Below are 72,089 nucleotides of genomic sequence, written 5' to 3'. Positions count from 1 at the left end.
CTTCTGGTTTTTGGCCAAACCGATGTAGGCTGCATGAAGTAAAACAAAGAAACTCTGTGACATAAAAGATATATTAACAGAAAGACCTCAAGGCCTCATGTGTACTAGACAGTGCTGTGCAACACATCTTCCTATACATCCACCTTCTGGGCTCCCATTTCCAGACGGGGTGAGCACATTGTAATACATAGCACCATATATTACATGAGTGCCCATCTGCAGAGCCAGGAGAGGTCCAAGAGGAACATGCTTTAAGCTGGTTCACAATTGACATTAATGAAGGATGATGTTGGGTTACTTTGATAAATAAACCCTAAAACAATCTGAAAAACAAACCTCTAATTTCTACGTGTTACATATTCTCATATTGCAGATGACACCCACCATGCATTTCAGTGTAGAGCAGAGAGATGCACAGAGGAGGAAGCTGTACCAGTAATGGTTTCCTGGCACTGAAGGCTCTGAAGCCTTTTGAGCAGGGAATTTACACAAATCAGCGTGGAACAAGTGCAAAGTGACAGCAGCTGCCACCATGCATGCATTCACACACACAATGCCACATGGAATGAACAGTTAATCAGCTGGCCTTTGGCTCATGACCAATCTTTCCACAAAATTTTATGCCGTCTGAATGGTCACTCCCATTGTCACACCCCCTTTTAGCCAACTGGCATGAACACAAACACACACCTCCCCACACACACACTTGACCTCCATGCCAAATTTCAGCCTCCTAGGGTGTAAACTGACAGCAGTACTTCTCTATGACAGTAGGATTATTTGGCATTCACTATTTCTAATCTGTAAAAATGTACATATACATAGTTGGGTTTTTTTTCTATTCTGTGTCTTCTAAACTTTTATATTGTTATTTTTTGACCTCTTATACCACTGTGTCTGCTTTTTGTAACCTGCTGACTGTAACGACTAAATTTCCCCGGTGTGGGATCAATGAACTCGTATCTTCATCCTCTTCTTCTTATCTTGCTCATTTTGATGCATACAAAAGAAATAGCCAAGAAATAGTCTGGTGCATGTGTATCCATAAAACCATAACTTCCTATTTTTATATTTCAGGGATCACCAAAGTCTTTAAAATAAATACAAAGTGAAAGACCTCAATCAGCCCAGTAATGATGACCAGCTTTTTGCTCTACCGTCTGCTTGAGGAAAGCAAGGTGAGATAATAGAAACACGTCTTGTTTGTGTAAGCATGGGCTGCATAATCAGAGGGATGCTGCATGTCTTGCAGTGTGTGCAAGCGCAGGAATACAGAGTGAAGACAGTACAATATCTGATAAGATGCATCATTTTCAGCATGTGGAATGCTAATATCTGAGAGTCCTCATGCTAGGTCTAACAGCCAGTGCTTGCAATCCTGCCCACACTGTGTCCCTGTGCCTTCAAATTTAAAGTCATGTTTGCCTGGCTGATTCTGCTGTGTTTTCTTCACATAGATTTCACCATCACCCACTTTCTCAACCACGCCACCCAGACCATACGTGGGCACTGGATGCTGCATTTAGGCTAGCGGCAGCGAACAGTGTTGAGCTTCATGTCTGTGACGCACAGCCATTCTGACAAGCAAGGCTGATTGATGTAACCCAGTGAAGTATCCACAAAAACCTCTGCTTCTCTATTCAAGGCCTGACCGGTCTGGCTGCTAACCATGGATGCCCAGACAAAGCGCTGATTTATGGTAATGCTTTATTTATCCTTGGCAAAGTTTGGGGATTTGTTGTTTTTCATGCTACAGACATCTTAAAAGTCACTTGTTTTTCTGTCTGGTTTTGCAGACAGATGCTTTTAGTTTTGTTTTTTTTTTTTTCTAGAGCTCATGCTGCAGGCCAGCCTACATCTTCAATCCATTAAAATCACTAAGTGGCTTGTTGCCCTACAAGGGAATAACTTTCATGTGTGTCGATTCAGTGCACTTGTGCCGACTGTGCATGCAGCCTGTTGCAGTTGCTCCTGTTTGTTTTCTTAGTTTTACTTTTTTTTTTTTGCTCTATTCTTTATTATTACTACTTATTACATACATGTTTATCTCTTCTTTCTCTTCTATATCTCTTCCATCTCTTCTATTTCTTCTAGTCTTTTAAGGAGCACTGTAGCAAAAATGATAAAAAGTATATCTGATTCTGATTCTGACTGAGAGAGAGAGGTGGGTCCTTTCACTTTAATTATCCACTCATTTTTTTTATTTATTAATTTGGTGGCTAATGTTGATGTAAGCAGAGAAGCCAAGATAACTGGTTTTTATATTTCCTTTGTTCGACCTACATGAGACTGGACCTGAAGTAATGCTATGACATTTAACGCCCACACACACACATACACACACACACACACACACACACACACACACACACACACACACACAGCTGACAAAGCATATCATAGATCCTAGGCTGGCTTTGTAGATCTTGTTTCTTCTGATGAACAAATGTACGTACCCTCTACCCACCTGTTTCACAAGCTTTGGTTTCAGTAGTTTAATGGAATTGTAGCTAATTCTGCATCTGGTTTGAAACTCTCTGTGCAGCTCATTTGATCAAATTTGAACTAAATGGTCCAGTAATGTCCATCTGTGGGTGGTCAGAGAGAGTCTCATCAGTCAGCATAGTCTTTATATTTTTGCACGTGGTGTCCTACACCTGCACTATGCATCAACTCTCTTCTGAAACAAAGCCGTCATTGCTCGCACATGGATCTTCTTAGTGATGGTCCTTTCTCAAGCTTCTGGCAAGTGTCCTTAGGATGAGTATAGCGAGGGGTCGGCAGTCAGACGAGACTGTACAGTTGACCTTGCTCCACTCGTGCCTCTGCTGCCACTTGGATGGTGAGCTAGCAGGTGAGTTCTTCAGATCTATTGTCACTGTAAGACAGCTACTTTTACAAAGTCGACAAACAGCCTTATGTTGCTGCAAGCAGTTTTATCTGCGGTGTATCTGCTCTCTATTGTTGTCCTCCATTTTTAATGAATATCTTAGTCTACTGATGAGGCTTTGCTGTACCTGTATCAGGTCTCTCACTTCGTTGCGTGACCCTGTCAATCTGTTTAGTAGGACTGAGTGTCTCGCAACTGCACTTACTGGTAATTTCTGGCATTTCACTCAATACAAGTATTACAGGCTGAATTAGGCAACAATCACATTGAGTGTTAGATGAACACTGAAGCACCTTTTAGCATAGCAGCTTTTGATTTAATAAAAAACACTATTTATTTTGAAATGGCGTGATATTAGTGTTGTTTTAGATGGAAACCACCTGATGAAACTGGACTACAGCAAAAAATGGTGTATATATATTATTATTTATTATTACTTACACGCACACACCGTATGTGTGCACATGTGTGGAACTCTCAAGCTCGATGCTTCTGGGGGGGTTTGGTTCCAGGCACTTTGCCATAATGACACTCATAGATTTATTGAATAAAAATCCCAAGGAACTTACTGGGACCTTTCTTCATATTGTACTCCCTGAAATAATCCATGTCCACTGGCATATTGACCAAAACCTTACCTCTTCTCACTTTGAACCAAGATTTAGGCTCTTCACATGCAGTCTCCATAGCCACAATCATATTATGCATGCTAAAAAAATTCAATTAGATGGAATAATCATATCAGAACAACAAGGATGGCAGCTTGCTCTCTGAACACACGCACTTTTATTGATTTTATAATTGAATGTGTTGAGAGATGATGCGGCCAGGACGTTTGTGTTCTAATGAGACTAAAGTAGCTCTAGTCATTATGTGTAAGACCACAACATGATCCACTACAGGATGATGGCCCTGAGACTTCTATATGCCCGGAGGGGGGGGTTGTGCAGAGCCTTGTTGTTTCAAGCTTCAGAAATGCTTCAGAAATGACCACAGAGAGTAAATCAGTGTCAGCACACTCAGTTATTCTACCACAGTGTGTGCTCTTCTCTACTCACATGAGCAGAAGAATCAGAAGAACTGCTGGATAACCTGAGAAATTGTATACTCTTACTCACCATAACATTATATATTTGCACATCTTTGGAATACACCAAAGCAGCAAGATTTGCAAATTACATACTGATTTGTAATATCGTGCAGCTTCTATCTGAGCAATGGAAAGGAGCAATAATTTGTTGGTTGCATTCCTTGGCGTTTTGCACTTACAAAAAAGGAACAATACATGGGCACAACATTTTGCAATATTACTCAGAAACATCTTGCATGGGATGAAACAGTCGTGTTGCCTTACATCTGCTCTAGGTGTATATATACACTTATGTAATGCTAAATGTTTTTTTGTTTTATTCTATTTATGTTAAGCGAATGCAAATACATACCTGGCAAAACTCATGTGTGGTATCTGAATTGCAAATCCAAAGTGTGACACTTTACTGGTGTCCCTGAGCACGGCACTTAAAGCTCTTATATGTAACAAGTGTTGCTGTTTTGGGATGCTTCCAGCTGTGGATGTGAGGAAAAGCATCCCTGAAAAAGTGCATTCATACCTCGCATAAATACATAAATGTTAGCACAGCGGCTTCTCAAAGAGCAGCAAATTCGAAAGATAAAACACAACTGACTGACTGTGATATCAGAGGGAAGATCTATTTACAGGGGAGATTGTGAAGAAGTGGTAAAGGTCATATTCCAAAGAGCAAGAAAAATGCAGATGCTTACTGTGGTATACAGACAGGCTTATATCCTCTCAACTCCCCCTCTCCTATGTATCTCCCTCTGCTACACCATTCCTTCGCCTCTTATCAGCTTTAGTTCCCTTCCTTTTTCCTCTTCTCCAGCTGTCCTTAACAACCTCATGGTATTCAGTAGGCTCTGGCATTTCCACACAACACCGTAACAAAAATGGATCCATTTTGCATCAGATTTACATTCCCCATAACAACTTATCACACTCAATTTTCTGTGAAGGCTCTGCTGTGCTGCAGGTAGTGGTGCAGGGCCAGGTTTGCACGTCTGGGTACATCTCAAGGACCCATTCACCTCTGAGATTATAAAGTTATGCTGTACATTGTTCCATTATCTCAGCATGGCTGTTGGTCCTCTGGTGTCACAGCAGTAAACTGGAACAATCAGCAGGCACCATCCCAGGTGTATGCTTTCACCGCAGTTTGAATGTCCCTGGTTTGTTATAAATATAAAATCTTTTTTGTATTTTTTTTAAGCCAAAGTGGCAAAATTTTACTGTTGCAGCTCCCCAGAAGTGGATATTTTCTGTTTTTCTTAGTCTTCTATGATAGTAAAAAAAAAAAAAAAAAAAATCATCAGATTTCAGATTGTTTGCTGGATTTAACGAGACATTTTAAGACATCATTACGAGCTCTGAAAACTTTAGTTGGGCTTTTTTTTTTGCTATTTGCCAATATTCTGAAGACCTAGTAATTTAATTCTTTCATCATGAAAAGTATCTCAGATAAACTGCATGTGTATTCATGTTAGCACGCTAACATTTGCTCACTGGCACTAAGCACACAGCACAGCTGAGGCTGATGGGGAATGCAATTTTTTTTTTTTTTTTGCAGGCACTTGGTCATAAATTGATGTATCGCGGAAATAAAAATGTTAACCTGATGGTGGCCCTAGATGAAAACTCAGGGGATCACCAAAGCCATTACAGTTTATCCTTTAGGGACCCCAAGAACAAATTTCACAGCACTATCCTGGGTACATTGCAAGTGTAGTGAGAATTATTATATTCACATCAGAAAGGAAATACATAAATGTAAAGAGCAATAATGATGATGTGGTTTGAGGACACTGACGATGAAGTCAAGTCAATCCTGACAGTCCCCCTATAGAAAGAACATTGTTATCATTTCCATAAACACTGTGGCCAATGTGCATCATCGCCATGTGCAGGAAATTGAATGTACAATGCACTTCATCTGTTGTGTTTGGACAATTCAAGGAAAGATCAGCTAATGGCTCTGCTAGGCTTCTTTGATATTTTCAAGGCCAAAGCTCTTCCTCTTTATTTTCAAAGCTTGCATTAAACTTAGTTTCCAAGCACATATGCCATGTCAGCTCCACATTGTGCAGACATCAAACATGTTCAAAATGTTGCAAGGGTACTCATTTAGTAACTAACAACAGCCCATTCTGAAGTTCATGCTCTGTAGTATTGAGAAATGCTGGAAAGCTCAATCTGTATTCCTGCCGCATTCCTCTCTTTAAGCCTTCTGGCTGAAAGTCTATGGGGAAGTTTATTCTGGTGCTTGGAGGCAAAGGGAGCAGTAATTGAGTGAAATAATTACAGGACATTTGCTGTGTGGATGCTGTTTGGCTTCTCAATGGCCGTACCTTCCTTGTAAGTTCTGAAAGTGAACATTTTCAGACAGAACACAATAATCCACAGTACAATAGGCACATCTGCAAAATGTACTCATAAATAATACAGAAATCATCCCTGCAACTGTTTACTCTCTTTGTTCAAGATTATTATATCATGCTTCTGAATGATTACATTGTGCATAGGGCAAGAAAGAACCAATACTATATTATATGCATGTATTGAATACGGAGGCTGTACTGCATAAAGCCTTAGAAAAACGTACAGACAAACAAATTCAGATGCCTCCATACAGGACATGAGGGGTCACTGAACAATTTGATTTATAAGCTATGGTCTTCACAGCCAACAGATATCAACTTGAGCAATGTGCACTAGCACTCTCCACAGCCATCATAAAAACATTAAATGAGAGAATGTTTTTGGGAAAAATGGTCTTCATACCTCCAGTAAAGTTTTGAAGACAATAGTGGCCCAACATCCTGTAGAACAGTCATTGTTTTTATCTTTAATTTGCCAACACAAACATTTTCCTGCCAAGCAGCCTCTTGTGGTTGTATGAATAGAATGTGTCCTCTCTCAGAAGCAAAGGCAGAAGTAGCATGATGTTGTTGTTGCGCCACTGAAGTTGTTAGAGAGGACTTTGGAATAGACGGTTGGCCATATAAAGTGCCTGATTTTGCCACTGGAGACAGCAGTTTCACATCCTCTCTCCAATTAATAGTCAACACTGATGTCTTTTAACCATGATCACAACCGAAAGCTGCACTGACTGATATTTTTATATTTACCACGTATGAAATTACTACATGTAATGTGTAACGGGTTGCTTGTAGCAATGACCCCACAGAGTATTGTCACCCAGCTCTGCAGATTACCTCAGCTCTATGGAGTGTTAACATCTTTAAAATCATTGTTCTGGTTCGACAGCCTACAGCTTTACTGTTTGGGTCGCTCTCTTTGCTCTCGTCAACCTTGTTTCCAGGGGCAGCAGGCAGCTGTTTTCACCAAAAGACCTTAATAAACCAACTGTACTCTTCCTGCCTAGCACCAAGCAGCAGATGGTCAAAAACAGCAACTACCTTGTGAACACAGTGAAGCATTTAACAGCTAACATTGAGATGTTTTCTTCAGTGGATTAAAACAGAACTAAAAAGAAAGTAAACATGGACTTAAATTCATCAGGTCCTAAGAAATATGACTCCAAATCAATGCTATGCTCCATGTCTGCTGGAAGGGTAAAAAGGCAATTGTTTGCTTCCACCTTAGCCATAATAACTTTAACTCTCACAACTTTAAAGTGATGCATGTGTGAAGTTAATGCTGTTGTAGAGCTCTGCCCAAAAGTGGACAAAAAACTGATTAATACTGCTTTAACCAAGTAGTTTATTTGCCTTAACTTAGTCAACCCTAAACCAGCAGCGGTTTAGCTTAGCTTTGCACAATACACTGGGAAACAGCAGCCTGAATTTGTCCAAAGATACTAAAATCTGCCTTCCAGTATCTCTGGAGTTCAATAATTAGCACATTGTATCTCATTTGTGTAGTCCATACAGAAACCAAAGTGTAAAAACATCAAATCATTGCTTTACACGAGGTAAGGCCAGACTATTTCTTAGACTTCTTCAAAGGAGCTGTTAGGTGGTTTTTGGTACCCCTGGACAGAGCCAGGTTTGCTGTTTCCCCGTTTCCAGTATTTTTGCTACACCAAAACTAGTCAGATTCTGATAATAGCTTCAAGCAGACAGGACTGATAAAGAGCTTCTCATATAACTCTTGGCAAGACAGCTTAAAAACATTCCCCAAATTGTTGAATATTTCTTTAAGCAAAGATGTGGAAGAATGAAAAACGGTCATATGAACAGATCATGTAATGGTCATCACCATCACCATCAATTTTGCTCTTAAAGTGTAAGGCTGGGTCAGGTCATTTTTTAACCCACTTTAAGTAAGTGAAATGTCCAGTTTACACTTTCAGAGTCATCAAGAAAACGAGGGTCCACGATGGTCCGTGTGACATAAATTTTGTCATCAGAAGGTGTCTGTGCTGACATCCACCAATTTTTTGTGAAATGTGCGGCATATAATATATACGATCTATTAAAGCGTTATATATTATTATTATTATTATTATTAAAGCAACATTATGCAACTATTTTACCATAAGATTACAGCTTCAGAATCATTTTGATGGTATACTGACATGTAAGAGGGACAATGGTGCCTCTTTCATTCCTACTCTGTGCCCTGAACACTTGCTCTGGCACTATGTAGCTTGGGTTAAGCTGGTACGATCTCCCGCAAGACGTGCATAACACACGGTACGACATCAACAACTATGGGTCATTGGCTCGCTATAAGAAGAAGCTAGCTTGGTATTTTCAGGAAGAACATCATGGCAGAGGTGAAGAGACCAAAGAGGACGCTGACAGAGGAGGCTAAGAAGAGAAAAAGAATGACCGACCGAGTAAATCTCAAAATGGCTTTTAGTCAAGAGTGTGCACTCCGAAACTCTGGGGGCGTAAAGTTGCAAAAAAAATAGCAATTCTAGCATAATGTTGCTTTAAGTTGCAATAAAGAATAACTTTTATGTCTACTTACCAAGAAAAATCAAGCTGTGAGAGGATATTGAGACCATGACAGTGGACTACCACCTTCTGCAGAGTCATTTAAACGTTCTTTTTGTGCAGGAGTCAATGCCCATACAGCGGCAGAAGAGGACTGTGCTGAATGAAGCCATGGGACATACTGATATGTGGTAAAACCCATTTGACACATCCCCCCTTTCTGTCTTTTCCCGCTCTTCACTTGCTTGATTTGGTGTCCTCAGCAATCAGACACTTACATAGATATTTCAGGCATCATCTGTAGCACCTGAGTCTGAATGAGGCTGGGACCCTCACTTTAGTAGACTTCAATTTCACCTTTCAGTCATGCTTTGTATGCTGCCGAGGTCTCATGAGGGTATATCGAAGGCTGCTAACACGCACTGGTGCTCGAAGTAAGGCATTAGTGTCAGGACTACTCATATATAAGAAGTGACTCTGACATCCTTCCTGCCGTCTGCTCATAGGAAGAGGGCTCATATAGGGGCACTGCCAGCACATGATCAGTGCATAAAAGACGGCAAATAATCATGGCAGTGAGATATGGGAACTTTAGCATGTAAAAAAAAAAAAAGGGGGGGGGGGGGGGGGGGGGGGGTCCTGTAGCTGTAGGTATACTGTAGGTTTCCTTGGTAACACTTTAGATGACAGCCTGCAACATAAAGTGTTATTACTCCCAGAGTTCCATAGTGCACTGATACATATATGTAAGTACTGGGAACAAGATGCAAAGTTAGGGAGTAAAGGGGTTATGATTCAAAATCTCACAAAGAACTTCCAGTGTAGTTTTAATAACTGGGACCCTTTGGAGGAACCTAGAGAGAATTTATACTGTAGTTATTATTTAACTACTGCGTACCCATATTATTACTATTACAGGGTATGTATCATTGAGGTTCGATTCTTCAAAGGGTTAGGGTTAGTTGAGTCTGATTGAGTCAGCTTTAGGTATTTATTTTTAGGCAGCTATGTATCGCTGATATTCCTCTCTGGGACTGTTATATTGTCTAAGCCTTCTATGGCTGACATGTACCTGAAAAATGAGGCACAGGTGATAACATGCAACCCTTTTGATGGCCATGTCTGCAAAAATACACCTCAATAACTGCATTGTAAGTTCTTTGTAAGATCCTGAATCGTTACCCCCTTATTCCATAACTACACATCTTGTCCCCCACTACCTACATATATGTACTAGTACATAGTGTACTGGTACAACGTTACCATCGTAAAAAAGATTAGTAGGTAACTCCTGAGTAATTATGCTGTACTTTGTGGGCTGTAATCTATAACGTTGCGGCTTCCACAAATATTGCATCTGCCATTTTCATCTATCCGTCACAGTGAGCCATGGCGCATTGCTGCATACAGTATGGCAATGTGCCCTGATGGATTTGTTAATCTTCAGAAACAGGAGTGCAGCCACATAATGCAGGATGATATGGCCTGTAATATATCTTGCTAATTCACATGAGGGAGGCTTATCTTCATCCTCCCTGTAGAGCTGTGCATTAAGTGAACCGTTTGATTGGAACAGATGCTCTAATGTCTTAGCCTCAAGGCTTCTCTCCCATGAAGTCACCTTAGACAAAATCTTCCCTCTCATGATTGCCTCCATCAGCGACCTTCAGATTGCTCACCTTGTGTTTCTACCTTGTGTTTCTTATTACTGCGGGTGTGTGTAGGATATCATGATTGTGATTGAGCAGGCTGAACTAAAAAGAGTCCACCGGTCTCTCATTAGTGGAGTAAAATAGCTACTTAGTCAAGCAGAAGAATTTCATTTACTGGCAGCTGACTGTGTTTCTGTGCCCAGTGCGGTGATTGCTTTCTCATTTTGTTAACTGTTCCCCATTGGCTGCGGGGGTCTGCTGTGTTTTCCCTCCATTTTATCTATTTGATCTCTTGATTGCTGGTGTAAGTCTGTGAATCCTAATGGCTGCAGGTGTATCATTGCTGATGTAAAGACAACAGGATGTTTTTGTTGCTCCGTAATGCTTTCCAGATGCTGACTTGCAGGGAGCATTCTCGACTTGCTCTACAACAAAAGTAAAAATGAGCAGTCAACACTGATGTATAAAGAACTGATGACCCTACGAAAAAACTGAGGAGATTATTGAACAAAGTAAGAAGGGCCAGACCTGCAGCACACTCAGAGAGGAGATCTCAGCAAAGACTTCCAATTCAGAGGAAGGGCCACACCCCCGACTGTGGCAGTGTGTGTCCAACTATCACCTTGTGAGAGTCTGACATTTAGATTTTTGGATTATACGTTTGTTGTGTGCACAGTATCTTTGCAGTGCAGTGACCAGTGAAAGGTGTACAGGCAATTTAGACATACACTTCAGTCAACAAACAGTGTAAGAAGCTACAGGATTAGTTATTCATGTACGTATATACATATATATATGTACGTTATGATTGATCACACCGTAAACACGCCACTCACGAACATGAAATCAAAATTCATGTTTTCATTGACAGAATCTGTAAGCTTTGTCACTTGAAAACAGATTTTTATTGTCAGCATTGTCATCCAAGCGAGTCAGGAAGTGGAATGGTGGCATAATAGGAGCGACACATACGTAGATGGAGAGAAGAATCATCAAAATTTTGTCATTTTATCAATCTTTTCTGCTGCTGTGTGGAAATGAGGAACGTATCCAGAGACAGCAGGGATCTCATTGCATCAGCGTGGTGATGAGGGCCCTCAGGCGGTGCTGACTGGCGGGTTGGGTCAGTCTCACTGATTAACCAGCACCATGTCAGTCATGGCTGTGGAGAGACACGCTGATGGATTGTGGTCGACACTATGCGGATGGAAGGGTGGCCCTCAGGCAAGGATCTGTGCCTGTGTCACCCCTCTGGTGCTTTAGACTCCAGGTGCCGGCCAGCAGGCCAGCTCCCTCCTCCTCCCGCCTCCTCACCAGCATCTCTCGGCTCGCACGTCTCCACAAGGGCATGAGAATCACAAGAGCTTGGTATGCATTTTAATACAAGCTGGGCCCACAGTGAGAACTGTGGGGCTGTGGTTGTAATGCTAGGAGGGAAAAAAAGGAGTAGAGTAATGGAGAAAGGTTCAGACATTCAGTGATCATCGTGGAACAAACTGTACGCTTATCATGAAGTCATAGAAATCCATTAAGATTTTAATCAATTTGCTCATGGGAGAGGAAAACAAATGATGGATTGCTACTGTTATGTAATGTTAATGGTATAAATGGATTGCATTTATGTGGCTTTTCTAGTCCCAACCACTCAAAGCGCTTTACAGCACAAGTCAGCATTCACCGGTTCACGCACACACATTCATACCATGCAAGGTGCCACCTGCTCATCAGGAGAGATTCAGCATCAGCATCAGAGCATCAGCCTGTCTGACAAAGGGCATTACCTGCAGTGGTAATGATCAGACTAACACACTGACAATTTTCATGGCAGTCATTCCAATCTCAGTCTGGACCAAACTAGCGGTGGCCTGATGAGCCACGAACAGGCCTAAAAACTGCTTCTAAGTCCAAGCAAAAATGTCGAAAAATGCAAAAATGGAAGCAACAAAGTGTAATGCCGTCCACGTTGAAGAAACAAACGCATAACACCACTTTAAAAAGGACAATTTGCTGCTTTATTACTCCTTGTAGATATGATCGTGAAGTAGGAGTCTTGTGAATGCTTCATGGGTGAAATCTGTTCTTTCAAATGTTTGCCTCTCTCTCTGTACTGGCCTGAAGTCATATTGCTGTCGGATAGCTGCAGTTCCTCATTAGCTGTGAAGACGCATGGCTTTGTGATGTCAGTATACAGTGTGAGTAGGAGGGTTGTAGGTAGCATCGTGTCTTCATTCCGGAAATCCCATTGTCAAGTTCTCTAAAGTAACTCATCTGGTTTCACTTAATACCACAAACTCTGCATATATAACTTTATGTAACAGTCACCATCTGCCACCAAAACAATGCATTTCTTCTCTTACTGCACAGTGACTGCTCGCTCTTTGAACAAAGAAACGTCACTGCGTGGATAAACTGCGTGTACAATTAACTCATTCTGGGATCACAGTCAGTTTGAATTAACAGATTTTGGTCTTACGGTATTTCAAAGTAGACCTTTAAAAAGGAACGAAAAAGTTACTCATCACAGTAACACATCAGTGTTGGGCGGAAGTAATCACTAAGGTAGTTTATTTACTTGTTCATGAGATAACTAGTAACTGTAAGTAATGATTATTTTTCAGTGAGAGCACAACACCGTAGAAAAGTAGTAGGAAGTAGGAAATCTGTCACACAAGTCTGAATAGAAACCCTTAACTGTAGACAGAATGTAACACACACGTCTCTAATGAAGTGTGCTTTGTCATTACTGATGTTGATGTTGATGTATGTCAAACCGAGCACGCCTATTGTATGGAAAAAAAAAAGACTGATTTATTTTTGTTGCAATAAGCCATTAACTCAGAGAAAAGTGAGTTTAGGCAGACAGGAACAAAAAAGATGTGATCTCTGGTTGTGCTGAATTTATTTTCATCCTTTTTTTAAAACTGTCTATTGTTAGTCTGACTGTGTGATTCAAGCGCAACGCTAAATCAGTGAAGTACTATTTTAAAGGAACTTTTCTTTCATTGACTTTCCAGATGCACTGTCCAGCCTCATCTGTCCATCATCAGCCTCAGTGTCTAGGTACACTGGCCTCTGTGTGTCCTGCCTCTGTTAATGTGTTCCTGTAGTCTTTTTGGTTTTGGATTTTATTCTTTTTCTCTTAGAATCTGATACTTAAGCTCCTTATGTTACGGTATGAGGTACGACAAACACGGCCAGGACCCAGAATGCACAGAACGAGGAACAGGGTTTATTTCTCCACAAACAAAAGGCAACAAAAATCACCGCAAGGGGAAAAAGGCAAAGCAAACTGCAAAAGGCAAAAAACTCAAAATCACCACAATGGGGAAAAACTAGAAATTCTCTAGAACAAAAAAATCACCTTCTCAGGGAAACGCTAAGCAATAAACTGAAAACTGAAGTAAACTAGCGAAAGACGCTGGAGCTTGGAGCGAGGAAGGAGGCAAGGCAAACAATGTGGGGAGACACGAGTGAGCAGACCAAGAAATCTTCTGGCACTGAGCAGGTGGAAAGGCTGGTAGAAGTAGCCCGCGACTGATGAGCTGATGCCGTACAGGTGTGCCTCCAAAGTGGCCAGGAGATTGACCCCGCCTCCTTCCACACTCCAGCGCTACAGAGAGGGAGAGCAAGAGGGGAAGGGAGAAAACAGAGGGAAGAGGACAAACACAGGCAGGGCAAGAACAAAAAAACGTGCACAAATCGAGACCATAACAACTTACACATGATTAAGCTTTTTTATGGTTGTGTTTAGACAACTAAAAGCACCGGATTCACTTTAGAGAAAGTTCATGGTAATGGCTGAGTACTAAAAGTGAGTTAAAGCACGAGACATAACATGTCTGCTGTATTTACACTTAACTAAAACCACAGCCTTCCATTAACCTTAAACACAGAGCTCGTGTTGGTGCAGGGCTGCTGCATGCTTCTCCCACAGGCCTCAGCAAACCTGTGGGTCTGTGGGACTCGGCCCCATTCACTTCCTTTACACCCCCTTCCAAAACACATTGACTTATAAAGACCAGAGGACGAAAAACACAAGATGAAACCAGCCTATGTGCAGAACAGTGGTGACCTACAGCCACAGTGAAAGCTTGGCAGCATGTTACATTTACTGTATAATCAGCTACAAAGAAACACAAAATGACCCTGCTAAGACCAGCCATGTATTCAAAGTCCTGACTTTGCTTTGTAGCTGTACCGTAGTTTCTCCCAGTTGATCTGAAGTAAACTTTTTTCAAGGGCACTTTGAAAGTAACTGTTAATGAAATATAAGGAAGAGTATTTCCACTCACTTCCCCCACCTACATTTTCACAATCAGTCCAATTCATATTATCGACCCTCCAGTCATTAAGTCATTAGCCCAGTGTCTACCCTTCCTCCAGGCTAAAACTACCCCTATAATTACATGGATTATATTCAAACAAGAACTGTAGGAGAACGCACGGTTGTTCAGACCATTAACATGGTCCTCACAGTGAGTATATAGTGTTACTATGCTCAGGATTTTCTACGAGTCTGTGGTGGCTAGTGCTATTCTCTACGCTGTTGTTTTCTGGGGCAGCAGACTGAGGATGGCGGACGCCAACAGACTCGACAAACTGATCCGCAAGGCCAGTGACGTTGTGGGAATGGAATGTGACTCTCTGACGGTGGTGTCAGAGAGGAGGATGCTGACTAAGCTGCGGACTATCTTGGACAATGTCTCACGCCCACTTAATGATGTGATGGTCAGGCACAAGAGTACTTTCAGTGAGAGACTCATCCCACCAAAATGCAAGACTGAATGCCACAGGAAATCATTCCTGCCTGTGGCCATCAAACTGTACAGCTCCTCCCTCTGAATGGCGCTTGGACTTTTTCGCTCCCTGTCAGATCATTCATATTTATACTGCAGTTCACTGCTGACTTAATACAATAATCATGTGCAATAACCAACAGTGTAATTACTCTGTGCAATAATTCAACTTGTGTAATATCCACTGTCATACATTTATTTTGTTTTTGTATCACAATGAACATTCTGCACCTTCTAATCTATTACATCATATAGGTATAATAACAAGCCTGATTGATTGATTGATAACAACAATATCAGTATACTATTGTTCAAAAACAAAGCACATACCTTTACTGTATATACTCTTTTTATGATCTATTTTTGCCATTTTGTCTATGTGTATATTTGATAGTCTACATGTTAAATCTCTTCTATCTCTTCTTTTCTCAATAAAGTATGTCTGATTCTGATTCTGATACTGATTCTGTTATTTGATAGCACTCTTGGATAGAAGTACTCTGCTGTCACTGAAATGATTAAATAAACCTGCATTTTCACTAAGGTGTGGCATATCTATATGAACACCAATCTTTCTTCGTTCCCAGGCCCAAAACTGCATAACAGGTGCAGGCGGAAAAATGGTGCACTGGAGACAATACTGTCAAATTCCGTCTATCAGCCGGCATCAGCACAAAAGCTCAGCCAAGTGTGTTTCAGTTTCTGTACAATAGCACTCAACATTTTCAAAAAATATATGCAGACAGCCGCAGGCATTATGAATTCAAGGACAGAGGTTGCTCATTTAGCTGCAGCACTATATGCACTTGAGAAATGCACACCTTGAACTGGAGGGTGAACCCTAGACGGAGACGGTGAAATCAAACTACAGCAACTCTCGAGCACCCTGAGCCCTCAATTTAATACAAACCCTGAGCAACATACTCATTCCATCCGAGAGCAAGCTGAGACGTTACCTGTTTACATTTACATTTTTACTTAGATATTTATGGGGTCCTGGCAAAGAAATGTAGGTCATTCGGGATGCAATCATTTCCAAACGCTGCACACAATAATGAGGTCATGATTTCTCCTCAAAATGATGTCCCGTGCTCAATGGCCACAGCACTGTGCCCAATCAAATCAGGATATTATATTTGGTTGGTTGGTAGTAGATAGAGGAGCTAAAAAAAAGAGGATTTACAGAGTGTGGTGTTCTCCCTTTTCCCACATTATTCATTATTGAAGGTCAGATTAATCACATGGTGGCCTGTGTTGCTGCAGTGTCAAAGGAAAAAAGCCACATTGGCATCAGAAGAATTAAACTAAACCAGTCTAATTGGATTTATATTCACACCCTCAGTCTGCATTGTTGTCAACATGTTATTTCTTTCTTTCCGACACCCATGACATTACTTTATGAGAATACTGTACAGCCCCTGAAATCTGATTAAACATGGAACCAACCATAACGCTACGAGTCACAAGCTTTCTGTTTTACCCTAGAAAAGCAGTGTGTGTGTGTGTGTGTGTGTGTGTGTAAGAGGGAGAGAGAGAGAGAGAGGAGGAGAAAGGTAAAGTCTTAGCTTGTAGACAGATATAGTGTAAGTGTACATTCCACATGCCCACTCGAGCATACTTTAAAGATCTAATGTAGGATTAAAGGAATTTCTTATGGACTTACTTGTGCATAATATGCATAACCATGACAACGGAGACAAAGCGTCAGTGATCTGTTGACTCAGACCTACTGGATCATGTTGATTATGAATGCTTGGTATGAACTGGACACAGTGGCCAGAGTCATCTTGAGACTGGTGGCTGCACACCTTTACTTCACACACACACACACACACACACACACACACACACACACCCACACACACACACACACAGTATTCAGCACAGCGGAATGATCACTGTACTAAAAGGGCATTTCCATCCCATCATTCGCTACTGTGCATGAGATCAATTTACTTATTGATCTAATTACTTTAAAGCTGCACTAAGCGATGTGTTTCTAACAGCAATGGCTCAAGCGACTATGTGTAGTAAAAGGAGTCACTCACACAGACGTACCTGCAGAGGAGAATTATCAGCCAGCTGCCGTGTTTCAGCATCTTTCAGCTCAGTATTTGGGTTTTAAACTCCTGCAGTGTTACTGTGTTCTGCCTTGTGTCCAGCCACAGCAGGCAGCTAATTTTAACAAACATAATAATCCGCTTACTGAGGAATCCTGCATCAAAGTGGCCACAAATGATGCTGCTTTAAGGCTGTTGCCACATGTATAATTAAATAATAATAATAAAATGTCCTGACAGAGACAAGACGTTATAAAACCACAGACAGATTTGACTACATGATATGGATGATCATTTGAGTTGCTCAGACGTAACTTTTTGAAGTTGTCCCAAGTTTAAAACTCATTCATATATTTATAATAATACTTTTTTCATGATTACATAAAATGATTAAGAGAAGGATTAAATTTGATTTTTAATTTGATTTTATTGCAGTTGTGTCCTTTTCCACTAGCTTTGGCTGGTGACCGTGGTTCTGTTTGTGTCTGCTGGTAAGAGCTTAATATAGCAGAATCACCCAAATGATGAAATCTCATCACATATTATCAGTTTCACAGGAGTTTCTGTTTAGTCTTTCAGTTGGTTTCAAAGAATAAACCTTAGCGGCATCACAAACAGAGCAGACTATGATTAGAATCTCTCAGAATTACTGTTACCGCTGCCTTTCCTTTCATACGTCACCCAGTCCTCTCTCTATAATAAGATTCACTTTCAAAGGATCCCATAATCAATCAATGCCATTAGCTAAAGAATTCCATCATGCCAGCAAGTCAAACTACATTACTGATTAAACATGGGATAGATGAGTCTGGCCTTGAGCCCGCCGTGTGGAGATTGCATGGTACACTGTCAGTGTCGCACTCATTACACGCCTCTCTTTGCTGATGAGAAATGAACACAGTGTGCGGCGGCAGCCTTTTGGCTCACTGGCTGACCATTTCGCCTCATCTCGTGCTATCTTCCCTACACTTGCCATCTGTCTTGATGTCGTTGTGGCTCTCTAAATGGTGTGACTCACTAATGGTTGTCTGTCAGAGATCACGCTCCACGTCCCTACCCAGCAGCAAGTGTCAGTCAGGGAGTCGAGCAGCCACGCTGCGGCTCACCGGGTTTCTGATTGATCCTCTTATTCTGGATGGAGCAGTTTGTGTTGATTATATACCTATAGATCTATAAGTTTTTGCCACTTTTATTTTACATAAGTATAAGCAAATCTTTGTTTCTCCTTCAAGACTTCAAGGAGGAGCAGCTCGGAAAGGAGCCACAGCAGAAAATCCACCAACAGTAAATATCAAAGAAGACAGTGGAGCATTACTCTGAAATCTGCTCTCTGAAATATACTTTGTGAAGTTCAATACAAATAATACAATATATCAGAGCAAGGGATTATTCTATGAAAAGTTTGGTGCTTTGCTTTTATCATCTAACCAAGTGTTGTTCACAGCTGGACCATAAATGCAACCTGAGGGACTTTTTATCTTTAGATATCCCACAACCTGCATCAGAGAGTCTTTCTCGAAATATGTGAAAAAGTCCTTGACTCGTGATTTTCTGTCCATACTGGACTGTCTTTTTCACAAATTTCCAGAAAATGTGTCAGCTGGAGAGCAACATTTCAACATTAAAACACTGCTCCTCCCCACAGCTGTATGAAATGTTTTAGCATCTTTCAGCTCACTGTTTTGGTTGCACAGCCTGCAAATGTACTTTCAGAAGTTCAGACCAAAACAGAGAGTAAATATTGGACTTAATTTCAACAGGTTGCCAGAAAAAAAAACCCAATTGTGTATTGCTCTCTGTTCACTGGCTGTGACAAACGGCAGTTATTTGCTAATACATTGGCCATATCAACTGTTTAAAGTGGATAATATGTCATTGTTGTGTTCACAACTGGCAGTCAAAAAAATAAATCAATACATGTAGGTTTATCAGGCTGGTATAAAATATTGCTCAGAATATGGATTGGGTGATTTAACTTTACATGTAGACTGCGTAATCCTTTCTCTATAATACAGTTGTCTAAATGGAGAATGGAGGACAAATGTACTCATTATTGTCATGGCCCTCCAGTATATAATGTTGCTATTAAGTTAATCTCATTCAAGTTGCCAATGGTTAGCTCAAGCGTCTATTATAAAGAATTTAAGACAGCTCATCAGTGTAAATGCCACGTCTGTTTGCTCACCCAGATTTTATTTTTATTTGTGTGATCAGGACGATAGAGCCCTGAGCCCTCTTTCCTGGTATCAGTTGAGAGTGTTACATCAGAGTCAGTGAACACTCAACACTCATTTTTACATGTGTGTGCAAAAACAGCACTTAAGAGCGAGTGTCTTGCTTGAATGAGCTTCAAGTAACTGGTTAATAGCATTAACCAGTTCCTTGCTGTCACTTCAATGTGTGCACAGTTGAACTCCACCAGTGTCTGTAGGCTCTATAGGATTACTCACACTGCCACACTTACATTTTACACAGTGAATCCTGAAATCACCATCAGGCAACCACCGGCTTTAAACTATCAGGACTGCGTCAGCTGGTTCCTCCATTAAGCGACTACGGTCAGATGGTCAGAATCAGATCCCTGGTTGAAAGTGTATAGAAATGAACACATGAAAGGGCAGATAAGTTCAGCACTTAACTTAATCGCGTATTACTTGAAGGATATGTACACATCACTTTCACATTATTCTTTACTTGTGGCTTTGAGAGAGGTTACTAGTAAGTAAGTGAGACAGTTGATGGGAGAGGGTGATAAGGGAAGTGGATGGCAGAGACAGTATGAATACAGTCATTGGTGGAGCATGTTTCTGCACCTCACTTATACTTGGCTGATTTGTCATGCTGGCTCACATCTCTTCTCCTGCATCTGACACTCTCTGTGCGACATCCAGATTATTTAAGTCTTTTTATATTTGAAGCAATCTTAGCATCGGGGATAGCCTCTGTTGCTGCCCTGTTAGCTTAGCTCTGAGCCTGGCCTCGCCTACTAGCTTAGCCTCTTGTTACCCAAAGCTAGCGCAGACTTCCGAACTGTGTTCCGATGGTTTGTGTGAACTGCTCCCCCTCTGCAGATCGGGTGTCTCTTCTACATGTCTAACAGTTTGAACAGCTCATCTCTGGTAATGTTCCTAGATGTCACAGGAGTCTAAGAAAGCTTTTCATGGATAGACAAGTAGAATTGAACCATAATAAGGTGTAATATTATTACACCAACTTTAGCTTCCCTTCATTGGCTCCCTATCCACGTCAGATCAAACTTTAAGGTAAATGGGAACACCTCTTCAGACTTGCCTGATTTCCTTAAACCCTATATTTCATCCCATCCTCTCCATTCCCAGAACATCAGGCTCCTGTCTGTCCCCAGAGTTTGTATGAAGTCATCTGGATGCAGCACATCTTCCTCTGGAATAACCTCCTGCTGACATCACGCAGTCTGACTCACAGTCTGTTGCTGCCTTTAAATTCAAAATGACAACTCATCTTTCAGTTACGTATTCTTTGATTTCGTCTGGCCTTGTACCTGTTGCCATTATCCTTTCAGCGAGTCAGTCTCAGTCTCAATGAATCTATAAAACCCAGCACTTACACTCCATGTTTGTCTGGTGGATGAGAATACTGTAAACTTTCTTTTGGCCGCGCTGTGTGCCGATCTCGTCCCCTCTCTCTCTTTAGTTTCTGCTCCTGTCCTCTCTTTTCACTCACTGCTGGACTGTCAGCCACCCTGGGACCTCTCTCTCTCTCTCCCCTGATTGTTAGTGCCTCAGTCCAGATGTTTAGATCTGGTTCTTTGTCCTCCTGGGGATTTGGCCTCTCCTCTTGTTTCTGTCTCCTTCTGTGTTTGTTTCCTTTCTCCAATCTGTGTGAAAGGTGTTGTATGTTTGTGTAGTCTGTCCTCTTTCCACGTCCCCATGGTGGAGAGGAGGTTGTGTGACTCAACACCTGGAAGTTGCTTGACATCCACCGAGATCCCAGTTCTTCATGTAGTCTATGTCTACAAGCTATTTATAATTTTGCTATCCTGATGGTCCATACTGTAGTTTTACTATGTGTTTCATTTGTACTAATCTGCACATCTATTGTGTGTGTGTCAGTCCTGGGAGAGGGACCCTCTTTTTTTCACCTTGGAGGTGTGAAACTGTGTTATGATGATCAAATTCTTTGATTGGTGATATTGTTTTTATAAAATTAAAATAAAATTGACTTTACACTGAAATGACAGCAAGGAGCCATTAAGTGCTATTCCTGCTTGTCTACCTGATACAAGCAAGATTACTGGCTGACAGAACGCCTGCAGATAAGTCAGTATTAGTGTATTCAGAGGGTGATAATTGTCAGCCACAGACATGCACATACAGAGTGGTGAAGTCAAAGCTATTCCAGCTCAAGCTTTTGCTGTGAACTTATTTGTAATCAAATTGATAACAAACTCATCAGAGGATAGAATTCATTTTGCATGCTGTATTTTCTGCCATGCAATGAATTTCTACTAATAATATAGGTTATAAATAAAAAGGAATATTCACAAATACATCTGAATAACTGTGTGATTAACTCAGCAGAATACTGAGTTAAGGCGCCTCCCAGCAGGTGAAAGAGAATATTCATATGATCTCTCAAGACTAATTATTGTAGAGCCCAATTTAGAAAGTATTTAAATTCATTACCTATTCCAGCCAAAATCTATCACTGACATTTTGATTTATTTTTAGTTTCCATCTGAATCACCCAAAGATACCAACAACACAGGGCTTTTTCATTCAGGCTCATTTCATCAGGATTCACAATTTTCTGCCTTTGCTTTTTTCCCCCCTGAGATAAAATATTAACGTTGAAGCCTTGACAAAATGATGACATCTTATCAATTAATGATGGGTTTAAAAGTGCAGGGGAAATAGAAAGCCCTAATGTCCTTTTTCATCTTGTGGAAAAAAGACTGATGTTGTGGAATATTTATACACCAGCAATTAGACCCAGCCTTAAAGAGTACCAGCTCTGACAAATCTCTCACATCCTGTGAAAACGACATTGATAGTGTTGTTTTGTGCAGCTGGGCTGCTCCCATTCTAACTTATGAGAATGACATAATTTCCAGACAGAGGCTCCCATGTCTTTCTGTTTCACCTCTCTTCTTTTTCAACCCACTCACCTCGAATTAGCTCAGCTGAACCTGAAATAATACAGCATATCACCCAAAAAGACAACTTTGACATTATCTGCCCACATTCATGTAAACTGAGTAGCTGGTGAAGAAAGAGTTCGCAAACATGTTTGCTCTAAGAATTTTTGAAGAAGATAATAAAGTGGCGATGTTGTGTTCGCACCTTGTTGTAATGCCCCCAGTTCACCAAAATATCAGTTATTGCACGATTAATGTTTCTGCCACTGACATCAAGGCAAAGCAGTGAAATGTTACTGTATCTCCCCAGAAGACATGAAGGCAGCGAATCAACAAGCGAAGAGAGCTGGATGATTAGCGTCAAAAAAGGTACAACAATTTGGTCTTTGTGTCATCGTGAGTTATGCAGTTTACTCAATTGGATTCTGTTGACAGTGATCTACTCCGCTGCTTTTCCAAGTCTCACATGGAGCTGTGCCAGCTAATTTGATGGGTGTTATGTTATTCTGGTGTGTTGACATGTGAACATCGTCAGCTGACACAGTGTGAGTGAATACAGCCAATTTTTTAATTGGGTGCACATCTGAAGAATAAATGAATGTGTCTGTAGCTGATTTTACTGGTCAGTCTGCTGCTTGCTTGTCCATTCCATAGTCAGATTTCTGATATTTCCTTTTTCAAATTAGAGATACACTACTCTGTGTATGCATCTAATTTTAGGTGACAGTGATCCCAAACATAATCTACAGGTGGCTGACAGGATAAATGCAACAACACAATGTAATATGCAATATAATGCAATACCCCTGGAATAAATACTACCTTTGTGAAGCTCATAATTTTCAAGTTTGTGTTATTGAATATTGATGATGAATAAATAGCGCTTTGCTGTAAGGTGTACATAATAAATAATAGAGGGATGGAGTTGTATACACAACAGAAAGGACATCTATTTGTCATACATTTCAATGCCTGGAAATGTTACAACAATTGAAAATATCAGTGTGTGTCTGCTTGAAATGGTTGAAATGAATGTCCTTGAAAAGTTTATTTAACTCAGCAGGTCTGCATATATTCAGCTGAGGGAAGATTTCAGTTCTCCAATCAGCTGATAGCCAGACGTGCAAAAGAGCAGTGACCTTTGGAGCAGGGATTTTTGACTCTCTGTAATTGTAATGCAATAGATGATTATCAAAGTGAAGACAGGCACTGTAAAATGCTAGACCTCGCTTATCTGAACCTGATCTCAGCTCTCTGAATGTACATTTGATGAGCTGCCTCCATCTTATCTATACTAGTAATGACTGGGGGGCAGTAGAAACGAGCTCTGCACACATCTTAGACATGATATCACCTTTTAAGTTAATAGAGTGAATTTGTTGGCAGTTATTTAGACATCCATGTTGTCTAAATGTTCAACTGCTCAATGTTCCACTATGTTCAACAGCTAGTTTCTAACTGTGTGTGTCTGCTGTTTGCTGATGAGCAGGTGGCGTATTAGAGATTTCTGGCTCAAAAAAGCTGCCTGCCATGGCCAAAAGCTAGGCTATGAGAGCAGTGAGAGTGAACCAGAAATGGAAAGTTGTCAGCCAGACACCTGAACAATGAGCTGAAACTCACTACGAAGCTCTGCAAAGCCGAGAGGAGCCGCTGATTCAGGTAGCATGCTGATGTTAAGCAGGTAACTAAACATATTCATCATGTTTACCTTTTATGTTTTGGCATGTTAGCAAGCTAATTAGCGCAAAGTACAACTGAGGCTGATGGGAATGTTAGTAGTTTTAAGGAATTTGGCCATTTATGAAAGTACTGTACAAAACAATTTTTCGACCTCATTTTCAGTAATTTAGGCCGAGCCCAAGTGTCGGCGTGTGTGTTAATACCACATTTTCACTCCATGTAGACTCATAGACAAGAATGCCAACGAAGCACAAAGAGGATCTTGGGAAATTAAAAAGCTGCTACTGTATATCACCAAAGATGTTCTGTAACAACAACAAGATTACCCATTACAAGCTGCACCAGTGGTCTGAAATAGTATACACTTCCTGGCTCCTGAATGGGCATCTGACCCCATCCCCACTGGGCATTTTTAACACTAACGCATTACTGATGCGCTATTGCTTGTCCATGTCAAAACAATACAACCCCTACCTACAGTACAAATCTAATGTTTGTGCCTTATTTTGCCTCTCCTTTTATCTACTAGCTGAATATGCCTGCTGAAGATGTTGTGAGAATGTGTTGCTGGGACAGATAAAGTTAATAATTTTCTCCTGATTTGTTAGTCTTAAAAATGCCATTTTAGTGTCAGAATGTTTGGAAGATATGTGGCTTGTGAAAAATGGATCCATTATTTACTTTGGTGACTTTGAAGCGAAAGAATTGGTGCTCACGTTCACTTCACTGCCCACTTCTCTCACTTCTTGGAGTGGACTCAGGACCAGCCTCATGCCTCCTAAAGGGGCAACACACAGGTGACACAGATACAGGAAATGACTCTTAAGTGCACCGTCTCATTACTGAACAATCTCTGATGTCAGTCATGCCCTTGACATGTACAAAATTGCTTTCACAATGGCAAAGTTTGTTAGCAGCTGGGAATGAAACTGATTTCTGTTGGGGGAGAAAGGAAACACATTTTCTAGGGCTGGATTTTACTCTTTCAGGCAGCAGAGTGACTTTCAACTCAATTAAATGTTTATTTATAAGGCCAACAAAAGCATGTCTAGACCATGCTCTTTAATGTAACCAAAGCCAAACAAAGGCAGAAACCTCGAGCAGAACCAGGATCTGGGTGGACGGCCATCTGCCTCCACCAGCAACGACAGTAACCTGGTCAATGAAGTTTGACTTCAAAAGATGATTCATTGTACTTATTTTCCACGCATGACAGTGACAGGCTTTGGCAGCTGTAAATTGTAGATATATAGTAGACAATATATTTCAGAATCCTGTCTTTTGGCTGCTGTTTTTTGGGCTTTTCAACCTCCTGCCACTCTTGATTTGATGTTTGCAATCCAAACCCAGATTGGAGCATATTATTTTGCCATCACTCTCTTGCTGTGTCTTGCACCCACAAAGCATCACTATGCTCATGTGCAGTGAAAGCTTATTGTGCCATAACTGTTCTTGCAATGTGCGGCTCACATTGTTGGATGAATACATCAGTCATTTTCTTTTTCCCACTTGTGACCTCAGTTCAGTTTCTTTGTGAATGATACCCCGGTTGACACATCAGCACCGCTCACGGTTTCATTTCGCTGGCAGTGAAGGATCTTTTGTGCCGAGCTTAGTGGGGAGATGCACACCATGAGCATAACATCAGAGCTCCACAAGGCAACCAAACAGCCATTGGTTACGAGTTTGATAGGGACCACTGTTAAATGCATTTTTTTTTTTTTTTTTTTTTTTTTTTTTCAATTCTGGTCTAATCAACTGAGAATTCCATTTCGGCATCTGAGAGCCACAATGGAAAGAGAAAAAGAAAGAGCAAAGTGCTTTCACAGCACAAGAAGAGGCAAAACAATTTATCCTCTGTCATTCTGTTTAGAGGGTGAGTCTGAATCAACAGGGAACAAAGGGATGCTAAATCACCTGTGGATTGCAGGATTGCAAGAAAGGCATGTGGCTCAGGGTATTAGAGTTCAATTGCCCAATTAGATTTTTGTCTCCTGCTGAGAGCATAATGACACCCACAAAGTCCTTAAATACAGCTATCAATTCCACTGTTAAAGGAGAGCCCCATAATGAGTGAGAAAAGGAAAAGAAAAGTGTCTTCTGATATTTCCCTTCTCCATGGGCTTACTGATTGATTTTATTGATTAGTGTCCAGGTTTTACAACATCACGTTCTAACCATAGCTGGATTTTGTCTCCTTGACTTCTCTTTCCTGTCCAATTGGGTCTTGAGGTCGAGCTCTAGCAGTGAATGATCAATCACAGAGTAGGCAGTGGCTTGTGCGCAGTAGGAGTCCCCTTGATAAACGATGAGGTATTTGATTTTGTGTCTTGACAGCCCCAAGGGTGCACCCAAGGCAGACAGCTATGAAAAATGGGATGGTTATGTGTGTCCAAGAAATGAGGGAAAAGTTGGGTGCCAAACTTTTTGACCCATCTGGAATTATTCCCAACAAACCAACAACAAGAAAACATAGATGGTAGAGGTGTTTGGGCAATGCTAGAGACAGTAAGATTTACAGACTTGCATGCAGATATATCACAATAATGTGCCCTGAAGAGTGATTCATGTAAAATTTTAGTCATGTAACAAGTGTGACTCTTCAGATGGCATTGTCTGCTGGTCAGTCTGTTAACCAGTGCACCACTTTGGTCCACAGTGAAATATCTCAATTACTGGATGGATTTCCATTAACAGAAATTGGCAGAAATTTAAGATCCCAAGAGGATAAATCCTAATCACTGACTCCTCTAGCTCTGACAGCAGGTCATCATTTTCACTTTTTCTTTGAAATACAGAGTGTCAATGCCATCTACTTGATGGCTAATGTCATTTCTGTCAACCTCAGCTGCATTATATGTTTAGTGCTAATTAGCCAATTATAGCATGCTAACACACTAAACTAAATTGTGAACTTGGTCAACATTACAACACCCTACACTTCAGTGTCTTTTGGGCATGTTACCATGTTGTTAGCATTTAGCTCAAAATGCAGCTGTACAGGTATAGCCTCACGGAGGTGCTAGTGTGGCTGTAGACTTTTGCTAAGCAGAGACAGTCATCATTCAGCATTTCAAATGAACCAGACATGAGAAACGTACAAGATTAATGTATACACTAGAATAGCTGTGGACTGAGTTTAGCATAGTAGGCCTGAGGCCTGGAAAGCTCAGCGTATGAGCAGGGTGAGCGACCTTCACTGAAATAACTTGGAACACTGTGAGCAGTACAGAAGGTTGCTGTCTTTCTAAGCACTGTGATCTCACCTTCATCTACCTACCTCTTGTCAGTGCATTCACGCAAATGATGGACAGCACCTGTCAACGTTTTGACTAGATGAGAGTATGAGCACTTACAGTGATTTATGAGAAGGTTAAAAAGTTGTCTGTGGGTGAATTATTAAGTGAATGGAGAATCTTGAAACAAAACACAGACGATATCGATGGTGTTTATATTTTAACTTGCCCATGGTCATATTTACATGTGGATGGAATACCTGTCCTACAGTGGTGTCATCAGCTTTATGTAGCTGGTGTCCACTGTGCACTCTTCATAAGCATTTCAAGCAAGAGCGCACACTATGAAAACTGCATTATAGGGCCAGTGTGTAGGATCTAGAGGGGTTTAATCGTAGACATGGAATCTAACATTCATTCATTCATATATTAGCCAAACACTGGCTCTAGACAGGGCTTTGCTATTTTACAATGAAGGCCACTGCAGGTTCTCCTGCTCTCTCAAAGCTAACGTCGAAGGGAAGGGTTTTCAGTTGGCTACAATCTACAACCTCACCAAGCCTAGATAGCGCAAAATCCTACTCACTGGTCTGCTGCACGGGCTGCACTAATCAATCCATTTTAACTGAGCAGTATATCAAATGCATACATGTACAGTATGTAAGTTGCCCTCAGCTCTTTTAGCATCTTTCAGCTCATTGTTTTGGTTTTGCAATGGTTTTAATGCAGTGTCACTGCTCTCACTATCCTCCTTTCCAGCCACAGCATGCAGCCATTTTCAATGAAAAGCTTCTAATAAACCCACGATGTGTTGCACAGCACAAATGATGCTGTGACAAAGTTAATGACTGCCTAATGAACATGGGTTGAGAGTAAAATAGAGCTAACAAAAAAAAAAAAACCCAAAATGCAACTTTTGTAAATAAATTGATTTATGTTATCAGGGTGTTACTTTATTTGAGTTAGCAGCAGTTACAGTAGCACTTAGCAGTTTAGAGTTTGTAGAGCTCATGTGCCGCAATACCAAGCACATCTGCAAGCAGTGCCTTGTAGCTTCGAGTCCTGAGTGCTTTGCCAATTTTCATAGAAGACAGACTTGGTGGAGTGATGTACAAGTCAGCATAACTGCAGAGACAACACTGATGAATTACATCTGAAAGACTATTTGGAGAGCCATGAAATTTCAGTTCAAAATCACCAGTGGACAGGGAGGAAAAGTTGATTTCTAAATCATGGGATGTATTGTAGAAGCTGAAATTTGGTTCAGAGGTAGAGGGTAGAAACAGCTTTCTTCATGCTGGAGGTAGAAATATTTTTAACAGATGACCGACATTGATGGAATACCTGCAGCTCCGACTGAAGACCAACAGCTCATCTTAGTTACTGGAAAGCAATATGAGTCAAGATTAACAAAATGAATACTGTATAGCACCAGCATGTCTGCACTTATGCCATAACATTTTAGTGGGGAGTGACTCACAAAGTTTACATGTTAAAGAAAGACCATTTGCAATATTGTAAATCACTTTGTGCTGTGTGTACACTGTAGGATTAAATTTAAAGATTTAATCTATTTTACAAGTCAAATGTTAACCTATGTGTAGTATGTGCACAAGAACCAGGACAGCTGGAAAAGTACACACATGCATTACTTATAGTAGATTCAGCACATCAGAGCATGTCAGCAGAGATGTGTGACATAATCTGTCCTCAAATCATCAGCTAACAACTGGAAAGCCCCCTGATGTTGGTTCTGCTGGACCATTTAGTTATTACACCGGGGACCATGACCTCTGCTGCTATATTTTCTGTCATCTTCTTCTCCTCCATCTTTGCACAGACTGACACTTTCATCTCAGCTGTCATCCACAGTTTGGGGTTTGACAGTCTTTGTAAATATTTACTATTTCTTCTGCATGACAGATATAGTCATTGGTGTCACTATTGCTTCAAAGGATGGATTGAAATCTTCCAGTGGATCAGCAGACATGCTGATCAACAAAGATCTCTGAGCAGGGCACTGAATCTCAAATACTTCCATGCAGCATTTCACACTGTGCTCCCACAGAGCAGCCCTTTCATCCGTGCACCAATCCAGAAACCAAAAAGAGACTCAGCCATGATGTCTGTGGAGATTCTCAGTCATCCAGGTCATGGTTATCCAAGGAGGGGTGACTCTCTCATCCAAGGGGCTTGAATTATTTTCACTTCAGTATCCTTTGATTGAACTCTCCTATTCAACCAAGAGTCCCAGTATGGAAGCCAATATCTGCCAGGAAAAAGGAGGATGAAAAGTTATGAATGATAAAAGTAAAAATAAAAACAGTGTACATCATTGGAAGTCAAATGTTTGACTTACTAAAGAAATTAAGAGACAGTAAGTGAAAATTATGAAAAGGAGACAGACAAAAGACAAAACGTTACATCAAAATTATGAGATAGTGGGTCAAATATTTGCTTTACTAATCTGTCTATTCATCAGTGAATACACTGCACATGTTTTATTTATAATAACTTTATGGATATATCATGTAGAGACAAGCTGAGAAAACCAGCTGTTGAAAGTGCTAATCTCATTTATGGCTACCATAGAAAAAAAATATATATATTTGGAAAGACATTTTAAAAAATGTCAATTATTAATTTTTGGGAGTAAAAACAGTTTAAAAGGTATTAAACAAAGACAAAAAAAAGGCATGGAGAGAAAGTCAGCAGAAATGTTCCAAAATGAATCTGGACTCTGAAGTCAAATTAATGATATCGTAAGTCAAGAATAAGATCAAAAATCTCATTTTTGACTCATCCTGAGTAATTGAATTTCTGTCACTTCTAACTTTTTATCTTTTGTCAAACCAGAAACGGGCTTCCGTACTCTTATGAAACAGGCGAAACTCTTTAATTTTCAATTAGCAGCCCAGTGTCCACAGTGTATTAAATAGAACTCCAAACATCCCCCTTTACTTTTATTTTCGCACAGGAGAGAAGGTCACATGTCAATTGTTGCCATTTGTATTCACATTTGCTGTGGATCTTGGGGGTGGAGTGAGCAGGAGATGAAGGAGAGGATAGACATGCCTGCCTGCACATCTGTAATGGATGTATTGTATTGGACACGCTTTAATCTACAACAATTTGGACATGGTATTAAGGACATTTCCTAATAAAAGTCACCATAATAGGTGAGTAATGGGGTTTGGAGACATTCCTGCTGCTCCACAGTACCAGCTGTAATCCAGGGTCTGTTAATACAGTTCATGATGTACAGCACTGGCTTTAGAACATGCATGTGGTCAAACATCCATCTTCACAAGCAGGTTTCCAATATTGATTGCTTCAGTGTGGAAGCAGGATAGCCTTGAAAACATCAGTTTGGGAAAAGAGTGATCTTGAAAGAGAATGAAGACAGAAAATCCTGGTTAGGTTCACATAGTTCAAATCTTCTTCTTTCCATGATTGATGCTTTACACCCTTGCAATGTACTGTACAAAGTGTATGATGTGCAATTAAGCTCAATGATGTGTGAGTGGGAAAAAAAATCCATATATAAATACTATAAATAAATACATTCTGCAATTTTGATACCCAAACAATGCACATGAACCGGAAACCGTCAAACAAATATTCACATCAACTCATTGTTTCTCCCACTCCTCCACTTTATCTTAACCCCATCTCACACTGGCCATGAACTACAAGATCTTATCACAACCACATCCCCACAGGAAATAAAAACACTGTCAGTACATCAGCAGAGAGCCTGTGAGAAACACTAAAAACCTAGACCTGTGACTTACTGTCCATAAATGGTACTGAACCCTCTATTTTCTTAATGAGTAATATGTAATGTATATAATGCATAATGAGAAATTCAAGAAACTGCCCAACACTGATGAATACTACACTTATTCATAAAAGCAGGTCAGCAATGATCAGCTACATTGTCTCTGATGCATTCTTGCAGTTTGCCAACCTTTATGCTAACTTTATAAGGCTAACTAAGGACACAAATTTACCTGATCTATTTGTATGGCAAGAAGGCATGTCTAGGTTGCTACAATGTTGAGAAAATGTTTGGCCTTGGCACCCACATTCTGCTTGTCAAACTCTGTCTCCATGCATTTATCACACTGCTGGTCCCCACGGTCACCCTAAACCTTCCTTTTATGATTTCATTCAATTTCAAACTCCTCCCCTCAGAAGGAATGAGAAGAAGAGTGGCAGGCAAGCAGGAGCTGGCACACGGGTCATGATCCTGGAACACAGGATTCCACCAAACACGAAGATACAAAATCACTAGGAGTACATACTAAGCTGATCTTGAAGTGTGCAGACAGGTGTGCAGGAAGAGCAGAGCCAAGAGTCAGGAGAACGAGGAAGGAGGAACACACCTACACACACACACAAACACAACATACACATGGAGAGCGGCAGACAGGGGAGTACTGGGAACACAGGAAAGAGGAAACACAAGGAAACGCTCCAGGAAAGACGCCGAATCGACATGGAACACACGTTTTTCTGCTTCCACAAAGAAGTTGTTTTCCAGGAGCCCCTGAAGTACTTGTTTCCTGATTATGGGAGAAAACCAAGACAGGTCGGTTGAGGAGGTCTCATAGCATATCATATACAAGGACCAAGAGGATGGTTGGTTCGGCCAAAGGGCATGCTGGGCATTACTGTTGGTGATATGAAATGGTCAAAATGAGTTTTTCAACCAATATCAAAAATAAATAATATTGCCAACTGCAACTTTAATGAAATTTGTATCAGTGTGTAATGAGGCCACTTATTAATTCCCAAGAGTATGAATTATTAAAAAAAAAAAAAAATGTCAGTACAGCAGATGACTTCAGCATTTTTAGTCAGCTCACTTGGCAATTCAGCAAAAAAGCTCAAAAATACTGAACATCTAGACATTTTGAGGCTACAAGTGTTACCACCTTTGTTGTGTACAGTTACCCAGGTTACAGGTTTAATTCTTGTCTATCAAAAGGTAGACACACAGCTGTCAGGTTTTAGCTTGAGAGGAGCAGATATCATCTAGTGAAAGATTTAGATGGTTGACAGTCAACATTAATCCTGGAACTTACTCATTCCTTCCAAAACCAACCAAAAAGAAGCCAACTGTTACATCCACGTTCACAGCACTTGCTAATGTTACATTAGCCTACGTTTTTATGAATATTTGTGCTTGGGCCTGAAATGCAACAGATCAAGCATCTAAATCAAGCTCTGAGGATATTATTTTACTAAACAGGAGCTTGGCTCAAAACTGTCAGGTTTTGATTGAAGTCGTTGCGCAGTTTAAGAGGGTGCAAGAGGTCAGCATTTGAATTCACTGAAAGGAAAAATTATACATAATGAATGGAACAATGTTCTATTCTTTCCACTGTAATTATCTGTGTTTGTTAAGTACACATATAGGCAAAAAAATTATAATAATTTAAGTTCTTGAACTATGTGACATACACATTGTCATGGTTTCTTTCTTTTAGGCTTCCTCTGCCAAGACCGTATGGACTGAGGACTTATATACAAATGTGCATAAAGACCTCAGAAATCTGTTTAATCCACAAGCGCTTGCCAATACAGTGGGATAACCCTGATCCTGTATGAGATTTAGTAGTAGTACATCATCTGTGAGGATGTATTTGGCTATCATTTCAAATTGTCCCACAATGGAGCACAGGAAGGGTTGGAGTAAATCATATCGAGAACTTCTAATCACACCATCGATCAAAGCAGTTCCCATTTTAATCATTATTTTTGTAAAAAGTACCAAAGGAGCAACACAGTGCACAATTACTTTTCATAAAATATACTTTAATACAGACATTTTTATAACCAGCATGCATCTATGACCTGTAAACTCATGTGAATCAAACTCAAATGAAAAAGTACTCATGACACAAAAAACATCCAAGAGAACAGGTATTGACATGTCTTTGTAAGTACAACACAACAAACAAGTGAAGCAGCTTGATATTCAGGGTTGGGAAGTGAGAAATAGGAGCTTTAATCCATCTATACATGTGGGAAGTGTTCCCTCCCCTTATCAGCATGCAGCGCAGTCTGTAATCCTTGTACCACAATGTAACAGTGGCAGGTTTGTTTGATTAATATCCTGCCTGATATTCAAGGCGAAGTCAGTACTTCCCATACACACCTACTGTATTTATGCCTGTAGATGGGTCTGTGTGTGTGTTTGTGTGTGTCAGTAGTGGGGAGGCTTGGGGAAGGTTAAATAAATTGGTACTGACTGGTTAAGACAGTGTGTATGGACATTTAAACAGAGAGTTTAGACTTTGTTGACACGCCAGTAGATTGTCCAGTACGAGTCACTGACCAGTTATACTGTATAGTGATTCATGGACGTTAGCTTCGGTAGGCAGTGCTGTGGTTGGAGCTGTGCCATCCAGAAATAAGCAACCAAAAATTTGAAGCCTCAACACAACACTTATTATTTTTGTTATTGGCACTTGTTATTTGACCTTACTACAGAGTTCAGAGTACAATCCATTCAAGCTATAGTTCATTGTCACTTTTAAATTTGGCCTTTTCCCACACTGTAGAGGTTGTACCCAGCACCTATAACCAGATTTTGCATTTTACAGCAGCATAAAGACGCACTGGAGAAAAAAAAACTTAAGGTTTAAATATTTTACTCTGCCAACCAAGCTGTAATCTCCTGATTTTTGTCCATTGAAGGCTGCTGTATAGGCCATTTTGACAATTTGAGAGTGTTTGACTGTAATACAATGCCGAAACACACAAAAAAAAATAATATAATTTGAGGGAAGGAAAATGTACTATACAACATGGCTATACTGGATTTTAGCAATTACGAACAATGAGACTAGTGTTTTCACTTTTACCTTTGCAAACAGTAACAGCAAATACTGACAGACCTGAGATATGGCTTGAACATTTTAACATCAATAAATTAAGCAGTTCATGTTAATGACATTGGTATAATCACCATAAAAAGAGGCCATCTTCGAGAAATCTCCACTGGCAACTAATCCACATTCCACATTGTTGTCCTAAGAGATGACAATGTAAGAAATCTGGATTTCCTTATGGCACAAAACACTTTGTGGCAGGTGAAAGCTTGAAATTAAAAAGTAAATAAATAAAGCTGCATTCATTAGTATTTATCCACTTGGGATGAAAGAACTGGCAAAAGATGCTGGCAGACAACAACCACCATATTACATCGTTATCGCTAATGTGTTAGCAAACAGTTGCCTACTTGCATTCACATGCAGAGACAGGAAGGAATACTGGCATTTGTTTGAAGTCGTGTTTCATTAAAGTAAATCTAAAATTGAACCTCCTTTTATGTCTGTTTTGTTCTCTACGAAGTGATGAAAAAAAACTGAGTCTTTGTAACTGTTGAACTACCTTTGCTAGCTAGTCGCTAGCTTTGTCTGTCCACCACTTGCTGCTGTGGCATTTAGCATACAGTTGGTTTTCTTGATGAAAACAGCTTCCTGCTGCTGAAATTCAGTTGAGGGGAGCAGTACATCATACTCACCCATACCCCTATTGACTAAAGAAACTAAAAAGGATTTAGCTGCTTATTCTCTGTGATTTTAGCGCTAAGAGCAACTCTTTCACAACACACAGAGGTACCAACTTCTACCACAGAAAATATTGATTAATGCAGGTTTAAGTTTGAAAGTGTAGTTATTCAACAACAAAGCAAAAAGGTTCATGAAAAATGAGTTCTTGATTCTTGGGAACACGTATGAGATAGAAGCTGACTTGCCATGGTCTTCATCATGGTCTCATGTTATTATGCTCATTACATAAAGGCATCACAATTAAGTTGGCACAGATGCACTGATGCTTTAAGATAAGGTAATGTTAAGGTAATGTTACTCCTACCAGACTGGCCGAACATGATTGAAACACACACTCAGTACATTGCAAACAGACACCATACTGTTACTTTTTTAACATTGTGAATCACTGTGCAGCGCAGAGAATATAACAGTGCTTTGACAAATATCCAGTAATAGTGAACAAACATGCATCACAAAGTCAAATAGAAGACATTTTAACACTCACTGCTACAGCTGCTGTAGCTAACACTGAAGTTTTCAACTGTGTGACAGTATTTAGCTTTAATATTGCTGTTGACCTGTGCTTATAATGGGATGCTCATTGCTTTTGTACATGGTTGCTTAGCTAAGCCACTCTTGTGCTAGGTTATTTATTGGTGCATTGTATCATCTTCACAGTGCCTTTTGAGGGCTTATTGTAATACAGGCAGTGAACACCAATCTGTCTGTGTGTATACTTATGCTATATGTGTATGTGCATGCATGTGTGGTGTGTGTATACGTGCTGCTTGTAGCTGTGTGCACGTTGGTGTGTTTGTTGATTCCCTGCTGGCACTTCATGAATATGTTGTCCTGCATCTCCAACAGAGGCAAAAGGAGACTGGCATCTCCAAGTCCCACTGACCATCTTCACTAAAGATGAAAGCTTTCACCCAAACTAGTCTAAGCAGAATAAACAAAAGTAAAAGTCTCCAAATTCAGAAGACTGCTCCGTCCTCTTGACGAGTGGAGATAAATGAAGATGCGCTGCCAAAGCAAAGTACTGAAACAGCATAGAAAAACAACACTTTCTCTGTAGGCGCCATCTCCTTCTTCAAAGGAGAAGTCGAGGACAAGATGAAAGGGTGGCTGCATTGTGGTATCTGAAAAACACTGGTGAGCCCTCAACTAACTGATGTTCAAGGTTTGTGTTTTTAACAGTCTCTTTTTTCACCGGGATATGAAGGCATACAGATACTATCAAGTGGAATCATGTGCCCTCTAATGTGACACACTAGCAGGTGGGCATGATGGTCAAGAGAACATCCAAGATATTCTCCAATCACAAGACAGAGTGTCCGGCAAGCAAATATTTACAAGATATCTAGCGGGTGAAGCTCTGAGCATTTCCGCCCATCCCAGTCCTTCTTGTCCCCTCTGTTCTTTTTTTAATCAGGTGTTCAACAAACTACCAAAACATGCTGGAGCCCAAAATCTTTTCTAGTGTTTGATTTTTGTGTGTCTTAATTTCTTTTGCAAATGAAATATGACAAGAAAAAGTACTAGAATCATCACCTGTCAAAACCCTCCAAAAGTCAACTCTCGGTTCTTCACACTGTCCTTGTCCAAAGAAGTTCTGAAACACACTGGATCTAGATTACTGAAGGTCATTATGGACTCTGGCGGTCAGAGAACACCTGCTTTTTACTCTTACATTGGACACACTTTGTTCTCTGGGATGGGCAGCTGGGCAAACGAACCACAGTCGGTTGGAGAATCATCTGACCTGGGCGACACAGTGCCACCCACAGGGATGCGGGCCGCAATGGCTGACATTTCTCCTGTTTGACTCTCTGCAGTAATTCCAGGTCGCTCAGAGGTCTGGTTCATGTTGCTGTCTGGGATGGTCCCCATGCCGGTGAAGAGCTGGATTAGGCATTTCCGGAACTGGACAGAAAACAACAACATTATTTGCAATGACAGTATTTTAGGGACCACATTTACAGGATTGATACCACTCTCAGTTTAGTTTAGCTTACTTTAAAGACTGTAAGCACTGAAGAACAGCTATACACTACCACCACCTCTAAAACTAATTTACACCTTGTATGATGTTGGCTTAATCTGTACATAAACACAAATGTAAAAAATTGAGATTTTAAAGATTTTAGAGTTTAGAGTTTTAGTTATGTTGCTTAGATATGTTTACACACATCTAAAAAGCATGTGTAGCCAAAAGCAACACATCAAAATTTTCTGTTTGGACAATTTCTGTTTGAATGCAAAAGTGGTTTGTTGCATAAAAATGAGCAAGTTTTAAAGGTGTTGGTAGGTATTTTTTGATCATTAAAAGGACCCGGGCTAGCTTTTCCCCCATGCTTCCAGTCTTTATGTTAGGCTAAAGTAATTGTCTGTTCGCTCTTTTAATAGATTTAATAGAAAGTAACGGACTTGCATTCTCATTCTAACTTACTCACTTATGGCCTTTAGGAGGCAAGGCAGTGTCTACAGATACACATGACCCACTGAAACAGTATCATTTAAAAACTTGTTTGTTCTGTCTCTGCTTTGATGTGCAAAAATCAGTAATTACAGGCTATACTTTTGATAGTGGTCAAACACATTCCACTGCTAATAATCAGAGAGCATCTGTCACTATATTACACAACATTCAGCTGTGTCTGCATTGCCCTCTCAGACATACACGTAAACAGACGCAGTGACAATGACGTCCTTTCAGTGGTTGTTCTTGGAAGAACATGGCCAATTTCAACCAGTCCTCCCTAATAGCCCCACAATCATTGGTTTCCACATTACTTTAAATCTAAAAACACTAATTGACCTATTTCCAGTGCTGAAGCTCCCACTCTGTGATGCCCCTGGGAGAAATCATGACCATTCCTGACCCTTAATGGCCTGTCTAACACAAAAGCATCCTAACTGCTCCCCTCCAACCTGTAATGCTTTCAAAGAGTGGCAATAATGCCTCTGTTACCCTCTAATGTCATGAAAAAGCAAAAGGCTTTGTTCACTCTGGGACTTAAAATATTCTGTTAAATCCCTTACATCTAATACTTATACAGCACTTCCCTCCAACTTTGAAAAAATATAGCGTTTAAAACACAAAATAATCTCATAAAATGTCATCTTAATGGCAATATGAATAGCCTGAAACACATTTACCCTGGTAAATGGCTTCTTTAAAGCAGTTTAAAGCTGAATTCTAGAGAGTCACAAAGAGCAGTGACGCAATTCCAAGCATACGTAATAGGCCTGCACCATTATTATGTAGGAATGGATATTGCCAAAATAACTTATCGTCACGTAGTGTCATTGTCAGCTTTGTTTTGGACTCCACTGACTCCTAAGGATAATTTCTTGCTCTTTGGTGCTTCAATATGTCCCCCAGCTAGTTTTTAACTTTGCCTGCTGTTTGGTGCTAGGTGGCTTTTTTTTTTACCTCAGCACTCCATATGATACTCTGTGTTTTGGTCACACAGCTTTTCCTATGCAAGCCTTATATTTACCTGTTATCCAGCAGCAGCTTGTATCTTCAAAGTCATTTTCATTATCCCACAGACTTTCTGCATGAATGGATAAAATGTTTCTCTAGGGCAAAAGTATTCATCGATTGCACCAGCCTCCGCCCTGGCCTGCCATAGTTTACACAGCAGCAGGAAAGAAATACAGGGCAGTCGGCACAGTCTGTGGACATATTGGATTTAAATGTTGGTGTACAGTCAGGCAGACAGTAAACATCTGTGGGATCATGAAAAGAGCTTTGATTCTGCAACCTGCTGCTGGACAATAGTTTAAAGAGAATTGCTTTCTTTTTCTTTTCTAAGCTTTGTGACCAAATCACAGAGTAACTTATGGAGTGGTCTAATTCATCAGAGTCTTTACATTGACAAAAGCTGTCTGCTGCATGCCAAGACGAGGCTGATAACAGTGAATCAAGACCAAAAGAAGTCCTGACCATAAAACGTAAACAAGGAGTTCAGATGCTAAATCACACAATGGAGTGGAACTGTAGAGTCAGGTGATTATTCTTTGAAGGTTTTTCCAATACCGATAAATACAGGTTTAGAATGTGATGGGAGTATAAATATTTCTCCCTTCACTGTCGTTTTCAGTGAAGCCTTTGAGCTCTCTTATAGCATCACTTATCACATAGCTGTTCTCACACAATAAGCTCAGCAATGATCTTTTATGTGAAGCCAGAGCTCCATTTAAATGTCCTGCATTCCCACAGTCTGTAGGCTAAGTCTATTTGTGACTCCGCAGGTCATTTTAATTACCTAAATCATCTGAAAAAATGTGAGCATGAAAAGTGAAAGAGTAGCATTGTCCCTCCTGATGCCTTGATTCCACCAGGTGCAGCTCTGTGGTGTCTGTCCTCAACACAGCTTCATACCCAACTGTGTGTTTCAGAAGTGAAGCCTTCCCCAGACTTTGTTGATTCTGTCTTTTTTCTTTGATTTTTGTGCTTGTACCACAGGTAAATAGGCTATCTAGCTGATTCATTTTTAATCAACAACAGCCTCCATGTTTTTTTGCAATGTTTGACCAGAAATGGACATAGTTTTCAAATTCTCGTGGAAATCGTGGAAATCACAGGTTCTACGGCGTTCCTGTGTCTGACTTCCTGTTCCATGTAGTTTGACATGGTGTCTGTCAAAAACAGAGTAGACAGGTGTTTTAAGCAGAGCAGAGCGCAGAGCTCCTTCAGGGTCGCCTCTCAAATGCTCTGCAGCACATCTGGTGGAATCACAAGCCATGAGAGTGAGAGCGGCCGTGATCAACTCCGTCACCCACATCACAGCTGGAACATGATACAGCCATGCCCAGTGGAATGAGGACGTACAGTTTTACAAAATTCTATATCTACGGCAGCAGGAGTAGAAGGAGAACAAAGTATATTTTCTCAAAACGGATCAAAAAAGTTTCCCTCTAACATCAAGGTCCTCGTGGGCAAAACAAAAAGTATATCACGTCGAAACAGTCTGAACTCAATGTATTTATATGTTTTTGTATGCTCTTTTTTTTTTTTTATCTCCTTTCAAACCTTTGCTTTGCTTTTCTTACTGATCAAGCAGTGTGACTTTGAGAGATCAAAGCCTGTGTAAGCCTACTGTGAAATGGATTTTGAGCAATAATTCTAGAGGTGATAAATGGACATCTCTACAATGTTTTTTCACCTTCAACCTTTTGACTTAAGACAACCCAGGAGGCTGTCTCCCTCTGAAATAGTTACTCCAAGTAGCTGGAGTCATGCATCATGTCAATCCCCTGAGTCTATGGATCACGTCTCCTTGTTATGTAACTCAGAGCGAGAGAGAGAGAGAGAGAGAGAGAGAGAGAGAGAGAGATCACAATCAAGTACTAGCAGTCAGCTGATTTCTATTAGCACTAGCAATTTGGTTGAAGCCACAGGAGCTCTGCTCAAACCAGAATCTGCCTCCTAGCTGTCCTTATTTACATCCAATCGATGTCTTAGTGGAGACACTGCTGACCCATTTCAACAGCGAGTGCAGCTAGAACTGGGGCAATCAGATGGACATGCAGACTGCAAGCAGCTCCCTGGAAAGGGATGTCTGATCTAGGCATCGTGCCAAGCATGTATTTAGTTGGACTTGTATTGTGCTGTCTAAAAATAGATCAATTTAAACATTTTTGTAGGCAAGCCTCTCCTAAGTCATGTGTGTCATAACTGATCTTGACAGTTTTAATGTTCACTCTACTGGCCGGACTGTAAAGAATCGTATTGAAAAAAAAAAAATCAAACCTGTCATGTATAATAAAAATTCGGCACAGACAATGGAGCAATGCAAAAACAGGGAGGAATGTGTGTTAACATGAAAGGGTTGTTAAAGAGCTTTAGGATCTCAGTTTTATATGAATTGTGAATAGAGCTTCACACGACCTTTTTGTACAGTAGTAACTCCAAATCGCAAGAGGCAAGGACAACTGATGTGCCATCAGGAAATTGGACACAGCATACTCATGTTTACAAGAGGCACACGAGAGCTAAAGTTGGTGAGCCCAGCATTCTTGGCAGCTATGCAGGGCGTCATTGTCGTGCTAAGAACACTGGTCTATTGAAGATCTATTTCGGCACAGAGGAGCTGTCTTGCTAAAGAGTAGACTGCTACTGTTTTTTTCTGTTTTTTCCCTTTAACATTGTTAGGAACATCCCAAGTCATGATAGGTCAACTGTCATGTAAGCAGTAGCCTGGCTGTTAACACCGGAAGCCAATTCTCTACGTCAGTCAACAAGCAATTCTGCTCCTCTGCTCTTTTCTATTCACACACAGACCTGATCTTTATTATAACCTTATGAATTCATAGCATAAAGCTTTTTATCTGCAGGGAGGGGTTTCTCTACTGCCTGTGTGTGTGTGTGTGTTTGTGTGTGTTTTTGTCTGCTCATCTCTCTCGTTCTCTATTTAGAAAAGGCAAAAATGTGGAAAAAGTATGTAACTTAAACAATATCATAAACAGCAGTGACGTGTTTCTAAAAAATCCAGCGGATGGGCAGATTTTGATATTTTATCTTGCACACCATGCATATTCCTTCATTTCTAAGAATCAGAACCTACACACCGATGATATAATATATCATATGTATTTATAACAGATTATTATTAGTGTTCTTTCCTGTCAGGTTCGCTCACAACGTGACCTATAACACGTGACCATAACAGCCCAATTGGTTAACATGGGCACCACGAGGAGGCAGGCAGTGCTTTGCAGGGCTTCTGCCTCCTGTGTGCCCCCAGCATTAGTCTGTCACATTTGCCAATTACTAGGATTACTAGGCCCTTAAATTCAGTTATACAGACCTTTGGTGCACACGATAAATCAGTCAGTAATCATCATGGGAGAAAACATCAAAAAATCATGCAAACTGTTACTTGAATAAAGAAAGTTTGTTTTACAGAGAAACTGCCTAGTAATTGCTTGAAAAGGAATCTATTAACTTTCTAATGGCTCCTATCAATTGCTATATATTCAATATCTGTACAGTCAATAATGATTACCCAAAGAGTGTGTGTCTCACTTACACTGAGAAAATGGGGCTGGACAGCACAATGTAAAATTAAACAAGGTAAATGGCATACAAAAATGTCAGCGCTGGCTCTTTCACAATTGCAAGCCTCACAAGCATACCATAGGTGGCTAATGTATTTTTTAACAGAGCCACGCATGGACAATTGCACTCTCTGGATTTCGTGTTTCTTTTATTCATACACCATGCATTATTGAGAGACAGGCTAACACCCAACAACAACAGAAAAAACATCTTAGTGTTGTGCTGCAGCTCCCCTGTGCTGCATACAGTGATGTATCTCAACACTGGCAAAGGAAGAAATTTATACCTACCCTCAGCACTGCTGTAACTGTGGTTTTGTACTGCAAAAAAAAAGCATGACTGAATCAAACAATATTCCGTTTCAACATGTAAACAGTTACCTGTTTGTTCATGAAGACATAGATGATTGGGTTGTAGACAGCGGCTGTTTTGGAAAAGAAGGCGGGGATGGAAGCCAGCCTGGGGTCGAGTTCAATGGTTGGATGAGCTGTGACCAGTATGGAGAAGGCTGCATAAGGCGTCCATCCCACCATGAACGCAACAATCATCACCACCACCATACGGGTCACCTGCCGCTCCGGCTTCCTGGCGGTGGCCAGACGACCGTGAGATACCTAGAGGAAACAGAGAACCATGAATAGCTGCACAGGACTGTGAATTTACAAACCGTTCATCTGCTAGGATATGAACAAATATGGGTTTTTCTAGGCTGATACCAAATTGTCTTAATACTCCAGTAGCCAGTATGTCCAACTTTAATATATTTTCTCTCCCACGACATGCTCCTGAGTGTTGACCAATCAGGTGCTCTCTCCAGAGCGCAGTAAGGTAACTATGGTGAAGAGAAGGAGGAGGAGGGATGCTGCTGTCAGGTGGGGCAACGAAAGAGAGGAAAAGTCCCTGCCCATTTGACGTTTCCTCGAGGGAGGACGACTGAGTCAAAAAAAAACGTCGGTAAATACTAGCAGGCTAAAATTACTATTTGTGAAACTTGCTGTACCAGTTGTAATTGTTATCCACATGCTACCCAGTACATGCATAAATAATGACCGAATGGTGCATAGTGCACCCACAACGGTTTTTCTTCCTTTTTTTTCAGTACACAACACCAACAGCATCATACACAAGGCGTCTGTCAGCTTGATTGACAGTTGCTGCACCCGCCTCCCCAATGACATCAGAACTGCATGATTGTGAGAGAAGATGTGCTGTGAGTAGTAATGTTGAGCTTTCGCCGTGATCATTATCTGTATCCATCATACGCTGTGCAGCCAGATCTCCTGCTCTCCCTAGAAAATGCATCAGATCCAGCGACATCCACCAATGGACTCAGCTCCCACTTCACATACTCTCTTTGTTTCATGTTATGTGTGTTAATTTGAAAAATATGCTTTTGAACATACATGCTGGTCAAGTTAATGCTGCACAAGAGTGAATGCTGCCAACCTCTACTATTCAGAACTCCCAAACCCTTCAACCTTTACTAGCCATTATGGTCATTTTGGTTGTGCTTACTAATTTAATACTTAGTCAGCGTTCCAAGTTGATAGTTTAGTATATTTCATGAGAATCAATTGGCAATCAGTTTTCCCGTTCTGAAGGGTGGTGCCCTGAGATGAATTTAACACAAGTTAAATTCTACTGTTCAGTATGAACATTGATGCCATTTAAAATTTATCTGCGCAGCTTAATTGTGACTTATTGTACCTTGCCTTCCACTTATGCGCAATGGGTGCATTTACAGAAAGTGACCAAAACTTTGCAGGTGGGCCCCTATTAAATGGAAGTTGTCCATTTGGCTATGTTGCCTATCCAGCCTTGAGAACACATGCCATGAACAAATCTTTATGTTCCACTTAGTGGAAGTAAATGCCACTGTATTTGGGGAAATATTCCTAATCACTTTTTTTTTTTTTTTTTGTATGGCAACTATAAGAATGGTTATCTTAGTTTAGCACAAGGATTGGAAACAGGGGGAGCACAGCTACCTTGGCTCTGTCTAAAGCTAACAAAATCAGCATTTTGACTAACAAAAGCCTGTTTAATATGGACAAAAAAATGGAAGACAAAAAGTTTTATTTTGAGATATATGGTGAAAAAACATGCGTTCGAGCACTTTAATACAACACGCTCTGTGTAAAACATAAATAAAACAGAATGTGATAACTTGCTAATCCCGTTTGATTCAATTGAAAACAGTAGAAAATGAATATATTTAATGTTTGACCTCATCAACTTCATTGTTTTTGTAAATTACTTATTCTGAATTTGATGCAGCAACACATTTCAAACAAGTTAGACAGGAGCAACTAAAGACTGGGAAAGTCATGGAATGCTCCAAAAACACCTGTTTGGAACATTCCACAGGTAAACAGGTTCATTGGTAACAGGTGATAGTATCATGATTGGGTATGAAAGGGGCGTCCTGGAAAGACTCAGCCGTTCACAAGTGAGGATGGAGAGAGGTTCACCACTTTGTGAAACAGTTTAAGAACAACGTTTGTCAATGCACTGTGCAAAGAATTTAGGGATTTCTCCATCTATAATCCATAATATCATCAAATCATTCAGAGAATCAGAAGAATCTCTGCCTGGAAGGGGCAAGACCAAAAAGCAGCACTGAATGCCCATGACCTTTGATCCCTCAGGAGAGCCTGCATTAAAAACCATCATGACTCTTATAGAATATTACTGCACGGGCTCAGGAACACTTCAGAAAACCTTTGTCAGCAAACAGTTTGTTGCTGTTTCCACAAATGCAAGCTCAGACTATAAAAAGTGAGAGCCAAATATCAACAACATCCAGAAACACTGCTGACTTCTCTGGACCCAAACTCCTGTGAGATGGACTGACACAACATGGAACAGTGTGCTGTCATCTGACAAATCACCATTTCAGATTGTTTTTGGACATCATGGATGTTGTGTCCTCCAGGCTCGTGAGGAAAAGGACCATTCAGACTGTTACCAGCACAAAGTTGAGGGGGGGTGTTAGTGCCCATGGCAGGGGTAACTTGATTGGATTCATTTGGGTTTTGGAACAACATGTGCTGCCATTCAGACAAAGTCTATGTCAGGGACGTCCCTGCTTATTCCAGCAAGACAATGCAAAGCCACATTCTGCATGTGGCTTCATCGTAAAAGAATGCAGGTACTACACTGGCATGCCTGCAGTCCAGACCTGTCTCCCACTGGAAATGTGTGGCGTATAATGAAGCGCACAATACAACAAAGAAGACCCTGGACTGTTGAGAACTGAAGTCGTATATCAAGCAGGAATGGGAAAGTAGTGTCCTCATTTCTCGAACACTTAGTAAGTGTTGCTAAAAGAAAAGCTGATGCAACACAGTGGTAAAGTTTATATTTACAAAAACAATGAAGTTTGAACATTAAACATATTGTCTTTGTAATGTCATTCAATTGAATGTAGGTCAAAAAAGGCTTTGCAAATCACTGATTTCTGTTTTAATTTAAGTTTTAGAGAGTCCCAACTTTTTTTTGGAATTTTTTGTGAACAGGGTAAATACAGACACAGGTTAATCATATTTTAAGCACAATTTACAAATCTCCTCAACATGACTGAGAGTCTGAGTTATATATATAAATAACATTTTACAATATCTAACAATAATTAATGATTTCCATGTGTGTTGTGTTAGAACTCATACTGACCTTCCTGAGCTTCCGCAGGAGCTTTCCATAGCAGAAAAATATCATTCCAAGAGGCAGAATGAAACACGTGGTGAAGAAAGTGATGATGTAGCTGTGATCTATCATGTTGGTTGAATACCTGTTCAGAGGTGGAGAACAACAATGTTTGCATTCACATTTTAGGAACTGGGTCAAAAGCAAGTTTGTTTGTTTGGTTTTTGCCAAATGAGAAAAAAATAATTAAATAAATAAAATAAAATAAAATTATGTATATATATAAATGAACTACCAATAACAATAGATAAGAGATTGATCAGTGGTTTGATGCATACAGCCAAAAACATGGCAAACCATTGGTCTGATAACACCTGTGTCGCTAAGTGGTTAACAATCCCATAATTTCCCAGCTATGAGAAGTCTGTGAAATGTCATTTTGACATTCACGCAGGCTTTTATCTAGCTGCAGAGAAAGACAACAGTTTTGCACCTCATTTAAGCTTCAGTTAAAAGGCAAATTTCACAGCTGAGACAAATCTCTGTGTCACAATTGGGGGCCTGGAGGCCACTAATTTAGTCTAATTATGTCATTTGCATGAAAATGCCTGCCATGGTCAAATGAAACATGTTCTGGATTAATGTGTGAGGAACTACCTGCCAGACAGAGGTTTGAGTGTGAGCTTATGTGGTTGGTGGAGTATTTGTGTGCATGCATCTTAATCAATGCTGAACCACAGACATTGTGATGAGGCAATTCACACCATGAATGTATTGTCACATGATATGTGCAAAATAGTAATTCATGCTCCATAAATATTTGTTTGGGTCATTTATTTATTTATTTTTCACACCAAAACAAGTCAGGTGAGTGGACAGCCCCATTCTGTGGTTAAAGGACACAGAAGGATTGTGAGGGAGTTGTTAGGTATATGTGCACAAAATGACTGGGCACCATGAAAGCAGCTCACTTGCGGCCCTGACACTGTTAATCTACCTCATACCATTTGGTTTGTTTTCTACAGTCCCTGCAGAAAAAGCCCTTCCAGCTTGGAGGTGACCCCCTCTACTTTGAAGGTCTGTAGACGCTGTAAGATGTACATAGTTTGTTCATTCATTTCAATATGTCACCAAATGTACCAGACTAAAACCTTTGGGTCTCTGTATTGAACTGAAATGTACTCATTCCTGAAACGAAGATCGGAATCAATCATTCTACTGCTAAGATTCAGTGACTTAATGAGCCACTTCTGTATATCAGTCACCCAGCATTTAAATAATCTCCAACAGTGCTGTCGCAAAGTCATAATGTACAATTACAAACTTCCTACACACGACTGCAGTTTTCTTGCAATTTCAACGACATAAACATATTATTATTAATTATGATTAATATGTTAAGGTTTTCATATGTGTAATAAAAGTAGAATGACAATGTGAAAGACACAAATGAACTACCAGATATTCAATTACTGTCTTATTTGACAACCTGCATGCGTCTGTGGACTCATACATTACAGCTTATGCTCCTGACTTGTGAGACATTATCCTCTATTGCCCAAAAATACCTCTTCTTCAAAAGCTAATTTTGCTGTTTGACCTCTTGAACTGATAATCAGCAAGTTGCATTTCAGTAATGTTATGTCTCTGCTTTTAATGGTAGCTAACATTTCTTATGAAACATATATACTGTAATTAAATTTATCTACAAGATAGAGGGTCACTAAATTTGTTGTATGTGTCTTTGTTCATATTTTCCCAGCAGGTCCAAGGATTTGTGTTAGCAACCTCCATCTGTATGTGTCTTTGTTATACCTAAATGTCTGACACAATACCTGAGCACTGGAAGGAATTTGAAAGTCAGTAACATACTGGCGGTACATTGTATTCCCCTCACCAAGGACACAGCCACCTGACAATCCACTGACACCAACGCCTCCCGCACAATCCTTCAAAACCTTGCATGTATGCTTTTTAACATTCAGATGCCGTCCAGTGTGGCATATCTGCATGTATTCAGAGGTAAAAAGATGCACATAAATGAGTCTTTTAAAATACATTAGGCTGTGCATGTGGCAACGTTGTGGACCTGAAACACCTGTGCTGTTTGCACTCCTGCTGCTAACCAAATGTCCTCTGACAGAACTCATGCTGCATGCAGCCAGCGGTGGATCAGGTCATCTATGCACCAGGTATCTCCATAAGGTGACGTCTTAATTGCATTGTCTGAACCATTCATTCCCCCCGTGCTTCATCTAAGCAATGGTTCCGTCACTGGGCTTGAGGCAAACACTCAGCCCCCTATCTGCACGCCTTTGATCAAAGCAGCTAAATAGCATTACCCAGATGGCACCCTGAGGGCCAAGGTCAGAGACGACCTCTTTCTTGACTTTTTCCATGAGACACATTTGCAAAGTGAGCTAATGCAGCTGAAGCCACAGGCCTTAATGTAGAATGTCTATAATCTTTAACTGTGTGTGAGGTGTGTGGTGAGAAAAATAATTAATAGAGGGTTATTTCTGGGTAAGCGTTGGGCTGAATCATAGGGGTGGTATTAAAGTTAGAGTTAGGAGTCACTAGTTCAGTTCTGTATTACCCCATTTGGAAAAAAACCATCATGCAGCAGAGCACAGGAGCAAGGTAACTGTTACCTTTTGTGCAACTTAAGCATGCGTATTGCAAAACTTGCTGCAGTCAGTATTTTTTACAACGACCGTGGGACAAATGCCTGTGTGTAATGTAAAGGTGTCACCCATAATTTTTTCTCACTTACTCCTCATAACATTGATACTAAGCCACAGAGATGGTTTTACAGCCACCACAATACATTGGAAGCAGTAAAAATTACATTTGATTGGTTCAAGTCAATAATCCACAAACCTCACTGGCAGCAGTTTTCACTGGGCTAATTTCTCAGATAATAACAAATTTCAACAAAAAGCAAACACAGAGTGGATTAAGTGAGAAAATACGTTTTGGTACTTTAGGTGAATAGATCCTTTTAACATCAATTTCTCTCTGACAGTTTAAACAGAAATAGCTCTTCGTAGGTTACAGAGATAATAAAATGCTCATTCCTCACCAGTCAGGTTCACAGGTGGTCCCGATCTTGCTTACAGTGTATCTGTTCCAGCCTAGCACCGGAGGGAAAGTCCAGATGAAGGAGAAGGTCCAGACAAACAGCAGACCCAGGATCGCATGCTTCGCTTGCAGTCGGATGTTCCCCAGAGGCCGGCAGATCACAAAGAATCGCTCGAAGGACAGAACGGCAAGGGACCACAGGGCCACAATACCTGAGGCAAACAGCAGGAGGTCAGTGTGGAGGAGCTGAGTGGGACGACAGCAGTCAGAAGCACACACCACCAAGTCCTGGAATTTGCTTTTAATGACTATGGACATCACAGCTCTGTGGTTTTCACTTATCTGACACAGTACAGTAAACGTAAAAAGAAAAGTTTTCTTAAATTTTACAATATTTGAGCACATAATGCATGTATTTGCCCTCTCTCACCAGAGCGTGAACCTTATTTAGTTTCTTTACACCTTTTGGAATTTGTCCAACTGGGATTCCCTGGTTGAGACGTTTCCCTATAGTGTATCCATGTTTCTTATTTTTTGACAAAGTATCCCAATTCTGTACGGTGCAGGGGTAAAAGTGATGACACTGTTGCTGGAAATAGTTTAATGATCCAGGGTAAATGCATGAGGCAGCCTCCTAATGGGCTAAAAAAAGCCAACTTTAATTATGGTAATAAGTCAGTCTCACAGATCGGATAATTACCGATCTCTCCACAGCCAGGTACTCCTAGTGTCTGCCTACTAGGCTCTCTGGAGAGGACAAGAGAGAGAGAGGTGGAGACCAGGGTGTTCAATTATTTCACACATATTTAAACAAGAGCCTCTGCCAAAGTTCACTTATACTATTAACACCAATAGTTCAATGCTGCTTTTGTAGCTTTTTAAAGAAAACAGACCTTCACAGGGTGTTTTTCTAGAAAACCTGTTTTTACCCAATAACTATTTATCTGTAAAGCACAAGTGGACATAGATAGGAAAACTAAAAATAAACAGAAAATATTCTCACCCTGAGCAGAATAACAAGTGGGGCATCCATCCTGCTCATCGACGTGAGCTACCTCAAGGTAATCTTTCTAAATTACTCACGCACACACCCCTACACTCACACACATAGGTAATACCAATGCTGCACAGTTGTCAATCACTGAAACTGCTGTCAAGACTAAAATTGAAGTGGCTTTCCACTACAAAAGCCCCTTGAAAACGTAAGCCTCACTTCAGTGGGGTATTGATTATACATCAGCATGGTGTCCTCGATCCTAATTTTGTATGTCAAATGGTTTCTTTTAGCACCATGCCGGCTCTTCATCCTACTAACAGAACATGTTTTTGTGTTGCCATGTGCTACAGCACTCTTTGCCCGGCAATATTTGTTTTCACATGCAGTGTAATCCTTAAAAAAAGGTTACTCTTTTGTAAGGTAATTGAGTACATAATAACACCCAATACACCAGGATCCACCATGTAATATTGTCCATAAATAGTCATATCCATACACCCATACTGTGCTTCAATTAATTCATTGTGTTGGAGATTTCACTGCTATTTAGTATCATTATCAGTATAAAGTCTATTTCTAAGGCAATATGAATTTAACACACAATATAATGCCGATCAATATGGGATATTGTAACTCACAATAATGACCAAAGCTGTCTCATTACAGCCCCACAAGGTAAACTACTCGCCGTGAAAGTAATTACATGATACGTTTGAATCAAGACATCCTGTGACTTCCTGGGTCACTGCTCTGCACGTGTACAAGCTGCTAAATGGGTGCACAAAACTTGTTATGAAATCCAATAAGGACGCTTTGCCTGAACTTAAGTACTGTATTTTCTCTTGATTTCCTGTACTGCAGGCTACTCACCAGACACCTAGGATCCCACTTTGGGCAGCTCTGCATCCTGTCTTAAACAGAGCCTCAATAGAAACCACGATACCAGTCCACCAGACTTAGTTAAATGTTGGTGGTTACGGTGTTGGTAACCTACTTATGGCAAGTCATGCACTGCAGTATGTGAGGAGGCTCCTGAGTGTGGCTTTGAATTCTCCCTTTAAGACCCACAATGGGCTTTTGTTACAAATCCTACAGTATGGTTTTCTGCACACACTGCAGCAGAGCAGCAGTATGCATGTAGCGTTTTCAGAAAATCTACCCCAGGGGCTCATGAAAATAGCATAGTAACTTCTTCCACTGTTGTCTGAACTTGATGCAGTTTCCTGTTTTTAAATCTCGACAATTTAGAATAAAGATTTTACTTTGCAAACACACCGTAATGTCCATTCACCCAATCCCTGAGCTCCAGTTTGCCAAATGCACCACAATGACGTTTACACTTGCAGAGCTGTATTATGGGGGTTGAGCTTTAACGGGCACAGTATAGGAACTGGAATGGATTTACAAAAGGAATTTCTAGAGCTGACTGAACAAGAAAGTTTTCTCTATACACATTTAAAAACAAAGTAGAATCACTCATATGCGGTTAATCAGAGCTTTACCTCTGACATAGAAAAAGATTGTTTGTTTTACATAAACAATTTCTTCAAGATGTGAACTGTCAGTGACACTGACTTAAGTCACTGACGCCCTGATCCTCATTCAACTTTTCCATTTTGGCAACAGCTGTAGTGGAATTGATTTATAACTTTTATTTTACCTCCCAGATGCTCTGATTCATGAACAGATGTTGAAGTCAGCGCTGACGGATGAGGATGTGCCACGTGGGGCTGTTTTACGGTCATCACACAACTTTGCAACGAATGCATAAAATGCTCCAACACTGACACCTGCAGTTATGGAAGTTATCTTATGAAGCCCTGCAATTACAGTGTCAGGGGACAGAAAAGCAAAGACGGGTAAACCTACCGAAAAAAGTAACAGCAAACCCCTCCAAGACGCAAGCCCACTTGCCAAGGAAGAAATAACCCCTGGCATTTGTCAGGAAACTTATTACTCCACCGGTGAGGGAGACCAGAAAGTCAGCGATGGCCAAATTAACTATTATATAGTTCAGGGGCTGTCTGAGTTGTTTGAACTTGAAAGTGACAAACATGACGAGGAAGTTTTCACTGAGAGACAGCGAGGTGACCACAAACATAAGCACGGCCAGGACAGTGAAGTTCCACGGCGCGATGTTCTTGATGGGTCCATTAAACGGATCATCAGTAGTGTAGAGTTCAGCTGCCACAGTGTAGGACACCGCGTTCACCGACAGACTTAAAGTATCCATTGTCCATGCCCAGGGTGTTCTACTACCTGCTTGGTGAGCCTGACCCACAGAAAATCCTGTAGTTTCTCTTTTTCTCACTCTCACAACTTCATGTGGAGTCGCTTCTGGACAGCCGCGCTCTCTAGTCTGCGTTAAACGCTGTGCCTGCGCTGTGGAGCATCCTGTGCGCCCTGACACTGTGCTCTGACAAAGTTCTTGTGTTGAAGTCCTCGGCTGACGAGCATGGTTGGAACTCGGTTGAGAGAAATCCGCCAGAAATGCTGAGTTGAGCTTTTTGAAAGCGTGGGTCTACATGTGAGAGCGAAGTAGTGGCGGAGCACACGTTGCACGGTGCGGGCAGAGGGAGGCGATGAAAAGCGCTCGGAGAAAGTACATGAATGACCGATCAGTGGCATCTTGGACGCTTTTATATAGGCGGCTCCAGCATCACTGCTGCTCCCCAGGAGAGGCGACAGGACACTGCGCGTCCTCCTCGTTTGCGCGTCTTTGCGCGCTGCGGCCGCTGATGAGCATAGCGTTCTATTCCACAGTCCCTTTACCACAAACTAATTATCAGAATCAGTCAGGATTGTTACACCAAGTGAGTCTCTGTTTTTAGACGCGTTCCGGAATTACACACGTGGTGCTTTGTCTTTTCCAGGGCGCAATTCATTAATCATGCGTAATTAGGCCCCCCAACAGACTGATTGTGGATATTGTTCTATTAATCAATATTAAGGTATACACGTGTTGACTTTTCATACATTAAATGCAGAACTAAATGTACTGCATACAGGCAGCTCTGACTTACAGTACCATTTAAAAGTTTTGACACACCTACTCATTCAATGGTTGTTCTTTATTTTTCTTTATTTATTTATTTATTTTATACATCGTAGATCAATTCTGAAGACATCCAAACTATGAAGGAACACATAGTGATGTAGTAAACAAAAAAGTGTTAAACAAACCAGAATGTGTTTTATATTTTAGATTCTTCAAAGTAGCCGCCATTTGCTTTGATGACAGCTTTGCCCACTCTTGGCATGCTCTCAATCATCTTCATGAGGTAGTCACCAGGAATGGTTTTCAAGACTGTTGGTCACCTAGCACCCAGAGCTGCTGAGCACTTGTTGGCTGCTTTGCCTTCACTCTGCGGTCAAACGCATCCCAAATCATCTCAAATGGGTTTAGGTCAGGTGATTGTGGAGGCCAGATCATCTGACACAGCACTCCATCACTCTCCTTCTTGGTCAAATAGCCCTTACATAGCCTTGAGGTGTGTTTGGGGTCATTGTGCTGTTGAAAAACAAATGATGGTCCCACTAAGTGCAAACCAGATGGGATGGCATATCACTGCAGAATGCTGCGGTAGCCATGCCGGTTAAGTGTGCCTTGAATTGTGAATAAATCACCAACAGTGTCACCAGCAAAGCACCCCCACACCATCACACCTCCCCCTCCATGCTTCACGGTGGGAAACACACATATAGAAACCATCCGCTCACCTTCTCTGTGTCTCACAAAGACATGGCGGGTGGAGCCAAAAATCTCAAATTTGGAATTATCAGACCAAAGGACAGATTTCCACTGGTCTAAAATCCATTCCTTGTATTTCTTGGCCCAAGCAATTCTCTACTTCTTCTTCTTCTTCTTCTTCTTCTTCTTCTTCTTCTTCTTCTTCTTCTTCTTCAGAAGTGACTTCTTTGCAGCAATTTGTCCATAAAGGTCTGATTCACACAGTCTCCTCTGAACAGTTGATGTTCAGATGTGTCTCCTACTTGAACTCTGTGAAGCAATTATGTGGGCTCTAATCTGACATGCTGTTAATTTGCGGTTTCTGAGGCCAGTAACTCTGATGAACTTATCCTCTGCAGCAGAGGTAGCTCATGGTCTTCCTTTCCTGTGGTGGTCCTCATCATAGCGTTTGATGGTCTTTGCAACTGCTCTTGAGGATATGTTCAAAGTTCTTGAAATTTTCCAGATTGACTGACCTTCATGTCGTAAAGTAATGATGGACTGTTGTTTCTCTTTACTTGGTTGAGTGGTTCTTGCCATAATATCAATTAGAAGAGTAGTCAAATGCGGCTAATCACTGTATAGACTGTTGTGCCAACACTACCTCTGCACAACACAACTGATGTTCTCAAATACATTAAGAAGGCAAGAAATTGCAGAAATTAACGCTTGACAAGGCACACCTGTTCACTGAAAACCATTACAGGTGACTACCTCATGAAGCTGATTGAAAGAATGCCAAGAGTGTGCAAAGCTGTCATCAAAGCAAATGGTGAATCTAAAATATAAAACATATTCTGGTTTGTTTAACACTTTTTTGTTCACTACATAATTCCATATGTGTTCCTTCATAGTTTTGATGTCTTCAGTATTAATCTACAATTTAGAAAATAAAAAAAAATAAAGAAAAACCATTGAATGACAACTTTTGACTGGTACTGTATATGTGTCACATCTGTGGCCAATAAACCTGGTCCAGCTTTGTGCCTCTGTGCTTTGTGCCGGTATGTCATACAAGTCTAAAAATGTCCTGTCTGCCTGCTGCATGATAATTGCAATCAATAACACTCCTTGCTGCAGCTAAATGTGGTACCAAGAGGTCAAGTCACTCAACAGGCTGGGGTTTGATTACGGTAGGGTGACCCCCCCACACACACACACACACACACACACCACCACCATAACAACCTGCTCTGAATCATGATAATGAGCTTTTAAAAAGGGGCACACTTTACATTAGGTTTACATCCCACCTTCCAAAAGTGTAAAAGTGTGAAAAATAATAACTTATTAATGTGCTACAAGCAGACTGAAAGCGACCTGCAGATTAATTACTCGTTCAGCACTGTTCAATAAGCTAAATAAGGACACATGAACAGTGAAAAGGATGAATGACATTCATGAGCTGAACAGATGATCAATTGCACTTCTTTTTAAAAATGCTGAGAGTACAGTGCTGCGCTCTGCACCTTACACCTTGAAGTTGCACAATATAAACACCACAGTCACAGTAAAGTTTGTGCAGTGAGCTAAAATCTAAAACAAAGACAGAAATCATTCAGAGATCATTTAAATCTGCATAACTTGGACACAGCTGATCATCTCTTAAATAGTTAACAGTTACATTTAGGCAAATACACTTTGAGATTAGAGGTTTATGCAACTATAATTGGTCAGGGAAAGGTTATGGGAAACACTGTGAATGAATTTTAAATGCTAAGTGTCAATCCACCCATCTGGCTTCATATCTTTCGGCATGTTAATTCAGTGGCTGACCGCTGTGTGTTTGTAGTTCTTAAGCATTTTATGAAAGGAGAAAAAATGATGCAGGTGCATGAACATTATCTGCATTTAAGGTGTCATTAAAGCACACTACTGTCTCACTCAGGAGTATTTTCAATTTACTTTGGTTGTTCAGGGGAAGGGGGAGAATTTCTTATTTAGGTACCTGCCAACATTTCCCAAACCTTCCTATGTGACTTTTTAGCTACTGCTGTCCAAAATGGCTAATTTAAAAAGGGAAAGGAAAATGCAATGCTACTGGAACGTGTGTATCATACTGAGGAACTGTGTCATCCATAACTCCAGTGGCTTGACAGTAGGTTGTGACCCTGACACATTAGTAGTAGCTCAGAGGCCAGAGAAAACAGCTCCTAGGTCAGTTCAACACCACAGTGTTGCAGTGATCAAATGGCCTGAATGGTGCATGATCTAGTTGTACTGAAGAGCTGCTGACATGAAGCTGATTTCAACCAGATGTATTTCAGTTATCAAACTTCACACATTAAGGGACAGCACCACGCTTCAAAAGGATCAGCTGTTTCAAAGAGAGTAGGAATCAAGGATTTCTTTTAAATTTATTCCAGAGTTTTTAAGCAGTTGTTTATATTTTTTGTTCACTTTCATGTTAACTTTGGGCCAGAGCTTGAAGGGCAAGTCCATGTTTGCACAAAACTCTTCCTTAGAGGTGAATCACCTTCCCGCTGTCTCCGTCTCTGCCCAGTCTTTGATCTAGTTCTGTCTTGTGGAAGCCAGCTTGTCACACCTCAGTGACCATCACGTAAATGAGGATTTACTGCCTACGATGTCCGTCCAGACCTCTGTATGACTGCTTTTTGTTTGGCAGGTGTTTTTAACTGTCATTGCCAAGTTCAACCTTGTGCTTCGCTCAAGAAGAGTCAAAAGAGCAAATCCAATTAGTTTCACTCCAAACTTTAATTTTTGCCAAAATACTTTCCACGATTTTCTTTAAACATGGCATCATTCACTCTGAAGCACCATTGATTTGTATTACACTTGACAAAATGGTTTTGCATGAGCACCTTCAAGCTGACATGGTAATTCTGACAGTGCAATAATTTAAACCCCAAACAAACCTGAATGCTCGCAATACTGAAGTAGTCACCATGTTGTATCACTGTGGTGCATGTGGTTTGCAGCACTGATGTTTCCAACCTTGTTGTGTTGACAGACAACACCATCCCATCTCATCCCACCTCTCTATTACATGTTTAGCAGGCTTCCACCAGGGCAGTGACCTGTAGAATTGGCTGGTCTAGCTGTTTCACCAAAGGCTTCAGATTGAATCTGGATAGAAGCCCAGGGGGAAAGCCTTGAGGAGCACCAGCGAGTGAAAGACAGTCCTAAAATTGACCAGTTAGTGGTCATTCCCTCAGCACTCTATTACAGTGTGGAGGTGGTAAAAATGAGAGAAACCCTTCCCCTCTCTGGCAGTGCATGGATTCAATGAAAAACTGTCTCAAGTAGAAGAGACCTCCAGTTAACTCGTTCTCAAAAACAAAAAATAATAGTAATAGTAATATCTTCATAATCTGTTTCAAGGGCCGTAACACATTCAGCAACTTCTTCTCCTCTCATGCTTTCCTGTCCTCTTCTCTTAGAGTTTTCACAACTGGTCAGTTCATAGGGTGACATTTCCACTTTGTGATCTGCAGATTGGTTTATGAGGTTTCTGTGTTTCCCTGGTGGACAACCGACCTTGTTTCTTTCACTTTCCATGCACCTGATCACCTGCAGTGTACACAAACACCCTCCAGCTCTGAAGCTTTTGTGTTGGTGTGTGTGATTGCAGTCGCGATAACATCCTTTGATTTATTTAGGTAAATTGTGCACTACACTCCATTCCCTGACTTGATGATGTAGTAAAATATATGAAGCTTTCCAAATCTACCGTCGGACAGACTGATGATATCGTCTCATCCTGGGATCTGAAATGAAATATTAGACAATAAGCAGGCACATTCATACAAATGCGTACACCTTGCTTTTGAGAATTGTGCATTCAAGGAGCATAGATGGTGTATTTAAAGTTCTCTCACAAACCTGTCTGGTTATCAGAAGTTGAAGAAAAAATAAAAAAGGGATTTTGTGTACTGAGATTTCAAAGCACAGGGTTATATGCAGTAACTACCAAACAAACAAACATTTCAGCCTCTGCTCGGAACAAAATTCCGAGACCATCCACATCAGACATTTTAGATCACATACCCACTTTGAACATGTGCCTAAACAGACTGGTATAGCGTATGTGGCACTGGAGCTCCGAGTGCGTCTCAAATGTTGACAGTCGAGGTTCTTCACCTAGCATTTTAACATCAAATACTGCCACGAGCAACAGTGTCAGGGTTCATGCCAATAATTACAACCGCTGGGAGAATAAATGTTTTACAATGATCTCACCGTACCTAAGCAGGAGCCCTATCTGAAAACAATGTGGTTGAATAGCTACATATACACTGGCCACATCGTGTGCCACATTTCTCTAGTTCTTTTTGGATTTAGCAATATGACACCCAATTTCACTAAATGAGCTGAAGGCTCTATAAGTGAACTCATTGGCACCCTAAGGAGAATTTGCATATCAGTGGCAAATCATGCGTGCATTCTGGGGTGTTTTTGCTCATGTGTTTAATTAGGGGTTGTAACACTTGGAAATTCTCCTGTACAAAACGCGGCTCTGCCTTCCTAGGCTGTTGCCAGGTGACATGTATTAGCAGATCGCACCTTTGTTATTAAGGAGAGCAGAAATGATGCGCTCACAAAAGGATATTATCATATGAATGCAAAGCATGTGAAGAAGATCCATGTGTAGACTGACTGGGAATGTGTGCTAAAAGGGGCAACACAACAGTGCAGTGCTGCCATGTGAAGGTGCTATTTTTTGTTGTCTACAGAGAAGCTTTGTGTGTGAGGAAGGTCATCATATGACATTCTAGCCCCTAATGTCACATTTTCACGTTAAATTTTAAAGGACAAGGCTGAAGATAGACTTCATTTTGCTTGCTGGCAGCAAATTTAATAACAAGATTAAAAACAGTGAATTCGTTAAGAACTATTACATGTGGAGCCAAGGCCGGATTTGTCTTATTCCTCTGTGCCATAGAGTTCCATTGTTGTCCACATTAAAAGCACAACAGTGAGCTACAGTTTGTCACTGGGTGACATGTTCCTCTGTTACCATGAACACACATTCTAATTTATTTCCATTCAATCCCATATTCACTGTCCTGCTGCTGAAAATAAAGCACCCTAAATGTGCATTGATCCATGGCTAAAAATAGTTCACAACAAATGCACCATTCACTCCTGTTGTTGCCGAAAAGTATTAAGCCTTTTCAAAAAAAATAGAAAAAAAAAAAAAAAAGTTTAGGTATTACTGAGGCTTTTTGAATTGTTCAGTAAGTCATGGCTTTGATGATTCCTTTCTAAATGAGTGTTTGGTTGGGTTTTGCTCTGATGGAGTTTCTGTGATGTTGGGTTTAAACCACTGACTGGAGCTGTCTATTGGGGATACTGTCTCTTTCACTGAAATTAATAGTTTTTTGAGTGTTATGGACAAATTACTGCATATAGTCTGTGCCACCAGCCAACCAATTTGAGAGAACTGAGTCGTGCAGCCTCAGAAACAAGGATTCAGATTGAAAGATAGCTTGAGTCTTCTGTGTGAGATGGGTGGCCTCGTCATGTTGTTTGGACAATGCGTGGTGCTCTTTATTCTCATTTGTGCAGGCCCAGCAAGGATACTGAGCACAATTCAAATGACAGATCCATGTTTGAGGGACTTGCTACAAGCTGTCTTCAGGTGACTTTGTAGAGGACATGTGTCATTTGTCTGAAAGTTTGCATCATCATCATCTCATGCTGTGAACATGATTATGAGCCAAATTGATGTTTTTTTGGCCAGACAACACAATCCCCTTCCCTGTGGTAGCTGTTGAACAAGGAAGCTTCCAATCCAAAATGACTCATTGACAGCATGTGCACATGAATGGTGACTGAGAGTGAAATATCACTTCTTGACCAAATCAATGTTCTTATGGCAAAAGTATGGCCATCACCTTCATCACCTGCCTAGGGGGAGCAGGACGTAAGGCAGCTCTGTGCTTTTCTACTGGACAGAGATGCAGGGATTTCAAAGAACATCCAGACTGATTAGGCTGCTGCAACAATCAGTAAATTCACTTCCTCTGATGCACTGATGATCAGTTCTTTGGTTGGACCTATTTTGGATCAGCAGGATCCAGAAAAATATGTGAAGTCCACCAGAGCTCACAGTACAAATCATTCTGGGTGTTATTTTTGCAGAGTAACTTTTCCTCACTACACCAGATCTTAGGGTTCCCCCACCTTCCAAATCCCACTTTAAAACCTGCTTATAACAGAATATTTCTACTTCTGTTTGGAGCTTTTATTTACTGTACCTAAATGATCTTCTTCCACCACTGCAAAACACTACCATGAAAGCTTCTGGCAATAGCAGGTAGGCAAACACCAGAGGGGTTGCTAGTGAATCTGACAAGGGACAAATAACAACTTCTTCTTTGAAGCATCAGGGCTTACACGAAATGTGGTTTAAGTTCTGAGAAACAGGAGAAGCACCCAAGGGTATCAATCACTGCTCTCATTTATAGACTCAACACTTGACATATTGGAGTCTTGAAATGCTGTTCGAACCATCTTTAAGAATTCTGATTATTGATTATGAATCCATCTTTTCCCCTTCAGAGGCAGATTAATCCTATGTGACAAATCCAATGTTCCTATCGTTGGGAGCTGTCAAACGGGGGTCACGCCACTGATTTTTGTGAAATGAAAATCAGGCAGATCAATGGTTCGAACCAGCCTCTGTGGACTCGAGGAGATGACCTCTGCCATTCTCCTCGCAGCTCTGAGCTTTTCCAAGAATGCAGCTCTAAACCAAGTTTTGAGTAATGACTTAGTGAAAGGTCTTACGCTGATTAGTCTTGAGGCTCTGCTGGATGGTTGGCTTTGTAAACTAAAAGCAGCAGACCATCTGCAGGTCACTGGGGAATTGCATTACCCCCCCAGACCCAAGAACACACACTGATTACACACAAATCCCCAAAGCAATCCCTCCTGGGCTTCCTGTTCTCTTCACACACAAACGTCATTAAGCGCTTGAGGTGACACCATTTGGAAGAGGGATGATGCACGTTATGGACACCATATCCCCATGTTTGGGTGTGACTGTTCATGCATCTAACCTCGCTATATATGTGTTTACCTTGAGAGATGTTTAATGCAACAACAAAAATCAATTACAGGCCCGCACTGAAAGACAGAGCCAGTCAGAGAAAAGATCTGTATAATTACAGGTCACCTACAGGTATTGATTTTTAGATTGAGTTGTACTGATTTGAAATGAATAAGGACTAACCTGATAATCAGCAGCTGTGAGATAAATGTGTCCTTTGAGTGCTATTGTTGTGCTATTTAGCCTACTAGCAAAGAAAAAGCTCTGCAGTGGGGTTCAGGTTGGAATCTGGTGAGTCTGAGTATTTACAGTTCATACACCGGGAAATACAGGAAATATCTAGGAATCAAAAGTAATCTCATGATGGATTCTTGAATCCAAATCATAACTTCTTTCTATTAAATCTCACACAGCTCCAAGAACTTCAGTAACAGTTTCAAGAGGAAACTTGGAAAGTTTGAAAAACTGCCAGAAAGTGTCAAAGTGAGGATTTATGCATCTCCTCTCTCCCCTTCTGTTTGAAAAAAAAAAGAATTGTTTTCTAGAAGAAAAGTATATCTGACAGGCTGTAGCTGTACGTAAAACTACAATAAAAAAGACACAAATGGTGGGGAAAGGCTCAAAGAATGATTAATAACATGAGTAATGTTTGGTTTGTCTTGACCTGACAGATCATGTAACCTGATCTGAATGTTATCTGCATTTATCCTCTCTGTCATCATCCAACAAGGTGTGTGTGTGTGTGTGTGTGTGTGTGTGTGTGTGTGTGTGTGTGTGTGCGTGTGTGTGGATGTGTATCACACTGTGGGGAGATTAATCTGTTCACACAGTCACATTGTGGGGACTTGGGTTAAGGTTAGGTTAAGGGTTATGGTTAAGGCTCACGTTGTGGGGACATAAATCTGTTTACATAGTCACGTTGTGGGGACTTGGTTTACTTGTGGGGACAAAATGCAAGTCTGCAATGTGCCCAGAAGTAACGTGTGTGTGAGTGTTTGCGCTAGTGTGTGTCTGCATGTGTGTGTTCCTGTGTGTGTTCTTGAGTATTTACCACATCATACCTGCTTCTCATGTCATGTCCTCTGTACTTTTTTCTGGAAATTTGGGGATTTTTGCAACATTCAAGGACTTTATAGTGTACAAATAAAAACGTACACATTTTGGATGTTTTACAGTATGATTTTAGTACACTGAACACTGAACATGCCTGAGCTCTAGCAAATGGACCGGTGCAGAAAGCGCATACATGTCTAAACTTTGCAGAGAGATAAGATCATTGCCATGTCAAGTTAAGGTTTTAGAAACAACTACTCCGTGGTTTTCTGCTTAAGGTGTGCTTAAGATTGTAAGGCGGCAGACATTTTGGGAAATGCACTTATTTATTTTCTTGCCAAGAGTTCAGTGACAAGATCAATCCCATCGTGATATCTATACAGCAGATATAAAGCTACCTCAAGCAGTCAGTTAGCTTAGCGTAGCATGAAGAAAGTCCAAAGGTAACAAACCAACCAGTTCACTAATGAACATGTTTTATCTTGTTTGTTTAATTCATACAAAAGAGTTAAAATGACCTGTTGTGTTACAGGAGGTCTTGGTCTCTGATGGTGTTGGTAGGTGGACTGAGGGGTGGCCATGGCCCAGGAGGTATAGCAGCCAACACATCAGCAGCCAAAATGTTGAAGTATCCTTGGGCAAGATACTGAACATCAAGATTCCTCCTGACACTGTGCCATCAGTGTGACTGTGTGTGAATATTTCAACGCTTGTAATCAGCAGGTGAATCAGCCACCATGGTACAAGTGTGTGTGTGAATGGGTGACTCTATATATACTGTCTTAGTCTTTTCACTAAGCTAAACTAACCAGCTGCTGGCTGTAGCTTCATATTTAATGAACAACTTCATTTCAATTCCAAGTGAGCTCATTAGATACAGATTGTCAGTCTGGCAGACAGATTGACTAACACTGACCTGAAAACCCTCAAAACAAACCAATTTCTCAGATATTGTGACAATGTGACTCAATATTTGTCCTGAGTCTGAAAGTTTGGGCTGCCTTAGACAGAACTTGACTTGACTCAGCCCCTGCGGATCAACCAAGGGGAGTCGTTCAAATCAAATTTGCTTTGTAGTCCTCACTCTGATTTCTGTCTTTTTGAATGAACACCTATTGGCTTCGCAGGCCTCCAGTATGTGAAGCAGAGATGACCTATGACAGGGTGTCAGTATCATTTCTGCACCATCAGCCTCAGCTAATTTCTTCCCACTCTGTGGACCTTTTAGAGATCAAACAGCCATGGCCCTGACCGTGTGTACGTCTGGTCTGGCAAGGCGGGGGGAGGAGGGGGTGACAGAATAAGATTTTGCTGACTTGTTTTGATGACACTCATCCTGGGACCTTTCTTCATATGCCAGTCCGCCGACTGGCATTACACGTCTCTCTCTCCCAGTTTATTTGCCTTCGCTCTTATCTGCCACATGAGAGGCCCAGACAACCCCCCATCAGGAGATGAATGATAATTGCCAGCGCCTTTCCAGGAAGATGCAGGTAAGGGAAATGGACTGGCATTTATCCCCCCATTAGTGTATTGGTCAAGCCGGAGAAGAAATCGAATGGAATTGAGGCTACAGGCAGCTGGGAACAATCTGATTGTGCCCCTCATGCACACCGTAGTGTAAATCACAACCTCAGCAACTACATTTCTTTCATGAATAAGAAATGAAAAGCTGCGAAAGTTCAAATTCTTTCCTTCATCTAATATTCATTCTAAACGATTAGATGTCATGTTCAGCAACATGTGTTAATTGGTCTGTAAAGTGGCATAAAAGCAAATGGGACATTACAGAATGTTCTCATTAAGTCACACATATCAATGGTAATCAGACATCAGCCTTCACCCCTCCAGTAGTTATCTTAATCATGTTCCCCTCCCACACTTGGAGCCTATATAAATGCTAATTGCTCTTTTGTAATTGTACACAATGCCAGATGGTTCCTGCACATGCTAATAATACGCAACAGTCCCATGAAGCTGCAACAACCTTTGTGATTGCACAGATAAATGACTTGCGTGTTAAACTGTTCATTTGTTGTAACCTTTTAGCACTATGCTGAATCAGAGAGCACAGCATTATGCTGTTCATTTGGTGTAATGTGACACTCACGCAGGCGGGCCTCCACTGGTGTTGCAGTGGCTTGACCTTTCCAAACTACCCTCCAGGGGCATGTCTGTAAATGTCGGATCACTTCCTATTATGAGGAAAAAGTTACTCACGTCTCACTTCTTGTTGTCCCTCCTTGTACAGAGCAGGCACAGTATGTGCTGCGTGTTACAGTGTGGCAGAATTATATACACAAAAAAAAAAAAAAATTAATGTAGGAATGTTGTATTTATTTCTTAAGTAACCCTGTAACACATTTACATTCATGCTTTGACAAGAGTTTGATGAGAAGATCGATACAGCTCACATGCAGTTAACATGATGCTGCAGACAGAAGCTAGTTAGGGAGTCAGCTTAGAGCTGGTAGGTGGATTTTATTACCTCTGGACAGAGCTTGGCTTATATCTCCTCACATGTTTCCCGTCTTTATGCTAAGATAAGCTAACCAGCTGCTGGCTGTAGCTTCATATTTAATGTATAGATGTGAGTGTTGATCTTCTCATCAAACTCTTAGCAAGATAGTGAATTACCATATTTTAAAATAAACAATTCATTGAAGGGGTCTTAAGACTGGAATCCTCTCCCAGTCATTTAATATTGAGCACTCTATCTGTCATACCTCAAAGAATTGTAGATATCTATTTTCATAATTTATTTTTTTCCCCAATATAACATGGCTGGACATAAGGCTATTAAATTAGTAAAGCATATCTTTGCCAATATTTTGTATAGTGTCCCATTGTAACTTGTACAATATCTGTGCAGGTGAGTGTCAGGGTGGATCCGCTGTGGCAGGAAACATCGGTACAGGCGTTAGATAACCTCTCTTTATCATTATCTCTCTCATTAATAATATGATTAGGTGCACTCTGCAGTCAAGAGCAGCTCTTCACAGTTGTTTGAAAATTACACAGAAGCTTTCCACTATTCTTCACCATTTAATTGACTTGTGCATCATTTTATACAAATTTCCCCACAATTCAGACACATTAGTATATTTAGGATTTAGGATTCAGGATCTCCACTAGAATTTCAAATAGGGTCTATGGGTTTTGCAGCACAGCATGATTTTGCAATAATTGGCCCACAGGTGTGTCAGTGAGGTTTAAGTGAAGACTTAGAATAGCTTTCACTAATACCTGAGCTTTCCTTTCCAAGTAATGACTCCACTCCATGGTCGGGTCAGAGGCAGGCAGTAAAGGTGAAAGCACCAATAAGAGGACTGTTAGCTCCCCATGTGGCTGTTTGGAGTATCTCGGTGTTGCTAAATGAGAGTGGCCTAAGGTGAAGAGTGTGACGGAGCAGCTGGCTGTCTGTTGAGGCCCTCAGCGCCGCTGGAAATTCAGACTGGATGCCCCTGATGCGTGTCTCAGGCCACAGACACTTCTAAGAAAGTCGACCAGATTTATCCTCCACCCCTGTTACATGTTTGTGTTTGTGTCTGCGTATGTGCTTGTTCATGCTGTTACACAAGAACATACATGGATGCTCGTTTCCTGCATAAGCATATGGTGCACTCTGTGCAGACTGGCATTTCTAGGTTTTGATGCTGAAATGTGATGAAAATCTTCATCTGGGAGATTAAAGAGATTTTTCTTCATGTCCTCCATCAGAATGAGCCATTTCATATATTGTATGTTGCACTTATACAAATGATATTGCTTTGCTTAGATTTAAATATGATCATTTCAATGTATAACATATTTACATTATGAATTTGATTTTATGTGGAAAATGAACAGCATTTACTTATATATTCTTCGACAGTTTTAGTATTAAATATGCTTATAGCAAATATAATTTGTGTTGATGTCTAGTATAGTTGAGTTTTGCCCTCCCAAAAACATCAGAATTTGTTTTATTATATTAAATCTGGCTGGAGATTTCTGCCATATCTTTGGTTGATCACTAGTTTCAACTGTACAGAAAAAGGAAAAAAAAAATGCAGAAACGTCACGGGAACATCATGTGACCAAAAAAAATCCAATAAATCCTTCAAGATTAATAAAAGTCTTTCGGAGTTAACTCATTATTACTCCTCAAAAGGCACCAGGGATACAGTTGGGGCACTGTACTTCCAAGGTCACCAGTTTCTCCGTTCCTCTAATGAGGCATGCTGCAAATTTGAGATCAAACACAAATCACGTTGAGAGGGCAGCGGGGAAGGGCGGGGCGGGCAAAGACGGAGCTCCAGAAACGAGTCCAGTCTCAGCTGTTCGCCTGGAGACTCGAGAAGGCCAGAGAGATGTTGATCTGGCTGCGCTGAGAAAAACCATGTGTCACCTCAAAAGCACAGCCCTCCTTCCCCTTCATCCCACTGCGACCACATGGGGACCAGACAGACATGATGTTCTTCACTTCCTTCCTCTGTATTACACAACATGACCCACTTTGTCCCGGTGGTCCAGATAAGATAAGGTCATACTGGCAACAGGCTGTGTGCTGGACAGAGTTTGTGAAGACGGGACATCAAACAACAGGTAACGAATGAACCATAATGAATTAGCTTATGATCGCTTTCAAAAGGGAAAAAAAAGATTTTTCAGCGATTTGAGGAAAAAACATACCATGTACCCATTATTTTTCAGAACATCTGTGACTTCTGTGAGTTTACCTCTGTCAGATACAGTGTCCGAAGACAACAAGACTAACCTTTACATCTGCAGGTGTTCATTTTAACAGTTTAATGTTTTTCAACTGACTACAGGTTTTTTTTTCTTTTTTCTTTTTTTTTTTAATGGGCCAGACCAGATGTCCATTAAAGGTCCCTGAAATCACTGGATCCAACATTTCCCATAAGGCAACTCAATAGCATCCATCCCATTCATTCGTATAGAAGTTGCTCACTGGCTGTATATGCCGAAAAATCTGCTTCGATCTCATTTTATGGACAAACAATATGTAAAATCTGGGCAATATGACATTTTACATGGAACAACAAAAAATCGTGTTATCTTCAGTTCAGCCTTTGTAGAACACACCAGACAAGAAAGCTGGTATTTCCTATAAACTCCTATCTGGACATGCCCTTTGGACAGTGATAAGAGGGAAATGATCGATGTCCTACAATATTGTTCTTACATATGGCTAGCTAGCATGAGCCAGCATTATCTAATTAGTTACTATATAGTTTTGTTAACAATTCTTTTTTTTTTTAGGCATGGGTGCCTTTATTGGATTCAAGAGGAGGCCCCCAGATGGAAGCCAAACGGGGACCTTGCAATTATGTGGCATGCACTGTATGTTACTCACTATCTCATGTACATGATCATATCACAGAGTCATCAGACATGATTCTGCTGAGTAATTCCTCTGAAACAAAACTACATCAAAGACCTTCCCACAAACATGCCACATGCCAAAAGAATTTTTCTGCCACTAATTTCCTGGAAGGAAGCTGCCTAAAACGGTCTGATTCCACAGTGTATCCCTCTGATGTTTTAGCCTGACATACAGTACCTCAGTGGAGTGCAAGAGATGGCTCAGTAAAGTACACAACACAACCTGTGCTCTGTTAAACAGGAGACCAATAAAGGGTTAATGTTGGTTTATTAAATGTGATTCCTTTTTTCCAGCAGCAGGGAGCAGTTTTCTACATGCACATCACCACATTCAGTCTGCAGAGGAACATTAGATCATTTCCCACCGAACAAGGCTATCTTCAGAAAAAGATGTTCTCCGCTAATTCACCAGGATACATCAGGTAGTTTTAGAAGAAAAAAAAAAAATGCTGGCCCGTATTCTTTCTACTGCAAAACCACTGTAGGAAAATAAAGATACATCAGCAGTCAGCAGCCTAACAGATTGGTAGGATGGGCGAGTGTCCAAGTTAGGAGTTGAAAAGAACAGCTTGAAGGCTAATGGGCCAGTCAAGTGTATATCCTCTAGAAAAATATGTCAGGGGCTGCTCTCATCTCGGCAATGTGCTCAACTGAGCTATGGCTTAATTCCTCTTTAGAGACACAGACCCTTCTTGGAATCTTTAGACTAACGAAGCAGAATAAACCTATTAACCTGTTGGACAACATGTGAAAAATACCACATCACTACATTCAGCATGTATCAAACTCAGGAAAATCCCTGTAAAAACAGGAGCAGTCAGGTGTGCAAGAATTTAGACAAAAAGAAAAGTACAATGTATAAAATCATTTGCTAAAGTCAGTCAGTGGTACAGAAACAGAAGGAAGGCTCATGGCTCTACTGTTGACCATTTTAATTGAGTCTGTTTTCACGATGTCGTTTTCTAAAATGAAAACATGAATATGAATAAAAAATGGAATCCTTGGTCATTCATCATTGATGTGCAGTTTTACTTGACATCTCAGATTGATTGAAATAACATTAAACAGACCCTGTTGGCCCTGTCTTGCAGATAAATGAACAGGAAAGATGTAAACTATCCATAGTTCCTTCTGTTGGTTGGTCATCTGTGCACTCAGCAGAGGCTATAACCTGCTCTGGAGAGGCCAACAGGAAGTCTACCGATTTGACTGACAGGCTGCGACACACATGAGGCCATTAATGCACGTTTATGCCCAGAGGCATAAAAAGGCTTAATTATTTGAATTTTTTCTAAATAAAAATAAAAATAAAAATAAAAATACAAGTATCAGTGCTGATGAATTTCATAAATTATGGAGGAAAATGTCACATGACCAACCTATGTTCCACATCTTGTAGGGTGGTTCACTTTTTTTTCAAGTCTGTCTCAAAATAATACTCACATGTTCTCACCCTAACTCGAACCCACTGAAGCAGCGTTTGGTCACTTAGATTGTTCTTCCTGTACTAACTCCATTACCTTCAAATTACACTAACATAGTAATAGTTTACTTTCCCACTTATGTTGTTCTGGGAAATCTCATTGATACCTGGAGTATGTCCTTGGTCTTTTGGCCATCAGGAGACAGCACTGAAGTAAGAGAGAGGTGGCCGGTGTGCAAAGTGCAGGACTTTTCGTCCTGCGTATGATTTAAGCAACAAGAGCATTATGGTTAAGGTTGAGGAAAGATCTTTGTTTCCATTAAATAGTAATGAAGTGAACACGAGTCTCCTGCTTTAAGCCCCTGGAGCCTTTCGGTTTTCAATACCATGATATTTCCCTCACCTTGAAGGATGTGGCTCTTTTGATTCTATGGGCTGTGCTTTGCATTCGCCACCTCCCTTGTAGAGATTCAAGGAAATGAGGACTCACACAGAACAAAGAATATCAGGGAAAGCTATGTGAGCCTCCTGCAGCTTTCTCAATAAGCATGATCTTTCCATGAATCATTTCAAACTTGTCTCTGAGTCAGACCTAAAGTAAACACAGAAAGCAGAGGCCTAGAGCATCAATCGTGGCTAATATTACTACATCCAGGTCAACTTGCCCAGAGTCATGTTTTGCCTTAATATTTAGTTCAGCATGTGAGCGTAGCACACTGCATGTCAGTGAACGTTTCACGGATTTGTTGAGAGTAAACATTTCACGATGTGCCAGATATGTTAACCAACAACGTTTCCTTGCTCTGTTGTGAAGACATAAGCTGGTTGGCCTTGTTTCATCCAAAATCTACTTGCTTTTTCTAATTGGTAGTAAATAAATGCAATTTCCAGGCGACAGTGTGCTGGTCGCACTGTCCCAGAAGACACCCCCTCCTCAGATGATTCCAGTGTAAGTGATGGGGGACAAAATCCACATGCCTCATTCTAAAGTTATAATGAGACTTCAGGGAACTGACTTCAATAAATCAAGTAGACATATTCTTAAATTTGTCTACTCTGTGCCAAATTCCCTCTTGTGTCTCCTTTCGACTTACAGTAGATTTACACTTGATTTGACTAACTCTGAATACTGAAGCTTCATATTACCTTTGACTGAATTTAGAGTGCTTTTTTGCATAAACAAGCACTATGGATTTTGTCCACTATCACATTAGATTCGCTTTAGGAAGAGATCTCAGGTCAGACACTCCACCAGGATGCTAACAGCAAATTAGAATTGTTGGATTTATCTAAAAAAAAAAAATACATTTATTATTAACCATCCATGGCTGAAATTGTGTCATTACTTCCTTGTTTATTATCAGTCTGTCAAATAAGGGATTCAGTCCTTTGCCGAGTCAGTGAGATTTTTAAGGAGCTGTGGAGGCAAACTCCTCAGACTGCTCTGCGTCTGATGAATACAGGCAGTGTTCCTTAAGCACACTCAGGCGCACCAGTCCTCTCATGTGAATTCATGGGGGCAGAGGAGTGGGAGTGACTCCTCATGGTGACAGCTTTCCTGGAGTGAATCACTAAATGGGCCGTGAGCTCCCGAGGGAGAGTGCTCATCGAGGGGTTGCTGAAACACATCCACGACTCCCAGCAGAGGGTCACCTGGATGAGGAAATTCAATCCAAATCCTGATGTTGTATTATAGTAAAGCAGGGATAACAGACAGTATAACTCTGCATGTCAGTATCAACCCAGATAGCTAGAACCTCAAGGGGGGTGAGGGAGAGGGACAATGTCAGAGATTAATAGTGGTGGTGCATCAGAAACTTTTCTCTCTGAACTTTCTGCTGAGGGCTGTCACCTGCTCTCCTGCATTGCATCCACATGCAACTGTCACCTGGCAAACAGAGCAGCATGTAAAAAGTCAAAGCTACAACTTTGATTTATCTCAATGTGTTTATGAGGGGACAAACTGCAGCACGCTGTCCTTTTTCTAAAATCCTAACACTGAAGCTGAGGTCAAAGACCTGATAAGGCAACACAATGACTTTTTACTTTACATTTTTACCAAACCATCAAAGGTCCCATGAGTAGGATCTAGTGACATCTAGTGGTGAGGTTGCATATTGCAATCAGTTGAATACTTCTTTCAGTCACATTTTCAATAGGTTTGATCAAGTCAGTGTTAGAACTCAATGAGTCAAATGTCCTGAATAGCCTACATGGTGCGGTTGAAGTATGGCTGAACATTTCCTGAAAATATGTTGTATTATTTCCACTTAATGTTGTCCACAGCTGCAGTCCTTTCACTATGTACCACTGCAGTGTAACTACATTGCCACCAGTCCATCTCCTTCCTCAGTACTCGTACACTCATGCACTTGAAGAATATTTTGACTTATTCCTTCTAACTGACACTGAGACATGATATACAGTGTGAACTTTACACTTACTTGTCTCTGAAACAGTAATAGTTCAAGAAAGTTGCAATTTGGTGATTCACAATGTCACACTGTCTCAGTCACTGAGCATCACTCTCTGTTTATTGCTCTGATGTATCAAATTTGAACAGCGGATGAGCAAAGATATTGTCGTAATCATGAGTCATGTTTTGTTCTCAGCACTGTACTTGTGCCTCACTGTGCATGATTGTCCTGTGCCGCTTGAGTCACAGGCTTATTGTAAATTCCACTTTATTACACTGATAATCTGACACTAAATGAGTTTCTGATATTGGTCCGCACTGCTTTTTTCAGAATTTCCATGAAGCACTGTGTTTATTTAGCTTGAAAGTTACTTTGTCTGCATCTCTGTAAGTCACACATATTACCTCAATTTAGTTACTTTGAGAAAAAGTCAACAAGTATTGTGTATATTCATTCAAAGTTATTTTTGATTGGGAAATGTATTGAGGTAGAGACCTCATTTACAATATAGCAGAGTAAAAAAACAGAGGCAAAAGATCCTAGAGATCAAGACACACAAGTAGGGAGCTTAGTTAAAAATTATGATAAAAAGTAGAAATAATAATAATAAAAAAAAGCCATCAATAAATTAATATCACTTTAGGAATCAATAAAGCTATTAAAATTTAAAGCAGATGAATCAAGAAAAACAAGAAGAGCCTGAAGTGAAATCAGTCTTATTCTTCTTTATTGGCCTAAAGATAAAAATAAGGTAAGATTTTGATCTGTGTGTTAATCCAGGTTGCAGATGCACAATGAGGAAAAACTAGAATTTCCAAGTTCAGTAAATGCAGCTGGAACCTGCAACATAATCCAATCATTTGAGAGTGGACCCACGTTAACCGACAGCAAAGAAGTGATGTAAGGGGATAAAACAGCAGTAAGAGCTGCCTCATAAATAAATAAAGCCCGGTGTCTGTCATGATACAGTACACATAGTCACAAGTGGAAGAAACCAACCACAACATTAAATTAATATCTAGACAAAATGAACAAAGATTACGTAGTGAAACTGTCTAACTAATGCTGCAGTGGAGTATTTTCTGAACTAGCTCTGCTCACTCTGAGCTGTTCCATGTTTTGGTTCTCTGTCAGGTTGAGACTGAGCCCCGTCCTGAGGGGAATATGTGAGGGACAAACTCATTTGCTACCTAAAGCCTCAGTGTTCATTAAGAAATTGACCTTGAAGTGCATGAAGAAGACAGCGCAGCAGGGAGCAAAGGCAATGTTATGGATCAGTTGTCATTGGTGTCAC

At 40.6% G+C, this 72,089-nt stretch overlaps 1 protein-coding gene across 1 annotated transcript; it reads right to left on the bottom strand.

Moving 5' to 3' along the window:
* Positions 1–33,216: 33,216 nt before the first annotated feature.
* valopa (vertebrate ancient long opsin a) lies at positions 33,217–52,353 on the bottom strand. The gene is made up of 5 exons (XM_076743675.1): positions 51,639–52,353; positions 48,774–48,984; positions 45,719–45,836; positions 42,427–42,660; positions 33,217–36,900 (listed from the first exon to the last, which is right to left on the bottom strand). The coding sequence occupies exons 1-5, from the start codon at positions 52,000–52,002 to the stop codon at positions 36,664–36,666; spliced, it is 1,164 nt and encodes a 387-aa protein (XP_076599790.1). The 5' UTR covers positions 52,003–52,353; the 3' UTR covers positions 33,217–36,663.
* Between the last annotated feature and the right edge of the window lie 19,736 nt (positions 52,354–72,089).

Source organism: Chaetodon auriga, chromosome 11 (genome assembly GCF_051107435.1).
Source record: "Chaetodon auriga isolate fChaAug3 chromosome 11, fChaAug3.hap1, whole genome shotgun sequence".
In the NCBI taxonomy this organism is placed as follows: Eukaryota; Metazoa; Chordata; class Actinopteri; order Chaetodontiformes; family Chaetodontidae; genus Chaetodon; species Chaetodon auriga.
Note: the sequence above shows the minus strand (reverse complement) of the source record. Positions and strands in the feature narration are given on the sequence as shown.

What these genes read in the sequence shown, in the direction of transcription:
- valopa (XM_076743675.1), bottom strand. Translation starts at nt 52,002, where the DNA reads ATGGATACTTTAAGTCTGTCGGTGAACGCGGTGTCCTACACTGTGGCA. An exon ending in ACCACCTGTGAACCTGACTG is followed by an intron (nt 45,837 to 48,773) that starts GTGAGGAATGAG and finishes ACCTCTGAACAG; the next exon opens with GTATTCAACCAACATGATAG. An exon ending in ATGTCTTCATGAACAAACAG is followed by an intron (nt 36,901 to 42,426) that starts GTAACTGTTTAC and finishes TTTTCTGTCCAG; the next exon opens with TTCCGGAAATGCCTAATCCA.